Raw genomic sequence first — 72089 nt, forward strand, 5'->3', positions numbered from 1 at the left:
GTTGTCCAGGGAACTGTCCTCCAGGTGTAGTATTAGGGGCTTGGTTTAAAGCTACCTGAGAGATCTGGGTTTCAAGCATCTTGGTGTGAGTAACTATTTGGTCAACCTTGGTTCCTAACTGGGTAATCAGTTCGTTAACGTGAATGTTTCGGTTCATGAACTCTTTGTTTTGTTGGGTTTGAGCAATGATAAAATTTTCCATAATTTTTTCAAGGCTCGGCTTTGGTGGTACAGGTTGCATAGGTTGATTTGGTCTTGGGGCTTGATAACCAGGTTGTCTCTGAGGTGCATTATTTTGGATAGGGTTATTGTTTTTATAGGAGAATTTCGGGTGATTCCTCCATCCAGGGTTATAGGTATTTGAATATGGGTTCCCTTGGGTGTAGTTCACTTGCTCAGAGTGGGTTTCGTTTAAAAGACTGCATTCTGCAGATTGGTCTCCTTTGGTTCCACATATCTCACAATCCGACGAAAATGCGGTTGCAGTATTCAGGTTTATGCACATATGCTCGACATTAAGGGGTAATGCGTCCATTTTAGCTTGCATCATGTCTATAGAGCTTAGTTCATGCACTCCTCCTTGGGCTTCCTTCTTCTCAACCGTCACTCGTTCGACTCCCCATGATTGATGGTTTTGAGCCATATCTTCGATGAGGGCACTAGCTTCAGGATAAGATTTGTTCATCAGTGCACCGCTTGCGGCATCGTCGATGGTCATCTTAGAGTTATAGTGAAGTCCATTATAGAAGGTCTGAATGATTAACCAATTTTCTAAACCATGATGTGGGCATGCTCTTAACAACTCTTTATATCTCTCCCAAGCTTCGAACAACGATTCTCCTTGGTTCTGGGTAAATCCAGTTATATGGTTTCGAAGAACGGCGGTCTTACTTGGGGGAAAGTATCTAGCAAGAAATACTCTTCTAAGGTTATCCCAAGTCGTAATGGAATTGGGTGGAAGGGAATCTAACCATGATAGGGCTTTATCTCTGAGGGAAAAGGGGAATAATCTTAAACGTATTGCCTCAGGAGAAGCTCCATTGGTTTTAAAAGTGTTTGCTAAATGGAGAAAGATTTTTAAATGTTGGTTTGGGTTCTCAGTAGCGAGACCTGCGAATTGTCTTTGTTGCACTAGTTGCAATAGGGAAGGTTTAAGTTCGAAATTATTAGCTGGGATGGTTGGGTTTACTATACTAGAACTAGGTTCTTCGTTGGATGGTTGGGCGAAGTCCTTAAGAGGTCTTTGGTTTTGATCTTCGGCCATAACTCTCCTAATTCTATGAAAGAATAAACGTGCGCGAGCGTAACGTTCAGGTTCCGCTAGAGGATATACTAAGCTTCCAGTGCTGCGAGCTTTTCGCATTGACCGGCGGTAAATAACCTAAGTCTAAACGATATAACAACAGGGTAATGAAATTTGACGAAATTGGTCCCCGACAACAGCACCAAAAACTTGATGCGTGCTTTTCGCAAGTATACGAACGCATCTGAGTAATATAAAAGATTGTCGAATCCACAGAGACCAAGTGTCAATCTATCGTAATCTATTGTTATGGTGTTTAGCTAAGGTAATCAAAATAGGGGTTATTAGAGTGTGCAATGAAAAGTAAAGTATTAAATAAAATTCAATTGATAAAGACAGGCTCGAATGTAATTCACATAATCAATTAATAATCCAAGTACTTGCTAATAAAACTACTTATGGGCAGTGTTTCCTACTTTGAAAAGAACCAATATAACAGGAACTGTCGCTTTCGCGTATTCAGAATCGAGTTGTACTCCCTAATCAAACCCTCTCATTGTCACTTATAAAAAGGTGCGCATTGAGTTAGAGTAGTAAACCTATTTTTAAGAAATATAGTATCTTGACCAAGTTGAAAAGTATTTTAACCCGAATTTCTTAACCAAAAGAGGTTCTCACGAACCAGACTCTAAACTTATAAACGCGTCCGAAAATATTTTTAAGATATCTTTTCTTCTTAAGTTAAAAACTCCTAATGAACTAAACAAAGCGCTTTCGCTGTATTTGAAATAGTTAAAAACAATTAAGTTTAAATAGACGTTGGATGACTTTCGATCTTACCCAACAGAAATTAAGTGCAGGAAAACTAAAGTTGAAAGTTAAAATAGCCCTTAAGTGTTTCTACGAACAATGGTACATATTATCGGTTCAATTACGATCCTTACATTCTAACCTTATAGATTTAGTTAGACATGGTAAAGTAAAGGTGCATTTAATTTAAATAAGAGTAGTGCGAGTACGGAAAGTAAATAAAAGTAGTGCGGGTGCGGAAAATAAATAAAGTAAAGCGAGTGCGGGAAATAAATAAAGTAAAGCAAGTGCGAGAAATAAATAAAGTAAAGCGAGTGAGGGAAATAAATAAAGTAAAGAGAGTGCGAGAAATAAATTAAGTAAAGCGAGTGCGAGAAATAAATAAAGAAAAGCGAGTGCGAGAAATAAATAAAGTAAAGACAGTGCGGGAAATAAATAAAGTAAAGCGAGTGCGAGAAATAAATAAAGTAAAGAAAGTGCGGGAAATAAATAGATAAAGGTAAGGAAATAAAAACCTGCTCCAATTGGAGGTGTCGAATAAAATGCAAAGCGGAAATGAAAATGGCGGCAGGATTAACTTCCTTCCAAAGTTCTCCAAACTCGATTACAGACTCGATCACAGACTTGATTACACAATTGTGGTAACACCCCAATGCGAAGCGATTACCACTTTAAAATACTGAATATATGCCTAAGTGAAACTAAGTTTGCTCTAAGTTTGCATCTTCTCTAAGTTTGGATGATTAAACAAATGAATTTGAGTCTCTATTTATAGGCAAGTAAAATGATGGAAATGACAAGCATGCCCTTCAGTTTAAATTTGGGAGGGACAACTTTTCCTCTTGTGGCGCCCGCCACAAGTCCATGGCGCCCGCCATAAGGCCAAATTATGGCGCCCTAGTGGAAGTAGTGGGGAACAGGGCAGTTGAGGGAAGTTGAGCTGTGACATGTCATGGCTGGGTCTATGGCGCCAGCCACAGTGAGAGCCACAAGTGCAAAATGCTGAATTTTAGTCTTTTTAGCTCATTTTCACTCCTTTTCTCGATCGGGGCTCCGATTAAAGTAAAAAACCTAAAATCAAAGAGAAACATAGTAGTAACACAACAAAATAACAATAAAACTACTAAAATTCATGCAAAATCGGAGTCGAAAATACGGTGAATTTCAGTGTCATCATGCAACTTTCCATTAAATCTATTTGTATGATGTCAAAACTAGAATACTTTAGCATTTATGTATATTGGATGGTATCCTCTAAGTCTTAATGTGCATCTTAGCATTAGGAAGCACAATTGCTTTTGGAAATGATTTAGAAAATGTTAGAAATGATTCTACATGACAAAAATGTGTTTTTATGCAAGACACAAGCTTATGTGTTGACACATACATTGTATTAGTCGATACATGTTTTTAATTTTTTAAGTCTGTAGCTTTTGTTTATGCATATGTCGACACATACAGCATACAGGTCGACACATAGAAGAAAATTTTCTTCAATGAGTCGACACATGCAAGATATGAGTCAACACATGTTGATGACTTTTAAAGCCTGTAACGTCTGTTTGATATGCAGAGTCTGGAGGGGTTTCAGATCGACACATAGAAGAAGATTTTCTTCCATGAGTCGACATGTGACCTATACTAATCTACGTATGCTTCAAAAATGTCAACACATGACTTGCATAGGTCGACACATACGATAAAAAACGCGGACTTTACAAATAGTTATCTTCATCTTCAACCTATGTTCTATGCATACACACAAACAAACCAAACATAATCATTTTTTGTTTGGGTGCCATCTAGAATTAGAGTTGATAACGTCCAAATTGGGTTGTTGAATTATAAATTGGGTTGAGAATCTTTGGGGTTTTCAAATAAGAAAATCAAGTTGAGGTATTCCTTTAATATCCTTTGGTGATTTGAAGGTTTTGGACTAGATTACGCAACTTGGGTTCAGCCGAGTGAAAGTTTCGAAGAATAGTGGGTTCGGTTGAAGGAGTAAAGGTAACTGGAGGATCATCTTGGTAAATCTTGGGTGACAACAACTCACAATTTGGATTCAATAGAGTGAATGTTTTGAAGAACAAGGTTTCTTGCAAAAGAGTAGTGTGAGACGGTGGATAAAATTGGTATTGTTGAGTGACTTGATCAAGCTCAGATCAATGGAAGAAAAGAAGATATGATCAACATCAAACATAGGGTTTTTAGGGATGGATTGCTATTTATTTTCATGTAAACTACAATTGCAAAGGTTATTTTTCATTATCTCAATTCGAGTTTGATTTAAGGGCAGACGTACCCATAGAGAGGCCGATTGGGGAACTGCCTAAAAAAATCCCTGTGTACTCTCTCTCTCTCTCTATCTATCTATCTATCTATCTATCTATCTATCTATCTATCTATCTATCTATCTATCTATCTATCTATCTATCTATCTATCTATCTATCTATCTATCTATCTATCTATCTATCTATCTATCTATCTATCTATTTATCTATCTATCTATCTATCTATCTCTCTCTCTCTCTCTCTATCACTCTCTATCTCTCTCTCTTGATACCAATTGTTGTACGAAGGCAACTTATGTAGAGGGAGGTGAATAGATACCAAGTTAAAAAACTTTACAAATACGATTTTGAAAAATTTAACGGCTAGCGGAAGTGACCCGGATCAAATCATCTAAATCGAAACGCTATCGAAATGTCTGAATATGCGTATATAGAATCAAGTTATGATAATTAGAACAAATTGATCAATAAACTTTTAACAACAATCACTTGAATGCTACAATAAAAGTGAAATCTATTTCCAATGACAAAATACACAAAAACTTAATTGAGACAAATTATCGAACACTCGATAATCAATTTCGTTTAGAATTTTCTATGGTTTTGTTGATTTGAAAAAACAACTACAATCTAATGGATTGTAATCACACACAAAAGTTGCTTTCAAAATGTTATCAAACAAAAGTTTAACCAAACATAATGATTGCACAATCTACGAATTTAACTTGGTATCTATTCACCTCCCTCTACATAAGTTGCCTTCGTCCAATAATTGGTATCAAGAGCTTCAGTTAAATTCGTACTTCAATATTCGCCTATTATAAAATGACTACCGAAATTAAAGGGGCGTACAATAAAGTTCCCATATTTACTAATGAAAACTATGACTATTGGAAAGCTTGTATGCATATTCATATAAACTCGATTGATAAGGGTGTGTGGGACGTCATCACCAATGGTCCTAATCAAACTACAATGACCAATGGTGAAGGTGTCGTCGTGCCAAAATCGGAAGCACAATGGAATGATAATGATAGTAAGTTGTGGTCACATGATTGGAAGGCACAAAATATTCTCATATATGCACTTGGTGTTGATGAATATTATCGTGTTTCCCATTATGAAACCGCCAAAGCTATGTGGGACGCATTAGAAGTTACCCATGGGAGAACTAATGAAGTACAACAAGCTAGAATTAATACCTTAACTCAAGATTTTGAACTATTTTGCATGAAGCATGCTTAAACCATTACCAACATGCAAAAGAGGTTCACACATCTTATAAATCGTTTGAATTCTCCAGGTAAGCCTATTTCCAATGATATTGCTAATAATAAAGTTTTGGGGTATCATAATAGGGAATGGAAACCGAACCTCTATTGAAAAGCTTGGATCTGTGTTAATGCTATCAACGTATGATAATGAACATAAATTGATCAAAGACATTTTATCACTACCAATTTAATGTTATGCTACAAGTATAGTTTATTTACAATGATAAATCACACAAAAAATCTATCAAAACAAATTATCTAACACATTTTGTCCAATCTATTTTGTTTGGAAGTTTGTATGGTTTTGTTGATCTTCAAATCCAATCATAATCTAAAGGATCATGATCAATTCAACAAAACCTCTTCCAAAAGGTGATAAAAATATTATCCAAATGTATTGATCGCACCATCGATGAATTCAACAATTCGAAATTGAAAAATAAAAGAGTTTGAGAGAGAGAGAGAGTACATAATGATTTGTTTAAGAAGTTCCCCAATCGACCTTGCTATGGGTATATCTGCCATCAATTTGAACTCGAATTGAGATAATGAAGTTGACCTTACTTTGCAAAAGTATGTATACAAAAGAAATGTATCAATCCAACCCTACAAAACCTAAGTGAGGCAAAATCAAAAGAGTCGTCACCGAATTTTATTTTTTTGCCTCTATCGGAGAGGCGAGGGAAAATAGTCGATAAAACCCTCAAAAGATATGCGCACGAGAAGCGCTAAAAGAGAATAAGGAATCGGTCTCACAACCTAGGTTTGGGTTCGGAAGTCGGTTACGCAAGGGGAAGGTGTTAGCATCCCTTACGTCCATTGTACTCCCTGGGAACTATTTGGGTTGTTTAACATACATGGGGATTTATCTATCATTGTTTTATTTTGAAAAGAATGTGTGTGAAAGAGGGGGGTGGTTTATTATTATAGTGCTCGCCAAGGATTGGGGCCCTTGTTCCTACGTATCACTCATTCGGGGATCCGGAATCAGAGCTCTGTAGTTCGGAGTAGAAAATATTTGTGTGTTGGTTGATTTAACCTTTAAGAAAAGGGTTTTCGGAATGATTCCCTAAGGCACAAAAATGATTTTGATGAGTTGTATTATTTTTACCTTGAATAAGGGTTTTATGAAATGAATGTTTGTGATTATATTGCACTAAAGTTTATGGACGAAGGCGATTATTCTAAACAACAAGTCAAGCGTCTTGCGTCCAAAATAATTAGAGTAATGGTAGGAATGCTCTATTCTTATTCATTCTCCACCACTTAAGGATCGTGACGCATAATACTTTTGGTCCTGAAATGAAATCCTCTAAGTCCAAGTTGATTAAGAGTGGAGTGAATATTTTTGGTCTTATCATTTTATCATGTTTTTGTTATTTTTAATGTTTTATGACAATAAAATAAATAACAAGTAAATAAATATGCATGATGAGTTTGTACAATGATGACGGTAATGAATACTTGAATGTAAATTACAAGGTAATGACATAAAAGTAAATTACAAGATAAAGAATGACAATATCACAATAGTGGTTAGTGGATATAAATGATATAAAAATAAATAACAAGTTAGTATTACCAAAATTACAATAACAAAGGTTAATGATAAATAAAGTTAGTCAAATCTAATTAATTGTTAGTAATATGTGCAAAAATGAACATTTTGAGGATTATTTTTTCATAGGTCAAAAACTCAAAATATGACACATTAAGGGATAGCTTATCATTGATGAAAAGTATTGAAAATGATTAATAATCACCTTATAATAGATTTATAACAAATAAAGTTATACAACCTTAAGTTCATCCATCAATATTTTAAACAACTATGATTTGTTCTCTTTCTTTTGTTTTTACTCCCTTTTTTTTATTTAGCAAGATAGTAAAAGAGTAAATAAATTAGCATAATGTAAATGATGTGGTTAGATAACAATAAACATAAACATAAATCACTTGAAATAAAGTGAACAATAAAATAAATTGCAAGGAAGTAAAGTACAATAACGTAAATGTTAGGAATAGGTAAATAATGAACATAAACACAAAGTAAATGAAATAAAATATAAAATAAAATAAATTGCAAGGAATTAAAGTGCAATAATATAAATTTTAGAAGTTAGTAGTTAGTGGTTAGTAGAATAACAATAAAAAAATGGTTTCATCTATGCATCAAATGACTCAAATATGGTTGAAATAGAGACAATCTATGAATGCCTCAAAGTATCATGAATGATCTAATGATCAATCATTAATAGGTTTGAAACATTGAAGATTTAGTCAATCCTAAACAACCATGTACATGATCTAATAGACCTCATTAAACAAACAAATGTAACAACAAACCAATAATAAAAGTAAATGATAACAAACACAAAGCAACGACAAAAAGGTGAACAAAAAGGTAGTAAGAGCAAAAAATCTCAAAAAAACATGTGTAAACAAAAGTTAATCATTTTTTCCAAGCTTGAATCTAAACCCTCTCAAAAGACCAACCAAGAACAAACAAACATTTATCAATCAAAAACATAACCAAAAAAATAAAAAGTTTAAGCTAAAATCATCACCTAAAAAATATGAGAAAGTTAGGTTGAAATGTTGTTGAGCTTGAATGTGAAGCAATGGGTTTGGGATGAAAATATTTATGATAGAAGCTTAGTGAAGGGGTTGAGTTATGAGTGTTAGAGAGTGAGAAGTTTTGATAAAAAAAAGTGAAGTGGAAAAAAAGTTGGTGGGGGTGACTTTTGGTTGAAAAAGATTTTTAGTTTTGATTTAGGTTTGGGAAAGAGGGGTTGGATGATATTTTTTCAGAAATTTTTGGGGCTAGAAAGCATAAAAAATGAGGGGAAATGATGTCTCTATTTATAGGGAAAGCAAGTGGGTAAGTCGGGGAAACAAGAAGTATTTTATGTAAAAAATAAACTCAATGCTCTTGTTTCTGCAGAGGAAATCGATTTCCCTGATTGGGGTAATAGACTTCCCATTTTTTTTACAGGTGTAAAAACCGTGCCTTGAGTCCATGAAATATGTCTTTGGTTATGAATTTTAATGCAATTATGGTGATGAACAAATGAATGTATGTATGTGTAATAGGGTCGTGGATCAGATGAAAGTTGTATGGGGGTAGGGTGAATTTTGGGGTATGACACTTGACACTCCACATTTCAATGAACTACAAAGAAGACGCTTTGTCGAATGTATTGGTTGATACTGGTTCGTCACTAAATGTGTTTCCCAAGTCAACTTGGGCAAGGCTGTCGTATCGAGGGGCACCGATGAGGTACAATGATGTTGTGTTTAAAGCATTTGACGGTTCTCGAAAAACTGTCATTGGAGAGGTGGACCTTCGAGTTAAGATAGGTTTGAGTAATTTTCAAATTACTTTTAAAGTAATGGAAATTTAACTAACCTACAACTGTTTTTGGGGAGGCCATGGATCTATGAGGTTTGAAGCTGAAATTTGTTAAGAACAACAAGCTTGTCATTGTAAGTGGGGAAAAAGTGCTTCTAGTGAGCCATTTGTCATCTTTCACCTATATAAAAGCTGAAGAGGAAGTTGGAACATCGTTCTAAGCTTTCTCTATTGTTGATGAATTAAAGAAGACTGGGGCATCCACGCCTTCTCTAAAGGATGCACAAGAGTTTATTCAGGTTGGCAGCAACGACAAGTGGGGTCGTGTTGTAGATGTTGTGGAAAAAAAGAATAGAGTTGGGCTGAGATTTCAGAAAGGGTCATTCAACGCCAACGTCAAGGCTATGCAAGAAGGTTTTTGCAGTGGAGGGTTCATTCACATGGATGGTAAACACTCAGCTGCTATTATTGAAGACAATGATGGAGACGAAGCTTGTGTCAATTTTGTGACACAGGACCATACTTACAACAATTGGGTTGCTGTTGATGTACCTGTTATTATGCATCTCTTAAAGAATTTTGTTTTATTATTAAAGAAAAATCCTTCTCCTATGCCTAAGGGAGAAGTGAAACTTTGTTGGGAATTTCAATATTATTTTCAACAAAAATACAATTTTATTCATCCACATCTATGATGTTTATTTTTACATTTTGCTTTTTCTGAAAATGGTAATCACAAAAAACATGAACGAATACTAAATTTTCCCAAATCAGAGAAAGTAATGCCTATCCATAAAGAACTTGTGTGACATTAGTAACTCCAAAAGGGTCTCCACTTAGTAGATGGGTCTCAAGCCAACTTGTTAAGGACTACTCCACACAAATTAAACATGCCTATACCATCCTCCTATCTTAATTGCACTCAAGTTCAGGTTAGAACTTATCTCACCACTCAGAGATCACCAAGCATAACAAACAGATTATATCACACAAACAAATATACAAACATCAAATATACAGATAAAAAAGTAGGCTAAACCCACTGAGGACTACTCCCCAGCAGAGTCGCCACTTAATTTCTATAACAGTAAATTCATGACCATCAAGCTATGGATAAGCTTAACGTCAACAAAACCAGAGTCGCCACCTCGCTTTTATTATTTTCAAATGAAAATGGAAAAGTGCGAACAAAACCCAAAGATAAGAAGTTTTCAAATCAAAACTAATAAAATGCCAGAGATTTTAGGTAAGGGGGTTGGTTACACAGAGGGAAGGTGTTAACACCCAAAGTGTCCTAGGTACTCCTAGGGAGCCCTTTTTTTATGTGTGCATATGTCTTTGGTATAAAATATGTTTGAGAAAAATAGAGTGTGGGGATGGGAAGAGAATTCATTGATTATCTTTTTGTGTTTGACAAGTCCTTCAGTCTTGTGCCTATGTACCAACTTAAAAATGAGAGATCAAAACCTCGTAGTTCGTGGTAAAAATGTCAAAGAAGTTGGTGAATTGCTTTTAAAAAATGTTTAATAAGAAAATGTACAAATTGCCAAGAGTTTGAATGGAGTTGTTAGTTCTTTTTGTCTTTTGAAATTTTAGGTCAATATGGTTAAGTTTATTTACAAGTTTGATTTAAGAAAGAACTTGAAAATTCAATTGCATAAGGCCAAAGTTTCTAATCATTAAAACAAAGTCTAAGTTTGAAATTACAAGCAAAGAAGGTTTTTGAAAAGAGGGAGAGATTTTGAAATTTAAGAAACGGGAGGAGATGAAAAGGCTATCCTAAGGACATATTTAAAAGTTAAGAGTTGAAAATATCTGACCAATGAGATGTAATCCAACAGACAAGAATGTCATATAGAAACCCACTTTCCTTTGGACTTTTAATCAAGAAATAACCAATAAGCAATGAGCAATATCCAAAAATCATGAATTTCAAGGCATCAAATAAAGATAGCCACATCCAAGCAAGCACTCCAATAGTTAGCAGTCTTCATTGTCTTCCAATGTATTAGATGAAATATTCCTTGATCAACTCAGAACAAAGCATCCGACACAAAATCAAAATAACAATTAAGCATAAAGATAGAGTAGCATGTGAATTCAAACCAATCCCAAGGCTTGTATTAGATGAAGGATCAGTTCACAATAACTCAGTCTCAAAATGTTGGCATTGGCCATGTTCTTTTTGCACAGGGAATGTTGCCTAATCCTAAGTCTAAAAGTTCAGATCAAGTTCAACAGTCCACCATATGTTTCTTTAGGGTTTTTGTTGTTATTAGGTATTTTAAGGTCCTAAGGCCATAAACAAAATCAAAACACACAAATAATATATATAAAATCACAAAGTATGGCTTAAGTGAGCAAAGTGAAAATGACATAAACATAAATAAGTTATATGAAATGTAAATAACAATGATTGATAAATGACTGAAATTTAAATTGCATAAAGTAAATGACTTGAAAGTAAAGCAATATTAACAAGAGTTACTCAAATGTTACTCAAGTGTTAGTGGTGATTTTTTAATTGATTAAGTCATTCTTTGGAGAACACTCAACCATTCATTCACACGTATGAATCCTTAAACCAAGACATCTTCCATGAGAAGGGCTCCAACTTGGATAGTTTAACAAGTATGCCACTAGCTCCCATGAAAGTAAAAAAGGTCAAGTCTCCACACAATGACATGAAGAATGGGAGACTTACAATCTCACTTACTAGAATTATATGCCTTGAGGGTCAAATTTAGCTTTATGTTAAGCAATCGTAATTGGACTTATGTAGAAGTCACAACTATCTGAGGTCGGGCATTAAAAAATTAGGTGTTAATGCATGTTAGAGATTTGGTATGAAGAACCAAACTCCTAAAATATACCACACACTAAAAGAAAAGATCAAGAGGGAAGGACCTATCTCAATCATACTTGTATTGATTCATCTGACACAAGGTCATTGATGAATCAATTAGACTTTAGACATTAGAGATTTCATTGGTCAAATGAGGGAATGGGGAAGAATATGGATGAAGATGAAGAGGGAGGGGAAGATAGAAATACAAATTGATCATGAGAGGAATTTCATCAAATCAAAACCATCAATTCATTTTGGGAGATGAAATGTACATTTCATCAATCCCCTAAATCCAATGGTTTTGATTCAACAAAAGTCAAATCAACCTTGACCAAGGCCCTAACATAAAGTCGCACGTCACAAGACCACAAAAATGGCTCAATAATGTTTTTAAACATTTAATCAATTAAAAATCAATTCAAAAATGAATTAAAATGCATTTTAATTTGGTCAACACCTAAAATCCCTTCAAAACACCAAATAACCGGCCAATGGATTTATCCTAGGTCAAACAAGGTCAAAGGACCTTAGACAAAAAATTTCATGATTTTTAAAAAGTCAGAAGTATTTTTAAACAATTAAAAATATTCATAATAACATTTAATTCATGAAAAATATCAAAATTAATCCAAAAATTAATTTTAATTCAGAATATATAAGAAAAAAGTATTTAAAGATTTTTGGTGAAAGTCCCATATTTTTGGATTAAAAATGAAATTTATATGAATTAAACGAAATAAGTGAATTAAATGGAAGTTCAAAAAATACAAAAAAACAAGGGCCATCAGATCTCCCTCATTAATTGAGGTGGCAGATCTGATGGCCAAGCGCGCGCGTTCCATGATGCATTGCAGTCAACGTGTTGCAAACGTGGTATTTAAAAGAAAGGGACCAGATTAAAACGTGAGATAATGATCAAAGGGTTCTGGACATGCCAACACACCACCGGAGCTAGGGCTCCAGTCATCTTCTCTGGTGGACCTCACCGAAATGGTCCATCATAAACAAAACGGAAAATGAAAAGTGAGTACACATTTTTGAAGGAAAAATGCTTAGGAGCTCGAATCTGGCCTCAATTTTATCCAATTCCAAGTATATTGAAAGATACAAGGATTTGAATTTTGAGGATCATGAAATGAGTTGCTTCGATTTTACCTCAAAGCAACTCAATCTTATTGCCTACATTGGTAGCACTTCAGCCAACCAAAAATCAAAGTGAATGGTGAAGAATTGAGAGAGAATCGAAGAGAGAAAGTTTCTGAAAAATCACCTTCGAGTAGCTTGAATCTTTCTTGATCTTGCTTCCAATTGGCGTTGGCTCGACTCCAGAAGCTTGCAGGAAGTGAAATGGATCAAAGAGAAGCTTGGATTCTTGGAGTTTCAATCTCAAAACAGAAGGAGATTTCAAACTTGATTTTAAGTGAAATCTTCAAGTTTATTCTTTAATGGAGGTTAGGGAGGAAATGGTTCAAAGCTTGGGTAAGCAGGGATCCCATTCCTGATCACAATGGCCTTGTATTTATAGTGTATCAAGTTGCTTTTCACACACTTTGGAAATTTGTCAATTTTAGCAACTTTGGTGCATGGATGCATGGATAATGATTTGGGCCTAAGGAATGATGCAATCCAAGTTCAATTCGTGCACATTGAGTACTGAAACTATAACATGTAAGCATGCAATAGGAAATGGTTATTTGAATTCAAATTTTACCAAATCAAACCTATGAAAGAAACCATGCACAAACCTCTCAATCTTGGTCCAAATTAGGTAATTTTAGACGTTTTGGAAAGGTGAGGTCAAGGGGAACAACTTTCATGTTGAACACTTTTACATTTGAAGTTTTGATCATGATGAATTTGGAGATAGAAGTTTGGAAAATCAAACATAATTGAAATTTTTCTAAGTACCAAGTCAAATGTTCATTTCTTCCACCTTGAATAACTTTTTCTATGAGCATCAAATGGAAACAGTTACTTCATCAACGTTGTATATATTTCAAACCTATTCAATTTTTTCACAAGTTTGACCTCATTTGGATCTGGCATGAAGGAGTTCTGCATTTTAGAGGTTGAGGAAAATTGTTTGTTCAATGGTAATTGCCCAAAATGACCTATAATGTTTCCTCTTGGCACATGCCCTTGAAAGTTGAATTTGAAGTTTCTCAAAGAATAAAAGTTGGAGAAGACAATATTGATACAATATTCTGAATATCTTCTTTCCTATGGCTAAGCCAGCTGAAAAATCAACCATGGCCGCAGTAGGACCACATGATCTTCCTCTTAAGTTCTACACTACCCCATCCCAAGAAGAACCTCACAACAGAATTGCTGCCCCTGCTATCAATCGAAACGATTTCGAGCTAAAACCCTAATTATTATCAGTCGTCCAACAACATCAATTTGCTGGAAATCCTACGGACGAACCTAATGAACATTTGACCAACTTTGTGCAGTACGCAGACACTATGAAGGCGAATGGTGTATCTCAAGATGCGATAAGACTACGCCTCTTTTCTTTCTTTCTAAGAGGCTGAGCTTGGGCTTGGGTGCAATCCTTGCCATCCAACTCAGTTACAACATTGGAAAAACTGAAGAACGTTTTCTTATCCCGATATTTTCCGCCAAGCAAAACTGCTATGCTGAGAGCGCAAATCAACGGATTTCAACAAAAGAATGTAGAATCTCTCTACGATGCGTGGGAGAGATACAAAGACATGATGAAGATATGTCCACATCACGGTCTCGAAGATTGGGTGATCATTCACACATTTTACAATGGGCTTCTATATAACGCAAGACTGACAGTAGACGCTGCTGCGGGCGGTACACTTATGGACAATCCATACAACGAAGCCTATCAACACATTGAAAACATGGCCTAAAACCATAGCCAATGGGGAGGTGAAAGAACTCCAATAGAAAAGTCCCAAACAAAAAGTGGAATGTACGAAATCAGTAGCCTTGACCACGTCCATGCAAAGGTAGATGCCTTTGTTGAAAAGTTAGACAACTTGACCATACCACCCGCAGCCACCGTGGCTTCCGTGACTCCAAAGTATGAGTTATGTGGAACTTTTGGACACACTGCACCAGAACGTCAGATATTAGCAGGAGTCCCAACTGATCAAGTTAATTACGCACAAGGAAATCCTTATTCGAATACCTACAACCCAGATTGGAAAAATTATCCTAACTTTTCGTATAAGAATAACAACGCCCCGTATGCACCTGGCCAATCACCCGCTGTTCCGCCTGGACATGAAAAGCCAACTAATAACGCTCCTAACAAGCCTAGGAAGTCCAACCTTAAAATAATGATGGAAAGCTTCATAGCTACCCAAGCTCAAACAAACAAAGACTTCTTGAACAAAAACATACATACTAGGGAGCAACTTAAACAGTTAGCGAGCAAAGTAGACGCCTTAGCCACATGTAAGACCCTAATTTTTGACCCCAAGATCCCTCATGGCATCATATCATTGCTCAGTGCATTGCCTCAAGGATCATATCATGTGTGGCTCCTTTGCCCTAGGGGTGAGACTTGTGTGAGTTGATTTGAGACCACCAAGAATGCTTGTATGGTATATTATTGCTTTTCTTATTTTGTTTACTAACTAAAAGCACAAAAATATGTCACTAACTCTTTTTGTTTTGAAACTCAAGTGATCATGTGCTCCAATGCTCCTAGGAGACTCCTAAGCTCAATGAAGTGGCTAGATGAAGATGAGAACAGGCATGAAAATAGTCCACAAAGATCTTAATTATCATATATGTCTCCCAAGTATCTCAATTTGCCAATTTGATCAAGATAAGCCAAAGGGCTTGAGGATTATTCCCCAAGGAAACCCTAATTCAATTGTGCATCAACTGTGCCTTGCTCATGAAGCAACCTCATCCTATGATCAAATTTAATCAAGGGAAGTTCTTTCATTCATTATTTTATGCATATATGAGCTTATGTGAGGTTTCTCAATCATTCATTCATCAATATTTGAAGTTTGTCCTTGAGAAGTTGACTAGTCAAGTCATCTGACTAAACTGAGGATCACTGAGACACAATGTTTGATGTGTTTGTCAAATGAAGATGAACCCAAGATAAACAATATTCTTAAGGACCATATGACCAACCTTCATGTTCACCAAAAATCATTAATTTCAAAACATTATAGGTCATTTTGACTGAAACCCTAATTTTAGGTCAACTTCCCAAGGACCTAACTTCCTTATTTTTTATGATTTGGAAATGATACCAAATGCATTGGAAAGCTTAAGATGTCTACTTAAAATGTTATTGCTTTATTCAATTACAATTATTATTGTTTTATTCAATTACAATTGTTATTGCTTTATTATTATTATAATCATGTTTGCTTTATTGTTGATCTGTTTATGTTCGTCTAGTTTGCATTGTTTAACATGTTCGGCTAAACTAACAGTATCGGTATGTAACAATTTAATTAGACGAGATTTAATAATAATCGGTGTAAAACTTCTTTCCTCAAACAATCTTTTTGCTGTGGTTTTTAATTTAAATTTGATTAACTTTGTCACAAGAGTGAGAAACTATTTAATACGATTTTGCCACGAGAGTGGGAAATTAATTAAGGTGAGGGTCGAACTGGATAGTAAAAACTAGGCGTTGATTTTAAAAACAGTGAGAGCACTTTAAAAGCAATTAGAACTTATTTATTTTCAAAAAGTATTTTTAACTTTAAATGGGACAGCGAGAGCGTACATTCTGACTTAAAAGTATAGTCCAAATCAACAATCACGAGAGTGTGAGATAAAGCCTTTTAAATAAGTATTTTCTACTGAAAGATATTTGGTACTTAAATTATACACCGGTGACTTACCGAATCCCTGACGATTAATGCGTTGCATACTGATATCCTTCTATTAATATTATCTTAACACTTAATTTCCCTTAAATTTAATTTTCTTCAACCAAACTTCTAAAAATCATTCCCTTAACTAAACATAGTAACGTCGGTAGAATTAGTTTGACCATCGGTCCTTATGGGTTCAATATCTTTTAAAACTAAAACGACTAGACTGTGCACTTGCAGTCAAGTACTCGATAGACTATATTCTATACACAGTCACGAGACGTATCATGTTTTTGGCGCCATTGTCGGGGACCTGATTTAGTCAAATAGTGCGCTTCTTTTGTTGCACAGTATAGACTAAGGTAAAAAAATTATCTCATTTCCCTTATTTCCCCCGATTGTATGCCAAGTACTCGCTCGCAAGGCGACAACTTAGCTCCATCAATCGCTTAATTAGAGCATTTCTTATATTTAAGACGCCGAATACTAGAGTTCCAACGAAGGTACAATATTTCCAATATCTTCTTTCCTACGGCTGAGCCAGTTGAAAAATCAACCATGGCCGCAGTAGGACCACATAATCGTCCTCTTATGTTCTACGGTACCCCGTCCCAAGAAGAACCTCACAACAGAATTGCTGCCCCCGCTATAAATCGAAACGATTTCGAGCTAAAACCCTCATTATTATCATTCGTCCAACAACATCAATTTGCTGGAAATCCTACGGAAGACCCTAATTAACATTTGACCAAGTTTGTGCAGTACGCAGACACTATGAAGGCGAATGGTGTATCTCAAGATGCGATAAGACTACACCTCTTTTGTTTCTTTCTAAGAGACTGAGCTTGGGCTTGGTTGCAATCCTTGCCATCAGCCTCAGTTAAAACATGGGAAGATCTGAAGAACGTTTTCTTATCCCAATATTTTTCGCCAAGCAAAACAGCTATGCTGAGAGCGCAAATCAACCGATTTCGACAAAAGGATGTAGAATCTCTCTACGACGCGTGGGAGAGATACAAAGACATGATGAAGATATGTCCACATCACGGTCTCGAAGATTGGGTGATCATTCACACATTTTACAATGGGCTTCTGTATAACACAAGACTGACAGTAGATGCTGCTGCGGGCGGTGCCCTTATGGACAAGCCATACAACGAAGCCTATCAACTCATTGAAAACATGGCCTAAAACCATTGCCAATGGGGAGGTGAAAGAACTCCAGTAGAAAAGTCCCAAACAAAAAGTGGAATGTACGAAATCAGTAGCCTAGACCACGTCCATGCAAAGGTAGATGCCCTTGTTCAAAAGTTAGACAACTTGACCATACCACCCGCAGCCACCGTGGCTGCCGTACCTCCAAACTATGAGTTATGTGGAACTCCTGGACACACTACACCAGAACGTCAGATATTAGCTGGCGTCCCAACTGATCAAGTGAATTACGCACAAGGAAATCCTTATTCGAATACCTACAACCCAAATTGGAAAAATCATCCTAACTTTTCATATAAGAATAACAACGCCCTGTATGCACCTGGCCAATCACCCGCTGTTCCTCCTGGATATCAAAAGCCAACTAATAACGCTCCTAACAAGCCTAGGAAGTCCCACCTTAAACTAATGATGGAAAGCTTCATAGCTACCCAAGCTCAAACAAACAAAGACTTCTTGAACAAAATCATACATACTAGTGAGCAACTTAAACACTTAGCGAGCAAAGTAGACGCCTTAGCCACCTGTAAGACCCTAATTTTTGACCCCAAGATCCCTCATGGCATCATATCATTCCTCAGTGCATTGCCTCAAGGATCATAGCATGTGTGGCTTCTTTGCCCTAGGGGTGAGACTTGTGTGAGTTGATTTGACACCACCAAGAATGCTTGTATGGTATATTATTGCTTTTCTTATTTTGCTTACTAACCAAAAGCACAAAAATATGTCACTAACTCTTTCTGTTTTGAAGCTCAAGTGATCATGTGCTCCAATGCTCCTAGGAGACTCCTAAGCTCAACGAAGTGGCTAGATGAAGTTGAAAACAAGCATGAAAATGGTCCACAAAGATCTTAATTATCATATATGTCTCCCAAGTATCTCAATTTTCCAATTTGATCAAGATAACCCAAAGGGCTTGAGGATTATTCCCCAAGGAAACCCTAATTCAATTGTGCATCAACTGTGCCTTGCTCATGAAGCAACCTCATCCTATGATCTAATTTAATCAAGGGAAGTTCTTTATTCATTATTTTATTCACATATGAGCTTATGTGAGGTTTCTCAATCATTCATTCATTAATATTTGAAGTTTGGCCTTGAGAAGTTGACCAGTCAAGTCATCTGACTAAATTGAGGATCACTGAGATACAATGTTTGATGTGTTTGTCAAATGAAGATGACCCCATGATAAACAATGTTCTTAAGAACCATATGACAAACTTTCTTGTTCACCAAAAATCCATTTGAAACTTCTAAGGTCATCATTAATTTCAAAACATTATAGGTCATTTTGACTGAGACCCTAATTTTAGGTCAACTTCCCAAGGACCTAACTTCCTTATTTTTTATGATTTTGAGATGATACCAAATGCATTGGAAAGCTTAAGATGTCTACTTAAAAGGTTATTGCTTTATTCAATTACAATTGTTATTGCTTTATTATTATTATAATCATGTTTTCTTTATTGTTGATCTGTTTATGATCGTCTAGTTTGCATTGTTTAACATGTCCGGCTAAACTAACAATATCGGTATGTAACAATTTAATTAGACGAGATTTAATAATAATCGGTGTAAAACTTCTTTCTTCAAACAATCTTTTTGGTTGTGGTTTTTAATTTAAATATAATTAACTTTGTCACAAGAGTGAGAAACTATTTAATACGATTTTGCCACGAGAGTGGGAAATTAACTAAGGTGAGAACCAACAATTGCGAGAGCATGAGGGTCGAACTGGATAGTAAAAACTACACATTGATTTTAAAAACAGCGAGAGCACTTTAAAAGCAATTAGAACTTATTTATTTTCAAAAAGTATTTTTAACTTTAAATGGGACAGCGAGAGCGTACATTCTGACTTAAAAGTATAGTCCAAATCAACAATCACGAGAGTGTGAGATAAAGCCTTTTAAATAAGTATTTTCTACTGAAAGATATTTGGTACTTAAATTATACACCGGTGACTTACCGAATCCCTGACGATTAATGCGTTGCATACTGATATCCTTCTATTAATATTATCTTAACACTTAACTTCCCTTAAATTTAATTTTCTTCAACCAAACTTCTAAAAATCATTCCCTTAACTAAACATAGTAACGTCGGTAGAATTAGTTTGACCATCGGTCCTTATGGGTTCAATATCTTTTCAAACTAAAACGACTAGACTGTGCACTTGCAGTCAAGTACTCGATAGACTATATTCTATACACAGTCACGAGACGTATCATGTTTTTGGCGCCATTGCCGGGGACCTGATTTAGTCAAATAGTGCGATTCTTTTGATGCACAGTATAGACTAAGGTAAAAAAATTATCTCCTTTCCCTTATTTCCCCTGATTGTATGCCAAGTACTCGCTCGCAAGGCGACAACTTAGCTTCATCAATCGCTTAATTAGAGCATTTCTTATATTTAAGACGCCGAATACTAGAGTTCCAACGAAGGTACAATATTTCCAATATCTTCTTTCCTACGGCTGAGCTAGTTGAAAAAACAATCCATGGCCGTAGTAGGACCACATAATCGTCCTCTTATGTTCTATGCTACCCCGTCCCATGAAGAACCTCACAACAGAATTGCTTCCCCCGCTATAAATCGAAACGATTTCGAGCTAAAACCCTCATTATTATCATTCGTCCAACAACATCAATTTGCTGGAAATCCTACGGAAGACCCTAATTAACATTTGACCAAGTTTGTGCAGTACGCAGACACTATGAAGGCGAATGGTGTATCTCAAGATGCGATAAGACTACGCCACTTTTATTTCTTTCTAAGAGACTGAGCTTGGGCTTGGTTGCAATCCTTGCCATCCAACTCAGTTAAAACATGGGAAGAACTGAAGAACGTTTTCTTATCCCAATATTTTTCGCCAAGCAAAACTGCTATGCTGAGAGCGCAAATCAACGGATTTCGACAAAAGGATGTAGAATCTCTCTACGACGCGTGGGAGAGATACAAAGACATGATGAAGATATGTCCACATCACGGTCTCGAAGATTGGGTGATTATTCACACATTTTACAATGGGCTTCTGTATAACGCAAGACCGAAAGTAGATGCTGCTACGGGCGGTGCACTTATGGACAAGCCATACAACGAAGCCTATCAACTCATTGAAAACATGGCCCAAAACCATTACCAATGGGGAGGTGAAAGAACTCCAGTAGAAAAGTCCCAAACAAAAAGTGGAATGTACGAAATCAGTAGCCTTGACCACATCCATGCAAAGGTAGATGCCCTTGTTCAAAAGTTAGACAACTTGACCATACCACCCGCAGCCACCGTGGCTGCCGTGACTCCAAACTATGACTATGTGGAACTCCTGGACACACTGCACCAGAACGTCAGATAATAGCTGGCGTCCCAACTGATCAAGTGAATTACGCACAAGGAAATCCTTATTCGAATACCTACAACCCAGATTGGAAAAATCATCCTAACTCTTCGTATAAGAATAACAACGCCCTGTATGCACCTGGCCAATCACCCGTTGTTCCTCCTGGATATCAAAAGCCAACTAATAATGCTCCTAACAAGCCTAGGAAGTCCAACCTTAAACTAATGATGGAAAGCTTCATAGCTACCCAAGCTCAAATAAACAAAGACTTCTTGAACAAAAACATACATACTAGTGAGCAACTTAAACAATTAGCGAGCAAAGTAGACGCCTTAGCCACCTGTAAGACCCTAATTTTTGACCCCAAGATCCCTCATGGCATCATATCATTGCTCAGTGTATTGCCTCAAGGTTCATAGCATGGGTGGCTCCTTTACCCTAGGGGTGAGACTTGTGTGAGTGTATTTGAGACCACCAAGAATGCTTGTATGGTATATTATTGCTTTTCTTATTTTGTTTACTAACCAAAAGCAGAAAAATATGTCACTAACTCTTTTTGTTTTAAAGTTCAAGTGATCATGTGCTCCAATGCTCCTAGGAGACTCCTAAGCTCAATGAAGTGGCTAGATGAAGATGAGAACAAGCATGAAAATGGTCCACAAAGATCTTAATTATCATATATGTCTCCCAAGTATCTAAATTTGCCAATTTGATCAAGATAACCCAAAGGGCTTGAGGATTATTCCCCAAGGAAACCCTAATTCAATTGTGCATCAACTGTGCCTTGCTCATGAAGCAACCTCATCCTATGATCAAATTTAATCAAGGGAAGTTCTTTCATTCATTATTTTATTCATATATGAGCTTATGTGAGGTTTCTCAATCATTCATTCATTAATATTTGAAGTTTGGCCTTGAGAAGTTGACCAGTCAAGTCATCTGACTAAATTGAGGATCATTGAGACACAATGTTTGATGTGTTTGTCAAATGAAGATGACCCCATGATAAACAATGTTCTTAAGAACCATATGACAAACTTTCATGTTCACCAAAAATCCATTTGAAACTTCTAAGGTCATCATTAATTTCAAAACATTATAGGTCATTTTGACTGAGACCCTAATTTTAGGTCAACTTCCCAAGAACCTAACTTCCTTATTTTTTATGATTTTGAGATGATCCAAATGCATTGGAGAGCTTAAGATGTCTACTTAAAATGTTATTGCTTTATTCAATTACAATTGTTATTGCTTTATTATTATTATAATCATGTTTGCTTTATTGTTGATCTGTTTATGTTCGTCTAGTTTGCATTGTTTAACATGTCCGGCTAAACTAACAGTATGAGTATGTAACAATTTAATTAGACGAGATTTAATAATAATCGGTGTAAAACTTCTTTCCTCAAACAATCTTTTTGGCTGTGGTTTTTAATTTAAATTTAATTAACTTTGTCACAAGAGTGGGAAACTATTTAATACGATTTTTCCATGAGAGTGGGAAATTAACTAAGGTTAGAACCAACAATTGCGAGAGCATGAGGGTCGAACTGGATAGTAAAAACTAGGCATTGATTTTAAAAACAGCGAGAGCACTTTAAAAGCAATTAGAACTTATTTATTTTCAAAAAGTATTTTTAACTTTAAATGGGACAGCGAGAGCGTATATTCTGACTTGAAAGTATAGTCCAAATCAACAATCACGAGAGTGTGAGATAAAGCCTTTTAAATAAGTATTTTCTACTGAAAGATATTTGGTACTTAAATTATACACCGGTGACTTATCGAATCCCTGACGATTAATGCGTTGCATACTGATATCCTTTTATTAATATTATCTTAAAACTTAATTTCCCTTAGATTTAATTTTCTTCAACCAAACTTCTAAAAATCATTCCCTTAACTAAACATAGTAACGTCGGTAGAATTAGTTTGACCATCGGTCCTTGTGGGTTCAATATCTTTTAAAACTAAAACGACTAGACTGTGCACTTGCAGTCAAGTACCCGATAGACTATATTCTATACACAGTCACGAAACGTATCAAGTTTTTTGCGCCGTTGCAAGGGACCTGATTTAGTCAAATAGTGCGATTCTTTTGTTGCACAGTATAGACTAAGGTAAAAAAATTATCTCCTTTCCCTTATTTCCCCCGATTGTATGCCAAGTACTCGCTCCCAAGGCGACAACTTAGCTCCATCAATCGCTTAATTAGAGCATTTCTTATATTTAAGACGCCGAATACTAGAGTTCCAACGAAGGTACAATATTCCCAATATCTTCTTTCCTACGGCTGAGCCAGTTGAAAAATCAACCATGGTCGCAGAGGACCACATAATCGTCCTCTTATGTTCTACGGTACCCCGTCCCAAAAAGAACCTCACAACAAAATTGCTGCCCCCGCTATCAATCGAAACGATTTCGAGCTAAAACCCTCATTATTATCATTCGTCCAACAACATCAATTTGCTGGAAATCCTACGGACGACCCTAATGAACATTTGACCAAGTTTGTGCAGTACGCAGACACTATGAAGGCGAATGGTGTATCTCAAGATGCAATAAGACTACGCCTCTTTTCTTTCTTTTTAAGAGACTGAGCTTGGGCTTGGTTGCAATCCTTGCCATCCAACTCAGTTACAACATGGGAAGAACTGAAGAACGTTTTCTTATCCCGATATTTTCCGCCAAGCAAAACTGCTATGCTGAGAGTGCAAATCAACAGATTTCGACAAAAGGATGTAGAATCCCTCTACGACGAGTGGGAGAGATACAAAGACATGATGAAGATATGTACACATCACGGTCTCGAAGATTGGGTGATCATTCACACATTTTACAATGGGCTTCTGTATAACGTAAGACTGACAGTAGACGCTGCTGCGGGCGGTGCACTTATGGACAAGCCATACAATGAAGCCTATCAACTCATTGAAAACATGGCCCAAAACCATTGCCAATGGGGAGGTGAAAGAACTCCAGTAGAAAAGTCCCAAACAAAAAGTGGAATGTACGAAATCAGTAGCCTTGACCACGTCCATGCAAAGGTAGATGCCCTTGTTCAAAAGTTAGACAACTTGACCATACCACCCGCAGCCACCGTGGTTGCCTTGACTCCAAACTATGAGTTATGTGGAACTCCTGGACACACTGCACCAGAACTTCAGATATTAGTAGGAGTCCCAACTGATCAAGTGAATTACGCACAAGGAAATCCTTATTCGAATACCTACAACCCAGATTGAAAAATCATCCTAACTCTTCGTTTAAGAATAACAACGCCCTGTATGCACCTGGCCAATCACCCGTTGTTCCTCCTGGATATCAAAAGCCAACTAATAACGCTCCTAACAAGCCTAGGATGTCCAACCTTAAACTAATGATGGAAAGCTTCATAGCTACCCAAGCTCAAACAAACAAAGACTTCTTGAACAAAAACATACATACTAGTGAGCAACTTAAACAATTAGCGAGCAAAGTAGACGCCTTAGCCACCTGTAAGACCCTAATTTTTGACCCCAAGATCCCTCATGGCATCATATCATTGCTCAGTGCATTGCCTCAAGGATCATAGCATGTGTGGCTCCTTTACCCTAGGGGTGAGACTTGTGTGAGTGTATTTGAGACCACCAAGAATGCTTGTATGGTATATTATTGCTTTTCTTATTTTGTTTACTAACCAAAAGCAGAAAAATATGTCACTAACTCTTTTTGTTTTAAAGCTCAAGTGATCATGTGCTCCAATGCTCCTAGGAGACTCCTAAGCTCAATGAAGTGGCTAGATGAAGATGAGAACAAGCATGAAAATGGTCCACAAAGATCTTAATTATCATATATGTCTCCCAAGTATCTCAATTTTCCAATTTGATCAAGATAACCCAAAGGGCTTGAGGATTATTCCCCAAGGAAACCCTAATTCAATTGTGCATCAACTGTGCCTTGCTCATGAAGCAACCTCATCCTATGATCAAATTTAATCAAGGGAAGTTCTTTCATTCATTATTTTATTCATATATGAGCTTATGTGAGGTTTCTCAATCATTCATTCATTAATATTTGAAGTTTGGCCTTGAGAAGTTGACCAGTCAAGTCATCTGACTAAATTTAGGATCACTGAGACACAATGTTTGATGTGTTTGTCAAATGAAGATGACCCCATGATAAACAATGTTCTTAAGAACCATATGACAAACTTTCATGTTCACCAAAAATCCATTTGAAACTTCTAAGGTCATCATTAATTTCAAAACATTATAGGTCATTTTGACTGAGACCCTAATTTTAGGTCAACTTCCCAAGGACCTAACTTCCTTATTTTTTATGATTTTGAGATGATACCAAATGCATTGGAAAGCTTAAGATGTCTACTTAAAATGTTATTGCTTTATTCAATTACAATTGTTATTGCTTTATTATTATTATAATCATGTTTGCTTTATTGTTGATCTGTTTATGTTCGTCTAGTTTGCATTGTTTAACATGTCCGGCTAAACTAACAGTATGAGTATGTAACAATTTAATTAGACGAGATTTAATAATAATCGGTGTAAAACTTCTTTCCTCAAACAATCTTTTTGGCTGTGGTTTTTAATTTAAATTTAATTAACTTTGTCACAAGAGTGGGAAACTATTTAATACGATTTTGCCACGAGAGTGGGAAATTAACTAAGGTGAGAACCAACAATTGCGAGAGCATGAGGGTCGAACTGGATAGTAAAAACTAGGCATTGATTTTAAAAACAGCGAGAGCACTTTAAAAGCAATTAGAACTTATTTATTTTCAAAAAGTATTTTTAACTTTAAATGGGACAACGAGAGCGTACATTCTGACTTAAAAGTATAGTCCAAATCAACAATCACGAGAGTGTGAGATAAAGCCTATTAAATAAGTATTTTCTACTGAAAGATATTTGGTACTTAAATTATACACCGGTGACTTATCGAATCCCTGACGATTAATGCGTTGCATACTGATATCCTTTTATTAATATTATCTTAAAACTTAATTTCCCTTAGATTTAATTTTCTTCAACCAAACTTCTAAAAATCATTCCCTTAACTAAACATAGTAACGTCGGTAGAATCAGTTTGACCATCGGTCCTTGTGGGTTCAATATCTTTTAAAACTAAAACGACTAGACTGTGCACTTGCAGTCAAGTACCGATAGACTATATTCTATACACAGTCACGAAACGTATCAAGTTTTTGACGCCGTTGTCGGGGACCTGATTTAGTCAAATAGTGCGATTCTTTTGTTGCACAGTATAGACTAAGGTAAAAAAATTATCTCTTTTCCCTTATTTCCCCCGATTGTATGCCAAGTACTCGCTCGCAAGGCGACAACTTAGCTCCATCAATCGCTTAATTAGAGTATTTCTTATATTTAAGACGCCGAATACTAGAGTTCCAACGAAGGTACAATATTCCCAATATCTTCTTTCCTACGGCTGAGCCAGTTGAAAAATCAACCATGGCCGCAGTAGGACCACATAATCGTCCTCTTATGTTCTACGGTACCCCGTCCCAAAAAGAACCTCACAACAAAATTGCTGCCCCTGCTATCAATCGAAACGATTTCGAGCTAAAACCCTCATTATTATCATTCGTCCAACAACATCAATTTGCTGGAAATCCTACGGACGACCCTAATGAACATTTGACCAAGTTTGTGCAGTACGCAGACACTATGAAGGCGAATGGTGTATCTCAAGATGCAATAAGACTACGCCTCTTTTCTTTATTTCTAAGAGACTGAGCTTGGGCTTGGTTGCAATCCTTGCCATCCAACTCAGTTACAACATGGGAAGAACTGAAGAACGTTTTCTTATCCCGATATTTCCCTAAAGCAAAACTGCTATGCTGAGAGCCCAAATCAACAGATTTCGATAAAAGGATGTAGAATCCCTCTACGACGCGTGGGAGAGATACAAAGAGATGATGAAGATATGTACACATCACGGTCTCGAAGATTGAGTGATCATTCACACATTTTACAATGGGCTTCTGTATAACGTAAGACTGATAGTAGACGCTGCTGCGGGCGGTGCACTTATGGACAAGCCATACAACGAAGCCTATCAACTCATTGAAAACATGGCCAAAACCCATTGCCAATGGGGAGGTGAAAGAACTCCAGTAGAAAAGTCCCAAACAAAAAGTGGAATGTACGAAATCAGTAGCCTTGACCACGTCCATGCAAAGGTAGATGCCCTTGTTCAAAAGTTAGACAACTTGACCATACCACCCGCAGCCACCGTGGTTGTCGTGACTCCAAACTATGAGTTATGTGGAACTCCTAGACACACTGCACCAGAACTTCAGATATTAGTAGGAGTCCCAACTGATCAAGTGAATTACACACAAGGAAATCCTTATTCGAATACCTACAACCCAGATTGAAAAATCATCCTAACTCTTCGTATAAGAATAACAACGCCCTGTATGCACCTGGCCAATCACCCGTTGTTCCTCCTGGATATCAAAAGCCAACTAATAACGCTCCTAACAAGCCTAGGATGTCCAACCTTAAACTAATGATGGAAAGCTTCATAGCTACCCAAGCTCAAACAAACAAAGACTTCTTGAACAAAAACATACATACTAGTGAGCAACTTAAACAATTAACGAGCAAAGTAGACGCCTTAGCCACTTGTAAGACCCTAATTTTTGACCCCAAGATCCCTCATGGCATCATATCATTGCTCAGTGCATTGCCTCAAGGATCATAGCATGTGTGGCTCCTTTACCTTAGGGGTGAGACTTATGTGAGTGTATTTGAGACCACCAAGAATGCTTGTATGGTATATTATTGCTTTTCTTATTTTGTTTACTAACCAAAAGCAAAAAAAATATGTCACTAACTCTTTTTGTTTTAAAGCTCAAGTGATCATGTGCTCCAATGCTCCTAGGAGACTCCTAAGCTCAATGAAGTGGCTAGATGAAGATGAGAACAAGCATGAAAATGGTCCACAAAGATCTTAATTATCATATATGTCTCCCAAGTATCTCAATTTGCCATATTGATCAAGATAACCCAAAGGGCTTGAGGATTATTCCCCAAGGAAACCCTAATTCAATTGTGCATCAACTGTGCCTTGCTCATGAAGCAACCTCATCCTATGATCAAATTTAATCAAGGGAAGTTCTTTCATTCATTATTTTATTCATATATGAGCTTATGTGAGGTTTCTCAATCATTCATTCATTAATATTTGAAGTTTGGCCTTGAGAAGTTGACCAGTCAAGTCATCTGACTAAACTGAGGATCACTGAGACACAATGTTTGATGTGTTTGTCAAATGAAGATGACCCCAAGATAAACAATGTTCTTAAGAACCATATGACAAACTTTCATGTTCACCAAAAATCCATTTGAAACTTGTAAGGTTATCATTAATTTCAAAACATTATAGGTCATTTTGACTGAGACCCTAATTTTAGGTCAACTTCCCAAGGACCTAACTTCCTTATTTTTTATGATTTTGAGATGATACCAAATGCATTGGAAAGCTTAAGATGTCTACTTAAAATGTTATTGCTTTATTCAATTACAATTGTTATTGCTTTATTATTATTATAATCATGTTTGCTTTATTGTTGATCTGTTTATGTTCGTCTAGTTTGCTTTGTTTAACATCTCCGGCTAAACTAACAGTATCGGTATGTAACAATTTAATTAGACGAGATTTAATAATAATCGGTGTAAAACTTCTTTCCTCAAACAATCTTTTTGGCTGTGGTTTTTAATTTAAATTTAATTAACTTTGTCACAAGAGTGGGAAACTATTTAATACGATTTTGCCACGAGAGTGGGAAATTAACTAAGGTGAGAACCAACAATTGCGAGAGCATGAGGGTCGAACTGGATAGTAAAAACTAGGCATTGATTTTAAAAACAGCGAGAGAACTTCGAAAGCAATTAGAACTTATTTATTTTCAAAAAGTATTTTTAACTTTAAATGGGACAGCGAGAGCGTACATTCTGACTTAAAAGTATAGTCCAAATCAACAATCACGAGAGTGTGAGATAAAGCCTTTTAAATAAGTATTTTCTACTGAAAGATATTTGGTACTTAAATTATACACCGGTGACTTATCGAATCCCTGACGATTAATGCGTTGCATACTGATATCCTTTTATTAATATTATCTTAAAACTTAATTTCCCTCAGATTTAATTTTCTTCAACCAAACTTCTAAAAATCATTCCCTTAACTAAACATAGTAACGTCGGTAGAATTACTTTGACCATCGGTCCTTGTGGGTTCAATATCTTTTAAAACTAAAACGACTAGACTGTGCACTTGCAGTCAAGTACCCGATAGACTATATTCTATACACAGTCACGAAACGTATCAAGTTTTTGGCGCCGTTGCCGGGGACCTTGTAACACCCCGATAAAAAATAAGATAATTATTTAAATTAAGTTAATAGTATATTTATTTATTTAATTAAATAATTGGATTATTATTGGAATATTATTGGGATTATTATTATTGGATTATTATTATTATTATTATTGGAATAAAAGTTGGAATTAGAAAAGGTCCCATTTGGTAAAAAGAGGTTTTCACGTGAAAACAGAGAAACGACTCAAAAGTGGAAAAAGGGAAAAGGGCAAAGAGCCAGAGAACAAGGGTTGAAGAGAGGAAGAGCTCGAAGTTAAAGGATTGCCGGATTAATTCAGGTAAGGGGGGTTTATCATCGTTTAATGGGTATTATGGGATAACATGTAATGGGTAGTGATAAACCATTGATTTGACTCTGATTAGAATGATGTATGCTGAAATTGTGAAATATTGGATGAACGAAATTGGAATTTTAATTGAAGGAAATTCGTAGGAATTAGATGTAATAATGTTAGGATTTGTGAAATTGAATAGGGTATGATTCGTGTTAGATGATATGAATGAATGTTGTGTAAAATTGGACTCTAGAAGGTTGGATCTGAAGAATCTCGTGGCAGAGAAACCCATAGCAGATCTGGGAATTCTGAGTTCTGGTCATACGCGTATGGCACTAGGCAATACGCGTATGAGATGGTCTGGTACGCGTATGGCACTAGGCAATACGCGTATGGATGAGGAAGATGATGTTTTGAACGTGGTTTTATCTCTGTTGGTACGCGTATGGGAGAGGTGTTACGCGTAGCATACGCGTATGAGATGGTGTTACGCGTATGGGATTTGGTCAGGAGATGGGCCATACGCGTATGGGACTAGGCAATACGCGTATGGGCAGGATTGTGATTTTTTTCTGTGCTGTTGTTGTGCAGTTTTTGGTTGTTCAGCTGAGTAATGTAATTTAGCTGATTTATGATAGAGCAGGGATCATTTCCCGTTGTTTTGAACAGTGTAGGTATTAGTAGAGTGTGCTAATACTGTGATTATTAATTGGCATGACACGATATGATTTTGTGATAATATGCTGATGATGTATGATGGTATGCATAATGCTGTGAATGTATGTATTATGTATGCAATTGTGGAATGGACTGTTTTATGGCTTAGAGTGTGAGCATATGTCCATGGTGGATTGTTGATGGTTGCATGCTAGTTGATTTAGCTTGCATATTGTGGCCTTATGGTGGTAGCTAATTCCCATGGTGAGGAATTAGTGAGTGAATTATTGTAGATTGTTGTTGATGTTTGCATGCTAGGTGATTAGCGTGCATAGCATAGCCCTTGGGGTGGTAGCTAATTCCCATGGTGAGGAATTAGTGAGTGAGTCACTAGGTCTCAAATGAGTGGGACTAGTGAGCTTGGTAGCCGTATCTGGATTTGATCGGTGAGGTTGAACTATATGTTCACAAATAGTCGGTACCGCATGCATGGAGTCTCATTGCATAATGTATGTATGTATGGCGTATAATATGAATGGATGTATTCCAATATTATACATGTTATTTTGCTGATTGTGTTGAGTATGATTTTGGAGTTGATATTGCCGTTACTGATTGTGTGATCTGATTAGGGTGATTGAAGGTGTTAACTTACTTAACATTACATGATATTTTATAATGCTTATTAGATCGATTGAGGAACTCACCCTTACAACTATTTTTCAGGTAACGGGCAGTGATTGAGTAGGAGCTAGTACTTGGAGTCTAGTGTAGTTCCTTAGTGGGTCATGCTCTGGTAGATGTAACATCGGGAAGGGACGTTTTAATTGTTTTATTGTTGGTTGTTGAACTAGTTTACATGTAATGTGTTACATGTTTTGCATGATTGATTTGATTTCTATCCGCTGCGAATTATGCAATGTTTATTTTGATTAAATAAAGAGCATGACAGTTATTTTGGTGAATGGTGTGAAGTGAATGTGTGACACCCTTAATTGCATATTTACTCTGATATATATTTGTTGTTTTAATTAAATATTTGGGGTATTTTAGAAGGGTGTTACATTAGTGGTATCAGAGCATAGTCGGTCGAGTCGAGTCGTAATTATTCTGTTTCCCTGTACGGGATAGGTGTTGTGTAACCCTATCAGTACTTATTGTTTTAGCTTGTTGGGCTTTCAGAATAGAGATGGATGGAAGAGGTAGAGACGATGCTGCGATTGCTGAGGCTCTGGGTATGCTAGCTGGAGTACTTGGAGGAAATCCGACTGTTGTGGGAATGGGAGCTGCTCGTCAACTGAGTGAGTTCCAGAAGAATAATCCTCCAATCTTCAAGGGAGCATACGATCCAGATGGTGCTCAGAGGTGGTTGAAGGAGATTGAAAGGATCTTCCGAGTGACGGAGTGTACCGATAACCAGAAGGTCAGGTTCGGTACGCATATGCTGTCAGAGGAAGCAGATGATTGGTGGGTTGCTACCCGCACTGAGTTGGAAACTGTTGGGAATGCTGAGATCACTTGGGCGGTGTTCAGAGAGAGATTCCTGAGGAAGTACTTTCCAGAGGATGTCAGAGGAAAGAAAGAGATAGAGTTTTTGGAATTGAAGCAGGGTAACCGGTCTGTTACTGAGTATGCTGCTAAGTTCACAGAGCTGTCGAAGTATTACACTCCCTATAACGAGGCTACTGGGGAATTTTCAAAATGTGTGAAGTTTGAGAACGGGTTACGTCCCGAGATTAAGCAGGCTATTGGGTATCAGCGGATTAGAGTGTTTTCTGATTTGGTTGACTGTTGTAGGATTTTTGAACAGGATACCAAGGCTAGAGCAGAGAGCTATCAGCAAAGGGTTGATAGGAAAGGCAAGAATCAGAATGATCGTGGGAAACCGTATGCAGCTGGCAAAGGTTTCCAGAGACAGAGTGGGATGAAGAGGCCTAGTGGGGGAGACTCCAGTGCCCCTGCTAAGTGTTACAGATGTGGTCAGGCTGGACATCGTATCCATGAGTGTACCAGTAATGAGAAGAAGTGTTTCAAGTGTGGAAAAGGTGGTCACTTGGCTGCAGAGTGTCGGTTGAAGACTGTGACTTGTTTCAACTGTGGAGAGGTGGGTCATATCAGTCCACAGTGTCCTAAGCCGAAGAAAGAGAACCAGTCGGGAGGCAAGGTCTTTGCTTTATCGGGTTCTGAGACTTCTGCAGATGATCGTTTGATCCGAGGTACGTGTTATATTAATGGCTTTCCTCTTGTAGCTATTATTGACACAGGTGCGACTCATTTCTTTATATCTTTGGATTGTGCTGTGAAAGTTAAGTTAGAGATATCTGAGATGCATGGAAGTATGGTGATTGATACTCCTGCGAAGGGTTCAGTGACTACTACTTCAGTTTGTTTAAATTGTTCTTTGAGTATTTTTGGTAGAGACTTTGGGATGGACCTTGTGTGTCTTCCACTAGTGCAGATTGATGTTATCCTGGGTATGAACTGGCTGGTGTTTAACCGAGTTTATATCAACTGTTTTGATAAGACTGTGATCTTTCCTTAAAGTGAAGAAGGAAAGAGTTTGTTTCTATCAGCAAGGCAGGTGAATGAGGCAGTAGCAGATGGGGCCGAGTTGTTTATGCTGTTAGCGACTTTGGAGGCTAAAGATAAACTGGTGGTTGGCGATCTAGCCGTGGTGTGTGATTTTCCTGATGTGTTTCCTGAAGAAGTGAGTGAATTGCCGCCAGAGCGTGAAGTTGAGTTCTCGATTGATTTGGTACCTGGTACTAGGCCGATGTCGATGGCTCCGTACCGTATGTCTGCTGTTGAGTTAACTGAATTGAAGAGTCAGCTGGAAGATCTGTTGGATAAGAAATTTATTCGTCTGAGTGTGTCACCGTGGGGTGCACCAGTGTTATTGGTTAAGAAGAAAGAAGGTACTATGAGGTTGTGTGTAGACTACAGGCAACTGAATAAAGTGACGATCAAGAATCGGTATCCTTTGCCAAGGATTGATGATTTGATGGATCAGTTGGTTGGTGCGAGTGTGTTCAGTAAAATAGATTTGAGATCGGGATATCATCAGATACGTGTGAAAACTGAGGATATTCAGAAGACTGCTTTCAGAACAAGGTATGGACATTATGAGTATTCTGTAATGCCTTTTGGTGTGACTAATGCGCCTGGAGTATTTATGGAGTATATGAATAGGATTTTCCATCCGTACCTAGACAAGTTTGTTGTGGTGTTTATTGACGATATTTTGGTGTATTCGAAATCTGAAGAAGAGCATGCTGAGCATTTGAGAGTGGTGTTAGGAGTTCTACGAGAAAAGAAGTTATTTGCTAAACTGTCTAAGTGTGAATTTTGGTTAGAAGATGTTAGTTTTCTTGGTCATGTGATTTCAAGAGGTGGTGTTGCTGTTGATCCTTCTAAGATAGAAGCGGTATCTAAGTGGGAAGCTCCGAAGTCAGTTTCTAAGATAAAGAGTTTTCTTGGACTTGCAGGTTATTATAGGAAATTTATTGAGGGATTTTCTAAGTTGGCGTTACCGTTGACGATGTTGACTAGAAAGGGGCAAGCGTTTGTTTGGGACTCAAAATGTGAAGAAGGTATCCAAGACTTAAAGAGAAGGTTAACTACTGCTCCTATTCTGATATTACCGAGTCCGTCAGAACTATTTGAGGTTTACTGTGATGCTTCGTTGTTGGGTTGGGTGGTGTTTTGATGCAGAATAAGCAGGTTGTAGCTTATGCTTCGAGACAACTGAAGGTTCATGAGAGGAACTATCCGACACACGATTTAGAGTTGGCAGCTGTGGTGTTTGTTCTGAAGTTATGGAGGCATTACTTGTACGGGTCAAGATTTGAGGTTTTCAGTGACCATAAAAGTTTAAAAGTATTTGTTTGATCAGAAAGAGCTGAATATGAGACAGAGGAGATGGTTAGAGTTTCTGAAGGATTATGACTTTGGTTTGAATTACCATCCGGGTAAAGCAAACGTAGTGGCTGATGCATTGAGTCGGAAAGCATTGCATATGTCTATGTTAATGGTTAAGGAGTTGGATTTAATTGAGCAGTTTAGAGACTTGAGTCTGGTGTGTGAGAGTACTCACAATAGTGTTAAATTGGGAATGTTGAAGTTAACGAGTGGTATTCTGGATGAGATTAGAGAGGGTCAGAAATCCGATGTGCTTTTGGTTGATAAGTTGACTCTAGTGAATCAAGGTCAAGGTGGTGAATTCAGAGTTGATGAGAATGGTGTTTTGAGATTTGGTAATCGGGCGTGTATTCCGGATGTTACCGAACTTAAGAAGAGTATTCTTGAGGAAGGACATCGTAGTGGCTTGAGTATTCATCCTGGAGCTACGAAGACGTATCATGATTTGAAAAAGTTATTTTGGTGGCCGGGAATGAAAAGAGAAATTGCGAGTTTTGTTTATTCTTGTTTGACTTGTTAGAAGTCAAAGATTGAGCATCAGAAGTCGTCTGGGCTAATGCAACCGTTGGTTATTCCAGAGTGGAAGTGGGATAGTATCAGTATGGATTTTGTTTCTGGTTTACCGAGGACAATTAAGAATTTTGAAGCTATTTGGGTGATTGTTGACAGATTGACAAAATCGGCTCATTTCATTCCGATCAGAATGGATTATCCGTTAGAGAGGCTAGCTGAGTTGTATATTGAGAAAATTGTAAGTTTGCATGGTATTCCGTCGAGTATTGTTTCGGACAGAGATCCTATATTTACATCGAAGTTCTGGGAAGGTTTGCAGAGGGCTTTGGGAACTAAGCTGAGATTGAGTTCTGCATATCATCCGCAGACTGATGGTCAGACTGAGAGGACGATTCAGTCACTAGAGGATCTTTTGAGGGCTTGTGTTTTGGAAAAGGGAGGTGCTTGGGATAGTTATTTACCTTTGATTGAGTTCACCTACAACAACAGTTTTCATTCGAGCATTGGTATGGCACCGTTTGAAGCTTTGTATGGTAGGAGATGTCGAACACCTTTATGTTGGTATGAGTCCGGTGAGAGTGCTGTGGTTGGACCGGAGATTGTTCAACAAACTACGGAAAAGATTAAGATGATTCAGGAGAAGATGAGGATTGCTCAGAGTCATCAGAAGAGTTATCACGACAAGAGGAGGAAGTCACTTGAGTTTCAAGAGGGAGATCACGTGTTTCTTCGTGTTACTCCGATAACGGGGGTTGGTCGAGCTTTGAAGTCGAAGAAGTTGATACCTCGATTTATTGGTCCTTATCAGATTTTAGAGAGGATAGGGGAGGTAGCCTATCGTATCGCTTTACCGCCGTCACTTGCGAATTTGCATGAGGTTTTTCATGTGTCTCAGTTGAGGAGGTACATTCCTGATCCGTCGCATGTGGTCCAAGTAGATGATGTACAGGTGAGAGATAACCTGACTGTTGAAACATCACCTATGAGGATCGAGGATCGAGTGTTGAAGCAGTTGCGGGGTAAAGAGATTGCTTTGGTAAAGGTAGCTTGGGGAGGAACAGCAGGTGGCAATGTGACTTGGGAACTTGAGAGTCAGATGAAGGAGTCTTATCCGGAGTTATTCGCTTGAGGTATGTTTTCGAGGACGAAAACTCTTTTAGTGGGGGAGAGTTGTAACACCCCGATAAAAAATAAGATAATTATTTAAATTAAGTTAATAGTATATTTATTAATTTAATTAAATAATTGGATTATTATTGGAATATTATTGGGATTATTATTATTGGATTATTATTATTATTATTATTATTGGAATAAAAGTTGGAATTAGAAAAGGTCCCATTTGGTAAAAAGAGGTTTTCATGTGAAAACAGAGAAACGACTCAAAAGTGGAAAAAGGGAAAAGGGCAAAGAGCCAGAGAACAAGGGTTGAAGAGAGGAAGAGCTCGAAGCTAAAGGATTGCCGGATTAATTCAGGTAAGGGGGGTTTATCATCGTTTAATGGGTATTATGGGATAACATGTAATGGGTAGTGATAAACCATTGATTTGACTCTGATTAGAATGATGTATGCTGAAATTGTGACATATTGGATGAACGAAATTGGAATTTTAATTGAAGGAAATTCGTAGGAATTAGATGTAATAATGTTAGGATTTGTGAAATTGAATAGGGTATGATTCGTGTTAGATGATATGAATGAATGTTGTGTAAAATTGGACTCTAGAAGGTTGGATCTGAAGAATCTCGTGGCAGAGAAACCATAGCAGATCTGGGAATTCTGAGTTCTGGTCATACGCGTATGGCACTAGGCAATACGCGTATGAGATGGTCTGGTACGCGTATGGCACTAGGCAATACGCGTATGGATGAGGAAGATGATGTTTTGAACGTGGTTTTATCTCTGTTGGTACGCGTATGGGAGAGGTGTTACGCGTAGCATACGCGTATGAGATGGTGTTACGCGTATGGGATTTGGTCAGGAGATGGGCCATACGCGTATGGGACTAGGCAATACGCCTATGGGCAGGATTGTGATTTTTTTCTGTGCTGTTGTTGTGCAGTTTTTGGTTGTTCAGCTGAGTAATGTAATTTAGCTGATTTATGATAGAGCAGGGATCGTTTCCCGTTGTTTTGAACAGTGTAGGTATTAGTAGAGTGTGCTAATACTGTGATTATTAATTGGCATGACATGATATGAGTTTGTGATAATATGCTGATGATGTATGATGGTATGCATAATGCTGTGAATGTATGTATTATGTATGCAATTGTGGAATGGACTGTTTTATGGCTTAGAGTGTGAGCATATGTCCATGGTGGATTGTTGATGGTTGCATGCTAGTTGATTTAGCTTGCATATTGTGGCCTTATGGTGGTAGCTAATTTTCATGGTGAGGAATTAGTGAGTGAATTATTGTAGATTGTTGTTGATGTTTGCATGCTAGGTGATTAGCGTGCATAGCATAGCCCTTGGGGTGGTAGCTAATTCCCATGGTGAGGAATTAGTGAGTGAGTCACTAGGTCTCAAATGAGTGGGACTAGTGAGCTTGGTAGCCGTATCTGGATTTGATCGGTGAGGTTGAACTATATGTTCACAAATAGTCGGTACCGCATGCATGGAGTCTCATTGCATAATGTATGTATGTATGGCGTATAATATGAATGGATGTATTCCAATATTATACGTGTTGTTTTGGTGATTGTGTTGAGTATGATTTTGGAGTTGATATTGCCGTTACTGATTGTGTGATCTGATTAGGGTGATTGAAGGTGTTAACTTACTTAACATTACATGATATTTTATAATGCTTATTATATCGATTGAGGAACTCACCCTTACAACTATTTTTCAGGTAACGAGCAGTGATTGAGTAGGAGCTAGTACTTGGAGTCTAGTGTAGTTCCTTAGTGGGTCATGCTCTGGTAGATGTAACATCGGGAAGGGACCTGATTTAGTCAAATAGTGCAATTCTTTTGTTTCACAGTATAGACTAAGGTAAAAAAATTATCTCCTTTCCCTTATTTCCCCCGATTGTATGCCAAGTACTCGCTCGCAAGGCGACAACTTAGCTCCATCAATAGCTTAATTAGAGCATTTCTTATATTTAAGACGCCGAATACTAGAGTTCCAACGAAGGTACAATATTCCCAATATCTTCTTTCCTACGGCTGAGCTAGTTGAAAAATCAACCATGGCCGCAGTAGGACCACATAATCGTCCTCTTAAGTTCTACGGTACCCCGTCCCAAGAAGAACCTCACAACAAAATTGCTGCCCCCGCTATCAATCGAAATGATTTCGAGCTAAAACCCTCATTATTATCAGTCGTCCAACAACATCAATTTGCTGGAAATCCTACGGACGACCCTAATGAACATTTGACCAAGTTTGTGCAGTACGCAGACAGTATGAAGGCGAATGGTGTATCTCAAGATGCAATAAGACTACGCCTCTTTTCTTTCTTTCTAAGAGACTGAGCTTGGGCTTGGTTGCAATCCTTGCCATCCAACTCAGTTACAACATGGGAAGAACTGAAAAACGTTTTCTTATCCCGATATTTTCCGCCAAGCAAAACTGCTATGCTGAGAGCGCAAATCAACAGATTTCGACAAAAGGATGTAGAATCCCTCTACGAAGCGTGAGAGAGATACAAAGACATGATGAAGATATGTACACATCACGGTCTCGAAGATTGGGTGATCATTCACACATTTTACAATGGGCTTCTGTATAACGCAAGACTGACACTAGACGCTGCTGCGGGCGGTGCACTTATGGACAAGCCATACAACGAAGCCTATCAACTCATTGAAAACATGGCCCAAAACCATTGCCAATGGGGAGGTGAAAGAACTCCAGTAGAAAAGTCCCAAACAAAAAGTGGAATGTACGAAATCAGTAGCCTTGACCACGTCCATGCAAAGGTAGATGCCCTTGTTCAAAAGTTAGACAACTTGACCATACCACCCGCAGCCACCGTGGTTGCCGTGACTCCAAACTATGAGTTATGTGGAACTCCTGGACACACTACACCAGAACATCAGATATTAGTAGGAGTCTCAACTGATCAAGTGAATTACGCACAAGGAAATCCTTATTCGAATACCTACAACCTTGATTCGAAAAATCATCCTAACTCTTCGTATAAGAATAACAACGCCCTGTATGCACCTGGCCAATCACCCGTTGTTCCTCCTGGATATCAAAAGCCAACTAATAACGCTCCTAACAAGCCTAGGAAGTCCAACCTTAAACTAATGATGGAAAGCTTCATAGCTACCCAAGCTCAAACAAACAAAGACTTCTTGAACAAAAACATACATACTAGTGAGCAACTTAAACAATTAGCGAGAAAAGTAGACGCCTTAGCCACCTGTAAGACCCTAATTTTTGACCCCAAGATCCCTCATGGCATCATATCATTGCTCAGTTCATTGCCTCAAGGATCATAGCATGTGTGGCTCCTTTACCCTAGGGGTGAGACTTGTGTGAGTGTATTTGAGACCACCAAGAATGCTTGTATGGTATATTATTGCTTTTCTTATTTTGTTTACTAACCGAAAGCAGAAAAATATGTCACTAACTCTTTTTGTTTTAAAGCTCAAGTGATCATGTGCTCCAATGCTCCTAGGAGACTCCTAAGCTCAATGAAGTGGCTAGATGAAGATGAGAGCAAGCATGAAAATAGTCCACAAAGATCTTAATTATCATATATGTCTCCCAAGTATCTCAATTTGCCATTTTGATCAAGATAACCCAAAGGGCTTGAGGATGATTCCCCAAGGAAACCCTAATTCAATTGTGCATCAACTGTGCCTTGCTCATGAAGCAACCTCATCCTATGATCAAATTTAATCAAGGGAAGTTATTTCATTCATTATTTTATTCATATATGAGCTTATGTGAGGTTTCTCAATCATTCATTCATTAATATTTGAAGTTTGGCCTTGAGAAGTTGACCAGTCAAGTCATCTGACTAAATTGAGGATCACTGAGACACAATGTTTGATGTGTTTGTCAAATGAAGATGACCCCATGATAAACAATGTTCTTAAGAACCATATGACAAACTTTCATGTTCACCAAAAATCCATTTGAAACTTGTAAGGTCATCCTTAATTTCAAAATATTATAGGTCATTTTGACTGAGACCCTAATTTTAGGTCAACTTCCCAAGGACCTAACTTCCTTATTTTTTATGATTTTGAGATGATACCAAATGCATTGGAAAGCTTAAGATGTCTACTTAAAATGTTATTGCTTTATTCAATTACAATTGTTATTGCATTATTATTATTATAATCATGTTTGCTTTATTGTTGATCTGTTTATGTTCGTCTAGTTTGCATTGTTTAACATCTCTGGCTAAACTAACAGTATCGGTATGTAACAATTTAATTAAATGAGTTTTAATAATAATCGGTGTAAAAGTTCTTTCCTCAAACAATCTTTTTGGCTGTGGTTTTTAATTTAAATTTAATTAACTTTGTCACAAGAGTGGGAAACTATTTAATACGATTTTGCCACGAGAGTGGGAAATTAACTAAGGTGAGAACCAACAATTGCGAGAGCATGAGGGTCGAACTGGATAGTAAAATCTAGACATTGATTTTAAAAACAGCGAGAGCACTTTAAAAGCAATTAGAACTTATTTATTTTCAAAAAGTATTTTTAACTTTAAATGGGACAGCGAGAGCGTACATTCTGACTTAAAAGTATAGTCCAAATCAACAATCACGAGAGTGTGAGACAAAGCCTTTTAAATAAGTATTTTCTACTGAAAGATATTTGGTACTTAAATTATACACCGGTGACTTATCGAATCCCTGACGATTAATGCGTTGCATACTGATATCCTTTTATTAATATTATCTTAAAACTTAATTTCCCTTAGATTTAATTTTCTTCAACCAAACTTCTAAAAATCATTCCCTTAACTAAACATAGTAACGTCGGTAGAATTAGTTTGACCATCGGTCCTTGTGGGTTCAATATCTTTTAAAACTAAAACGACTAGACTGTGCACTTGTAGTCAAGTACCCGATAGACTATATTCTATACACAGTCACGAAACGTATCAAGTTTTTGGCGCCGTTGCCGGGGACCTGATTTAGTCAAATAGTGCGATTCTTTTGTTGCACAGTATAGACTAAGGTAAAAAAATTATCTCCTTTCCCTTATTTCCCCCGATTGTATGCCAAGTACTCGCTCGCAAGGCGACAACTTAGCTCCATCAATCGCTTAATTAGAGCATTTCTTATATTTAAGACGCCGAATACTAGAGTTCCAACGAAGGTACAATATTCCCAATATCTTCTTTCCTACGGCTGAGCCAGTTGAAAAATCAACCATGGCCGCAGTAGGACCACGTAATCGTCCTCTTAAGTTCTACGGTACCCCGTCCCAAGAAGAACCTCACAACAAAATTGCTGCCCCCGCTATCAATCGAAATGATTTAGAGCTAAAACCCTCATTATTATCAGTCGTCCAACAACATCAATTTGCTGGAAATCCTACGGACGACCCTAATGAACATTTGACCAAGTTTGTGCAGTACGCAGACACTATGAAGGCGAATGGTGTATCTCAAGATGCAATAAGACTACGCCTCTTTTCTTTCTTTCTAAGAGACTGAGCTTGGGCTTGGTTGCAATCCTTGCCATCCAACTCAGTTACAACATGGGATGAACTGAAGAACGTTTTCTAATCCCGATATTTTCCGCCAAGCAAAATTGCTATGCTGAGAGCGTAAATCAACAGATTTCGACAAAAGGAAGTAGAATCCCTCTACGAAGCGTGAGAGAGATACAAAGACATGATGAAGATATGTACACATCACGGTCTCGAAGATTGGGTGATCATTCACACATTTTACAATGGGCTTCTGTATAACGCAAGACTGACAGTAGACGCTGCTGCGGGCGGTGCACTTATGGACAAGCCATACAACGAAGCCTATCAACTCATTGAAAACATGGCCCAAAACCATTGCCAATGGGGAGGTGAAAGAACTCCAGTAGAAAAGTCCCAAACAAAAAGTGGAATGTACGAAATCAGTAGCCTTGACCACGTCCATGCAAAGGTAGATGCCCTTGTTCAAAAGTTAGACAACTTGACCATACCACCCGCAGCCACCGTGGTTGCCGTGACTCCAAACTATGAGTTATGTGGAACTCCTCAACACACTACACCAGAACATCAGATATTAGTAGGAGTCCCAACTGATCAAGTGAATTACGCACAAGGAAATCCTTATTCGAATACCTACAACCTTGATTGGAAAAATCATCCTAACTCTTCGTATAAGAATAACAACGCCCTGTATGCACCTGGCCAATCACCCGTTGTTCCTCCTTGGATATCAAAAGCCAACTAATAACGCTCCTAACAAGCCTAGGAAGTCCAACCTTAAACTAATGATGGAAAGCTTCATAGCTACCCAAGCTCAAACAAACAAAGACTTCTTGAACAAAAACATACATACTACTGAGCAACTTAAACAATTAGCGAGCAAAGTAGACGCCTTAGCCACCTGTAAGACCCTAATTTTTGACCCCAAGATCCCTCATGGCATCATATCATTGCTCAGTGCATTGCCTCAAGGATCATAGCATGTGTGGCTCCTTTACCCTAGGGGTGAGACTTGTGTGAGTGTATTTGAGACCACCAAGAATGCTTGTATGGTATATTATTGCTTTTCTTATTTTGTTTACTAACCAAAAGCAGAAAAATATGTCACTAACTCTTTTTGTTTTAAAGCTCAAGTGATCATGTGCTCCAATGCTCCTAGGAGACTCCTAAGCTCAATGAAGTGGCTAGATGAAGACGAGAACAAGCATGAAAATGGTCCACAAAGATCTTAATTATCATATATGTCTCCCAAGTATCTCAATTTGCCAATTTGATCAAGATAACCCAAAGGGCTTGAGGATTATTCCCCAAGGAAACCCTAATTCAATTGTGCATCAACTGTGCCTTGCTCATGAAGCAACCTCATCCTATGATCAAATTTAATCAAGGGAAGTTCTTTCATTCATTATTTTATTCATATATGAGCTTATGTGAGGTTTCTCAATCATTCATTCATTAATATTTGAAGTTTGGCCTTGAGAAGTTGACGAGTCAAGTCATCTGACTAAATTGAGGATCACTGAGACACAATGTTTGATGTGTTTGTCAAATGAAGATGACCCCATGATAAACAATGTTCTTAAGAACCATATGACAAACTTTCATGTTCACCAAAAATCCATTTGAAACTTGTAAGGTCATCATTAATTTCAAAACATTATAGGTCATTTTGACTGAGACCCTAATTTTAGGTCAACTTCCCAAGGACCTAACTTCCTTATTTTTTATGATTGTGAGATGATACCAAATGCATTGGAAAGCTTAAGATGTCTACTTAAAATGTTATTGCTTTATTCAATTACAATTGTTATTGCTTTATTATTATTATAATCATGTTTGCTTTATTGTTGATCTGTTTATGTTCGTCTAGTTTGGATTGTTTAACATCTCTGGCTAAACTAACAGTATCGGTATGTAACAATTTAATTAGACGAGATTTAATAATAATCGGTGTAAAACTTCTTTCCTCAAACAATCTTTTTGGCTGTGGTTTTTAATTTAAATTTAATTAACTTTGTCACAAGAGTGGGAAACTATTTAATACGATTTTGCCACGAGAGTGGGAAATTAACTAAGGTGAGAACCAACAATTGCGAGAGCATGAGGGTCGAACTGGATAGTAAAAACTAGGCATTGATTTTAAAAACAGCGAGAGCACTTTAAAAGCAATTAGAACTTATTTATTTTCAAAAAGTATTTTTAACTTTAAATGGGACAGCGAGAGCGTACATTCTGACTTAAAAGTATAGTCCAAATCAACAATCACGAGAGTGTGAGATAAAGCCTTTTAAATAAGTATTTTCTACTGAAAGATATTTGGTACTTAAATTATACACCGGTGACTTATCGAATCCCTGACGATTAATGCATTGCATACTGATATCCTTTTATTAATATTATCTTAAAACTTAATTTCCCTTAGATTTAATTTTCTTCAACCAAACTTCTAAAAATCATTCCCTTAACTAAACATAGTAACGTCGGTAGAATTAGTTTGACCATCGGTCCTTGTGGGTTCAATATCTTTTAAAACTAAAACGACTAGACTGTGCACTTGCAGTCAAGTACCCGATAGACTATATTCTATACACAGTCACGAAACGTATCAAGTTTTTGGCGCCGTTGCCGGGGACCTGATTTAGTCAAATAGTGCGATTCTTTTGTTGCACAGTATAGACTAAGGTAAAAAAATTATCTCCTTTCCCTTATTTCCCCCGATTGTATGCCAAGTACTCGCTCGCAAGGCGACAACTTAGCTCCATCAATCGCTTAATTAGAGCATTTCTTATATTTAAGACGCCGAATACTAGAGTTCCAACGAAGGTACAATATTCCCAATATCTTCTTTCCTACGGCTGAGCCAGTTGAAAAATCAACCATGGCCGCAGTAGGACCACGTAATCGTCCTCTTAAGTTCTACGGTACCCCGTCCCAAGAAGAACCTCACAACAAAATTGCTGCCCCCGCTATCAATCGAAATGATTTAGAGCTAAAACCCTCATTATTATCAGTCGTCCAACAACATCAATTTGCTGGAAATCCTACGGACGACCCTAATGAACATTTGACCAAGTTTGTGCAGTACGCAGACACTATGAAGGCGAATGGTGTATCTCAAGATGCAATAAGACTACGCCTCTTTTCTTTCTTTCTAAGAGACTGAGCTTGGGCTTGGTTGCAATCCTTGCCATCCAACTCAGTTACAACATGGGATGAACTGAAGAACGTTTTCTAATCCCGATATTTTCCGCCAAGCAAAATTGCTATGCTGAGAGCATAAATCAACAGATTTCGACAAAAGGAAGTAGAATCCCTCTACGAAGCGTGAGAGAGATACAAAGACATGATGAAGATATGTACACATCACGGTCTCGAAGATTGGGTGATCATTCACACATTTTACAATGGGCTTCTGTATAACGCAAGACTGACAGTAGACGCTGCTGCGGGCGGTGCACTTATGGACAAGCCATACAACGAAGCCTATCAACTCATTGAAAACATGGCCCAAAACCATTGCCAATGGGGAGGTGAAAGAACTCCAGTAGAAAAGTCCCAAACAAAAAGTGGAATGTACGAAATCAGTAGCCTTGACCACGTCCATGCAAAGGTAGATGCCCTTGTTCAAAAGTTAGACAACTTGACCATACCACCCGCAGCCACCGTGGTTGCCGTGACTCCAAACTATGAGTTATGTGGAACTCCTGAACACACTACACCAGAACATCAGATATTAGTAGGAGTCCCAACTGATCAAGTGAATTATGCACAAGGAAATCCTTATTCGAATACCTACAACCTTGATTGGAAAAATCATCCTAACTCTTCGTATAAGAATAACAACGCCCTGTACGCACCTGGCCAATCACCCGTTGTTCCTCCTGGATATCAAAAGCCAACTAATAACGCTCCTAACAAGCCTAGGAAGTCCAACCTTAAACTAATGATGGAAAGCTTCATAGCTACCCAAGCTCAAACAAACAAAGACTTCTTGAACAAAAACATACATACTACTGAGCAACTTAAACAATTAGCGAGCAAAGTAGACGCCTTAGCCACCTGTAAGACCCTAATTTTTGACCCCAAGATCCCTCATGGCATCATATCATTGCTCAGTGCATTGCCTCAAGGATCATAGCATGTGTGGCTCCTTTACCCTAGGGGTGAGACTTGTGTGAGTGTATTTGAGACCACCAAGAATGCTTGTATGGTATATTATTGCTTTTCTTATTTTGTTTACTAACCAAAAGCAGAAAAATATGTCACTAACTCTTTTTGTTTTAAAGCTCAAGTGATCATGTGCTCCAATGCTCCTAGGAGACTCCTAAGCTCAATGAAGTGGCTAGATGAAGACGAGAACAAGCATGAAAATGGTCCACAAAGATCTTAATTATCATATATGTCTCCCAAGTATCTCAATTTGCCAATTTGATCAAGATAACCCAAAGGGCTTGAGGATTATTCCCCAAGGAAACCCTAATTCAATTGTGCATCAACTGTGCCTTGCTCATGAAGCAACCTCATCCTATGATCAAATTTAATCAAGGGAAGTTCTTTCATTCATTATTTTATTCATATATGAGCTTATGTGAGGTTTCTCAATCATTCATTCATTAATATTTGAAGTTTGGCCTTGAGAAGTTGACGAGTCAAGTCATCTGACTAAATTGAGGATCACTGAGACACAATGTTTGATGTGTTTGTCAAATGAAGATGACCCCATGATAAACAATGTTCTTAAGAACCATATGACAAACTTTCATGTTCACAAAAATCCATTTGAAACTTGTAAGGTCATCATTAATTTCAAAACATTATAGGTCATTTTGACTGAGACCCTAATTTTAGGTCAACTTCCCAAGGACCTAACTTCCTTATTTTTTATGATTGTGAGATGATACCAAATGCATTGGAAAGCTTAAGATGTCTACTTAAAATGTTATTGCTTTATTCAATTACAATTGTTATTGCTTTATTATTATTATAATCATGTTTGCTTTATTGTTGATCTGTTTATGTTCGTCTAGTTTGGATTGTTTAACATCTCTGGCTAAACTAACAGTATCGGTATGTAACAATTTAATTAGACGAGATTTAATAATAATCGGTGTAAAACTTCTTTCCTCAAACAATCTTTTTGGCTGTGGTTTTTAATTTAAATTTAATTAACTTTGTCACAAGAGTGGGAAACTATTTAATACGATTTTGCCACGAGAGTGGGAAATTAACTAAGGTGAGAACCAACAATTGCGAGAGCATGAGGGTCGAACTGGATAGTAAAAACTAGGCATTGATTTTAAAAACAGCGAGAGCACTTTAAAAGCAATTAGAACTTATTTATTTTCAAAAAGTATTTTTAACTTTAAATGGGACAGCGAGAGCGTACATTCTGACTTAAAAGTATAGTCCAAATCAACAATCACGAGAGTGTGAGATAAAGCCTTTTAAATAAGTATTTTCTACTGAAAGATATTTGGTACTTAAATTATACACCGGTGACTTATCGAATCCCTGACGATTAATGCATTGCATACTGATATCCTTTTATTAATATTATCTTAAAACTTAATTTCCCTTAGATTTAATTTTCTTCAACCAAACTTCTAAAAATCATTCCCTTAACTAAACATAGTAACGTCGGTAGAATTAGTTTGACCATCGGTCCTTGTGGGTTCAATATCTTTTAAAACTAAAACGACTAGACTGTGCACTTGCAGTCAAGTACCCGATAGACTATATTCTATACACAGTCACGAAACGTATCAAGTTTTTGGCGCCGTTGCCGGGGACCTGATTTAGTCAAATAGTGCGATTCTTTTGTTGCACAGTATAGACTAAGGTAAAAAAATTATCTCCTTTCCCTTATTTCCCCCGATTGTATGCCAAGTACTCGCTCGCAAGGCGACAACTTAGCTCCATCAATCGCTTAATTAGAGCATTTCTTATATTTAAGACGCCGAATACTAGAGTTCCAACGAAGGTACAATATTCCCAATATCTTCTTTCCTACGGCTGAGCCAGTTGAAAAATCAACCATGGCCGCAGTAGGACCACATAATCGTCCTCTTAAGTTCTACGGTACCCCGTCCCAAGAAGAACCTCACAACAAAATTGCTGCCCCCGCTATCAATCGAAATGATTTCGAGCTAAAAACCTCATTATTATCAGTCGTCCAGCAACATCAATTTGCTGGAAATCCTACGGACGACCCTAATGAACATTTGACCAAGTTTGTGCAGTACGCAGACACTATGAAGGCGAATGGTGTATCTCAAGATGCAATAAGACTACGCCTCTTTTCTTTCTTTCTAAGAGACTGAGCTTGGGCTTGGTTGCAATCCTTGCCATCCAACTCAGTTACAACATGGGATGAACTGAAGAACGTTTTCTTATCCCGATATTTTCCGCCAAGCAAAATTGCTATGCTGAGAGCGTAAATCAACAGATTTCGACAAAAGGAAGTAGAATCCCTCTACGAAGCGTGAGAGAGATACAAAGACATGATGAAGATATGTACACATCACGGTCTCGAAGATTGGGTGATCATTCACACATTTTACAATGGGCTTCTGTATAACGCAAGACTGACAGTAGACGCTGCTGCGGGCGGTGCACTTATGGACAAGCCATACAACGAAGCCTATCAACTCATTGAAAACATGGCCCAAAACCATTGCCAATGGGGAGGTGAAAGAACTCCAGTAGAAAAGTCCCAAACAAAAAGTGGAATGTACGAAATCAGTAGCCTTGACCACGTCCATGCAAAGGTAGATGCCCTTGTTCAAAAGTTAGACAACTTGACCATACCACCCGCAGCCACCGTGGTTGCCGTGACTCCAAACTATGAGTTATGTGGAACTCCTGAACACACTACACCAGAACATCAGATATTAGTAGGAGTCCCAACTGATCAAGTGAATTATGCACAAGGAAATCCTTATTCGAATACCTACAACCTTGATTGGAAAAATCATCCTAACTCTTCGTATAAGAATAACAACGCCCTGTATGCACCTGGCCAATCACCCGTTGTTCCTCCTGGATATCAAAAGCCAACTAATAACGCTCCTAACAAGCCTAGGAAGTCCAACCTTAAACTAATGATGGAAAGCTTCATAGCTACCCAAGCTCAAACAAACAAAGACTTCTTGAACAAAAACATACATACTACTGAGCAACTTAAACAATTAGCGAGCAAAGTAGACGCCTTAGCCACCTGTAAGACCCTAATTTTTGACCCCAAGATCCCTCATGGCATCATATCATTGCTCAGTGCATTGCCTCAAGGATCATAGCATGTGTGGCTCCTTTACCCTAGGGGTGAGACTTGTGTGAGTGTATTTGAGACCACCAAGAATGCTTGTATGGTATATTATTGCTTTTCTTATTTTGTTTACTAACCAAAAGCAAAAAAAATATGTCACTAACTCTTTTTGTTTTAAAGCTCAAGTGATCATGTGCTCCAATGCTCCTAGGAGACTCCTAAGCTCAATGAAGTGGCTAGATGAAGATGAGAACAAGCATGAAAATGGTCCACAAAGATCTTAATTATCATATATGTCTCCCAAGTATCTCAATTTGCCAATTTGATCAAGATAACCCAAAGGGCTTGAGGATTATTCCCCAAGGAAACCCTAATTCAATTGTGCATCAACTGTGCCTTGCTCATGAAGCAACCTCATCCTATGATCAAATTTAATCAAGGGAAGTTCTTTCATTCATTATTTTATTCATATATGAGCTTATGTGAGGTTTCTCAATCATTCATTCATTAATATTTGAAGTTTGGCCTTGAGAAGTTGACGAGTCAAGTCATCTGACTAAATTGAGGATCACTGAGACACAATGTTTGATGTGTTTGTCAAATGAAGATGACCCCATGATAAACAATGTTCTTAAGAACCATATGACAAACTTTCATGTTCACCAAAAATCCATTTGAAACTTGTAAGGTCATCATTAATTTCAAAACATTATAGGTCATTTTGACTGAGACCCTAATTTTAGGTCAACTTCCCAAGGACCTAACTTCCTTATTTTTTATGATTTTGAGATGATACCAAATGCATTGGAAAGCTTAAGATGTCTACTTAAAATGTTATTGCTTTATTCAATTACAATTGTTATTGCTTTATTATTATTATAATCATGTTTGCTTAATTGTTGATCTGTTTATGATCGTCTAGTTTGGATTGTTTAACATCTCTGGCTAAACTAACAGTATCGGTATGTAACAATTTAATTAGACGAGATTTAATAATAATCGGTGTAAAACTTCTTTCCTCAAACAATCTTTTTGGCTGTGGTTTTTAATTTAAATTTAATTAACTTTGTCACAAGAGTGGGAAACTATTTAATACGATTTTGCCACGAGAGTGGGAAATTAACTAAGGTGAGAACCAACAATTGCGAGAGCATGAGGGTCGAACTGGATAGTAAAAACTAGGCATTGATTTTAAAAACAGCGAGAGCACTTTAAAAGCAATTAGAACTTATTTATTTTCAAAAAGTATTTTTAACTTTAAATGGGACAGCGAGAGCGTACATTCTGACTTAAAAGTATAGTCCAAATCAACAATCACGAGAGTGTGAGATAAAGCCTTTTAAATAAGTATTTTCTACTGAAAGATATTTGGTACTTAAATTTACACCGGTGACTTATCGAATCCCTGACGATTAATGCATTGCATACTGATATCCTTTTATTAATATTATCTTAAAACTTAATTTCCCTTAGATTTAATTTTCTTCAACCAAACTTCTAAAAATCATTCCCTTAACTAAACATAGTAACGTCGGTAGAATTAGTTTGACCATCGGTCCTTGTGGGTTCAATATCTTTTAAAACTAAAACGACTAGACTGTGCACTTGCAGTCAAGTACCCGATAGACTATATTCTATACACAGTCACGAAACGTATCAAGTTTTTGGCGCCGTTGCCGGGGACCTGATTTAGTCAAATAGTGCGATTCTTTTGTTGCACAGTATAGACTAATGTAAAAAAATTATCTCCTTTTCCCTTATTCCCCCGATTGTATGCCAAGTACTCGCTCGCAAGGCGACAACTTAGCTCCATCAATCGCTTAATTAGAGCATTTCTTATATTTAAGACGCCGAATACTAGAGTTCCAACGAAGGTACAATATTCCCAATATCTTCTTTCCTACGGCTGAGCCAGTTGAAAAATCAACCATGGCCGCAGTAGGACCACATAATCGTCCTCTTAAGTTCTACGGTACCCCGTCCCAAGAAGAACCTCACAACAAAATTGCTGCCCCCGCTATCAATCGAAATGATTTCGAGCTAAAAACCTCATTATTATCAGTCGTCCAGCAACATCAATTTGCTGGAAATCCTATGGACGACCCTAATGAACATTTGACCAAGTTTGTGCAGTACGCAGACACTATGAAGGCGAATGGTGTATCTCAAGATGCAATAAGACTACGCCTCTTTTCTTTCTTTCTAAGAGACTGAGCTTGGGCTTGGTTGCAATCCTTGCCATCCAACTCAGTTACAACATGGGAAGAACTGAAGAACGTTTTCTTATCCCGATATTTTCCGCCAAGCAAAACTTCTATCCTGAGAGCGCAAATCAACAGATTTCGACAAAAGGATGTAGAATCCCTCTACGAAGCGTGAGAGAGATACAAAGACATGATGAAGATATGTACACATCACGGTCTCGAAGATTGGGTGATCATTCACACATTTTACAATGGGCTTCTGTATAACGCAAGACTGACAGTAGACGCTGTTGCGGGCGGTGCACTTATGGACAAGCCATACAACGAAGCCTATCAACTCATTGAAAACATGGCCCAAAACCATTGCCAATGGGGAGGTGAAAGAACTCCAGTAGAAAAGTCCCAAACAAAAAGTGGAATGTACGAAATCAGTAGCCTTGACCACGTCCATGCAAAGGTAGATGCCCTTGTTCAAAAGTTAGATAACTTGACCATACCACCCGCAGCCACCGTGGTTGCCGTGACTCCAAACTATGAGTTATGTGGAACTCCTCAACACACTACACCAGAACATCAGATATTAGTAGGAGTCCCAACTGATCAAGTGAATTACGCACAAGGAAATCCTTATTCGAATACCTACAACCTTGATTGGAAAAATCATCCTAACTCTTCGTATAAGAATAACAACGCCTTGTATGCACCTGGCCAATCACCTGTTGTTCCTCCTGGATATCAAAAGCCAACTAATAACGCTCCTAACAAGCCTAGGAAGTCCAACCTTAAACTAATGATGGAAAGCTTCATAGCTACCCAAGCTCAAATAAACAAAGACTTCTTGAACAAAAACATACGTACTAGTGAGCAACTTAAACAATTAGCGAGCAAAGTAGACGCCTTAGCCACCTGTAAGACCCTAATTTTTAACCCCAAGATCCCTCATGGCATCATATCATTGCTCAGTGCATTGCCTCAAGGATCATAGTATGTGTGGCTCCTTTACCGTAGGGGTGAGACTTGTGTGAGTGTAGTTGAGACCACCAAGAGTGCTTGTATGGTATATTATTGCTTTTCTTATTTTGTTTACTAACCAAAAGCAAAAAAATATGTCACTAACTCTTTTTCATGGAAGAAATTGAAGCCAGATCAGAAATTTCCAAAAATGGAAACTGGACCTGTAACTGAAACTTACCAAAAATGGAAAGTCTTGACCCTCAAACTTACATCATGATACAAGCTTCAAATGAATTTTTGCCCAACATGAAAGTTGAAGATCTTGTTCTCCCATTTCCAAAAAGTCCAAGAACTCTCAATTCCCATGTGTGGTTGGCAAGTTATGATCGAATCGATTTCAGAAATTCTTGAACTTCAAAAGGCCATATCTCTCAAACCATTTGGCCAATTTGGGTGGGGTTTTTTCCTACAAGTCACATTTGATCCCCTCTTTCCAAAAATATAAATTTCATGAGCCAAAACATTGCCAATCAAAATGGCATTTTTTGACTTGTCTCATTTAAATTCAAGTTTGACCAAGGGTTGACTTTTTGATATAATCATTTTTTTACCATTTGGCCATTCAAACATGTTTAGAAATCATGTTTTGGTCATGTTACAAGTCATTTTTATGCAGTACATATGGCCATTCCCTAACTTGCTTGAAATTTGGACAAAAAGTGCATTTCCCACCAAATCCATCCTACCATTTCATGAACCATGCCTTGTACTATGAAAACAGAAAATTGGAAGATCATTTTCTGTCATTTAAAACCTCATTTGCAGCCTAAAAAAACAGAAAAAAAGGCCATGCTAGCTTGCTTGAAAATTGGAAGAAAGTACCATTTTTCAACCACCACATCCCACATATCCATGGACTGTGATCTGTACTTCCAACAGCAGATTTTATACATTTTTTCTGTCATTTTGAAACCTCATTTTTTTTGGCAGCCTCTAACCACACAAAAAATCCTCACTCTCTCATTGGGCATTTTCACCCAAATTGCAAATTCTGTTCACAAACAGAAACAACATCAAAACAGAAAATCATAACTTCATTTTTCTGTCAAAAAATGAAACCAGCAGCAGCATCAAACACATCTTACAGCAAGAAACCTTGGTTAACTCACTCATGCTAGAAAACTTCATTTTGGCCATTTCTAAAAACCAGTCCAAAAATTTCCAAAGAGCTAAGCCGTGCCTTGTTTGAAACAACATCCAAGCATCATTGTGGACTCTTTGGAACCATATTTTCCCAACTGGAAGTTCCTTTTCTAGTACTGTTTTCAAAGAAGCTCAGCCATGGCAGATTGACATTCCAGCAAAAGCAAGCATCCATGAGCCAAGTTCCTTGTATCACTCAACTGTAGGGAGCCTAAGGTGTACCTGTTTGGAGTCAAAGTCACCAAATACCAACTGTATCACCATCGCCTTGCTGATTTGGTAAATTTTCGAGTTCCATTATTCTTAAAACTATCACATGTTTTGGATAGGTCTCTTGATGCTGATTTCATTGATGGTTTTAATTTTAAAAATGGTTGAGTAATGGTTGAGTTATGTTGAAATGAAGATGGATGGTTCAAACTTGTTGTGCTTATTTCTTGTTGCCTAGCTCGATTTAGTGAAAACCAATGATGGATTCATGTTGCTTGTTGTTTGCTGATCATTTCTATATATGCAATTGACATTTCTGGGAAAATTTGTGAAAACACGATTTGGAAGGTGATGAAGGATGTTACTGTTCATTAAAACCGTAATTGCCCAGATTTCTTCATCTTTCTCACGTGCTGCAGGGCTTTGGTCCATACTGACCAATCAAATTATTTCAATTTCCTGGCCAAAACGGCAGCGTTTAAGTTAGTGGCACAAGTAATTACAAAAATGCCATTCGTGGCATGTGACACATTGCATAATGTTGTTTTCTTTTACATTTTATTTAACTTTGATCACCAATCTTGTAAAATCCATAACTTGTTCATTTTTAATCCAAATTCAATGGGATTTTTTGTGTTGTGTTCATCATGATCTCTACTTTTTTATCACATTTTTTCCAGAATTTTTGGATCAATGGATTTTAATTGTTATTAGGGTTTGTGACATGTGACCAATTTTTGTACACTTTGCCAAAACATTTGTGAAATGATGATACTTTATCCAATGGCTCCCAAATTTTTTGTGCTTAAACTAGACACACTCATGGTGATTTTGGTGTAGAGTTTGTGAATTTATCATTGCTGGTTTGTGAGATATGATTTTTTGAATTAGGGTGTGACAATTTGTGTCACACCATTGATGTCCAAATTCATGATTTTCATAGCCATGCTTCTTGACCTCCAATTGATCTGATTTTTTGCATGAACCTACTCTTGTATGTCTAGTTTACATGTGAATTTTCTTGGATATATTTGTGGCATTTCCTAATTGTTTGAGATTTTCTCCCCTGTTTAGTCATATGTTGACGTTTTGTGACACATGTTCCCATTTCATTTGTGAAATTCTCATACTTTATTAGATGGACATGAAATTTTACATGAGATAACTAGACATCCAAATATTTGCCATGGTTTTAGTCCCATTCATTTATCATACACCATCTCTGACTTATGATTTTTCTAAGTTGATGCATGTTTGGTTGACTTCTTTGAGCATGTTCAAAATTGCTTTGCCTTTCTGATTTTCATTGACTGCCTTCCACTTGTCCAAATGAGATGAAATTTGACATGCTTACCATGCTGTGGGTTGTGATTGATCATGATTTATTTGGTGATTTTTGAAAATGTTTAAGATTGGTTTTGATGCAAGTCTTGCTGTTGACTTCTATGGGCTTCTGTTTGCTATACCTTGACCTAATTTGTTCATGAAATGATGATGACGATTGATATGAATGTGAAACCAATTGGTTGTGTTTCTTAATTGTTTGAACATGATTTTGGATGCTTGCCACTTGCTGTTTTGACTTTCTAATTCCTTTTTGACCCTAGGCTTGTCCTAGTGGTCCTGTTACTCACTTTTGAGCTTCTGTTTTCAGGTTAAACACCAAGTGACCAATGAGATCAATTTCTTTTGATTGAGCTTGCTTAAATGTCATTGAGCTAACCTTTGTTTTGTAGGTGGCTTGACTCATGTGATTTGAGCCTTGTGCCTTGCACATCTGATTACCTGATTTGTCTGTTGATTCCTCTCCTTTTGCTTTGACTGTTGAACTGTGTACTGATTAGTTTGACTATTTCAGGTACCTTTAGTTGCTTAAGTTCTTTGAACTTGCTTTGCTTTGCTATTTAGCAATTTGCATTGAGGTATGCTTCTAATCTTCATGTAGTCTGGAAGACCTGGTCTGTTACTTGGCCAGGCAACTGTCTGAAGTCCTCCTTAAGAGGCAATGTTTGTGATTGTTTACATTTGTCCTTGTATAGAGTCAAAGACCTCCTAAGAGAAGAGGCAATTGGCAGAACCCAAGGGATATGCAACCTATCCCCTGCTATTCAGTGCGTCATCTGCTTTGCTCACACCACTGTGTTGATGCATTGCAGATACAAACCCAAGATCTTGTACAATTGTACAGTTGAGTCAGTTTTAAGTGTGTAGAAGGGTTCCCACTTTCTGAACCCACACATTCTTGTCTTAAGCTCTCCCAGGCCAGGGATAAGAGCTGTGAAGTCTTATCTTCACTCACCTTTCATCTGCTTCACCTTAGTCTCTCAATGGCAAGGTTAAGAGCAACATTTCACCCAGTTCCAGAGGTTTGTTTGTTGAGGTTGATATGACCCCTCGACTAAAACCTAACCCTTGTTTGAGCCACTTGCTTGTGTATAGTGTGTGCTATCTGTGCTTGTAGGATTGTTTGACTTGCTTCCTGTGCAAGTTAGGATTGTTTGACTTGCTTCCTGTGCAAGTTAGGATTGTTTGACTTGCTTCCTGTGCAAGTTAGGATTGTTTGACTTGCTTCCTGTGCAAGTTAGGATTGTTTGACTTGCTTCCTGTGCAAGTTAGGATTGTTTGGCTTGCTTCCTGTGCAAGTTAGGTGTGTGTGTGGTTTGCTTCCTGTGCAAGTCATGACTAGGATAGGTTGGCTCCCTGTGCCAGTTAGCTAGAAACCTTAACTTAGGGATGATTTTGCATGATAACATCTAGGCTCGAGTCGTAGTCTCCCTAGTTGTGTCTCCCTCTGTTATCTGGTTAGGCTAGTCCTTTATCCCTCTGTAGGGGAACTACATCGCCCTGATCTTCATACCAGATGAAGTATGTAGGCAGGAGATTGAGCTGATCTCTCCGGGCGCCCTTTTCTTTTTTTGTGTGAGTTGTCTGACAGTTGCTAGGCTCGAGTGCCTGACTCCTTAGCAATTCGTTGTCTGTTTTTTTGAGTGTGTTGTTTAACAGTTATAGGCTCGAGTCCCCGACTCCCTATTAACTTGTTGTGTTGTTGTGTGCTTGGAAGCCGATGTAAGTCCATCGAGTGGCATTTGGGTTCCAGTGTGTGTTGTTTTGGTTCGGATGCTGATGTAAGTCCAGTGATTGGCAGTCGGGCTCCATGTTTGCCTTCTTGAGTGTGTTTTGGTTCGGATGCTGATGTAAGTCCAGTGATTGGCAGTCAGGCTCCACGTTTGCCTTTGCCTGTGTTTGTTTGTGTGCGTGTCAGCCGAGCTACGAATGCTCTGATTCTTCTCTCGTCCGAGAAGATACGTATGCATAGGATGCGATATCCTAGCGAGCATGTGTCTTTTCCCCAGTCCGAACTACTTCGACTCTGATGTCTATGCCTGGTAGGCTAAGTAGGCCCAGGATGCGACATCCTGCCGAGTCAGCTTCAGTCAGTCTCTTTTATCTCTTTCAGCCAGTGTGTGTGTGTTTGAGCAGTGTTTAGCAACCATATTCCTTCCTTTTGTGCGTGGATCCCGTAGAGTACTACGGATGCGTAGGGGTGCTAATACCTTCCCTTCGCATAACCGACTCCCGAACCCATTCTCTTTGGTCGCGAGACCATGTTCTTTCCAGGTTTACTCTGAGCGTTTCCTTTCCCTCTTTTGGGATAAATAACGCACGGTGGCGGCTCTGTTGTTCTTGTTTTCCCGCCGGTTTTTCGCGTGATGCGACAGCTGGCGACTCTGCTGGGGACACTAGAGAAGTTGACCTATGCTGGTCCATCTTCCCGGAGCGAGTCTCTCCTAGCGCTCTCTAGGTTAGGGTTTGGTTGCTTTGTGCTGTGTTTATTTATTGCATTCACTATTTACTGTTTGCATTCATTGTCTGCTGTTTGCATTTATTGTCTACTGTTTACATTTATCGTGTGCATTAATGTTTGCATTCATATTCATCTGTTCACCTGGCTGGTTGTCTGTTTCTCTCTGTTGGGGTGGGAGTTACATGAGGTAAAAGGCCCAATACCCAGGCCATGAGTGAAATCTAGGATACTTAGGAATAGAGTGATTCATGGGAAGCGGGTGGTATTGCGCCACTTAGCGGAACATTGATATCACGAGCAGTTCAGACCCTGGTGGGATATTATCGTTACATACTTCGGGTGTGTATATGATGATGTTCTGCGAAAGGTTATTTATGCTGCGTTTCTCTCGACCTTACCCTGGCCTAGATGACACCCGTGAGTGGGGAGGGAATGATCATTATTACAGGTACAGTTGGTGACTTGTTGGTGACTTGTTGGTGACTTGTGATCCTGTTGGTGACTATTGGTTCAGAATTTGGGGTCTCAGATGACTTTGGGTTTCAGATGAATTTGTGGTTCCGAGTTCAAGCCGAAGCTTTGATCCTGTGTTCTGAGAGACACAGCCAACCAGTCGTGTCTGCATCATTTGCATCATAGCATATTTATTTTTCAAAAGAAACGCAATAAAAAAGATACAAAAAAAAGGGAAAAAAAAAAGAAAAGAAAAAAACTAATCCCTGCATGCATATCATTTCTCAGGTACATTCCAGAGCTTGTTCACTGATAGAGATGGCAACAGTCCCAGAGTTGAAGCGGAAGACTTGTTCCTACAGCTTTCACCGTGAACCTTTGACGTCTCTGATTGAGTTGAGCAACCTTATGACCAGTGGTAACCAGAAGGGGTTTGTCGACCAGTATGGAGATATTCTGACACTGTTGAAGATGGTAGTCGATCCGGTGCCGTTGCAGACTCTTCTACAGTTCTACGACCCAGAGCTTCATTGTTTCACCTTTCAAGATTATCAGTTGGCGCCTACTCTTGAGGAGTACTCCATTCTGCTGAGTGTCCCGGTCCGGTATCAGGTTCCCTTTTTGGATGGGCCCAAGGAGGTTGATTTCAGAGTTGTTGCCAGAGCTCTCCATTTGGGTATCAAGGAAGTCAGTGATAGTTGGAAGTCCAGTGGGGATGTTGTAGGATTGCCTTTGAAGTTTCTGTTGAGGGTAGCTAGAGAAGAAGCAGAGAAGGGAAGTTGGGAAGCCTTTCATGCTCAGTTGGCCGTCATGATCTATGGGATCGTCCTGTTTCCGAGTATGCCAAATTTTGTTGACTATGCTGCAGTCAGTATTTTCATTGGAGGAAATCCAGTTCCTACTCTATTGGCTGACACTTACTACGCTATTCACAGTAGGCATGGTAAGGGTGGGGCTATCAGGTGTTGTCTCCCGCTTTTGCTCAGATGGTTCTTGTCTCTTCTGCCAGCCAGTGGACCTTTTGTGGATGCTCAGAGCACGCATAAGTGGACTCAGAGGGTTATGTCTCTTACCTCCTATGATATCAGGTGGCAATCTTACCGGATGGATGTGCGTAATGTCATTATGAGTTGTGGAGGATTCCGTAATGTACCACTCGTAGGGACTAGGGGTTGCATCAATTACAACCCGGTTCTTTCTCTTCGCCAGTTGGGGTTTGTGATGAAGGGAAGACCACTTGAGGCTGAGGTAGCAGAAAGTGTGTATTTTGAGAAGCAGAGTGACCCGGCTAGATTGGAGCAGATAGGGAGAGCTTGGAAGTCTATTGGTGTGAAGGATGGATCTGTCTTAGGGAAGAAGTTTGCCGTTGCTATGCCTGATTACACTGATTGGGTCAAGGAGAGAGTAGAAACTTTGTTGTTACCCTACGATAGGATGGAGCCGTTGCAGGAGCAACCACCTTTGATCCTTGCTGAGAGTGTGCCTGCGGAGCACTACAAGCAAGCCCTGATGGAGAATCGCCGTTTGAGAGAGAAGGAGCAAGATACCCAGATGGAGCTGTACAAAGCCAAAGCTGATAGGTTGAACTTGGCTCATCAACTCAGAGGAGTGCGAGAAGAAGATGCTAGCAGACTGAGAAGCAAGAAGAGATCCTACGAGGAGATGGAGAGCATGTTAGATGCAGAACACCGGGAGTGCTTGAGGCTGCAGAGGGTTGAGGCCAGCTATCAGAAGAAGATCAGAGACTTGGAGAAGCAACTCAGAGATAAAGACATCCAGTTGAAGAAGGAAGTAGACTTGAGACAGGCATCAGAGAACCATCTTGGAGGAGAAGTCTTAGAGCTTAGAAGACAGTTGAAGGAGAAGATTACCCCTCTACCAGAATGTTCAGAATGCACACTGTTGATAGACCAGTGCCATTACCTGAAGACCCTCATTCCAGAAGACCGTCTGTCTTAGTTTGTATCTTTGTTTGTGTTTTGTTGAGAATCACCTCCAGGCTTGTTGGATGGGATTCATTTGTTTGTACTCCGTCTTTGGATCTTCATTGTTGAGAATCACCTCCAGGCTTGTTGGATGGGATTCAGTTCTTTGTACTCTGTTTATGCGAATTTTCTGTTGACTCGGTGGTATTGACCTTTTTACCCTTATGTATGGATAAGGTTGTCAGTATTTCCTGTTGTTCTCATTTTCCTTGTATCTGTTTGTTCTCTTGTTGCTGCAGGTTGCCATCTTTTCAGGATGGGTCAGGCTCTTTGAATGCCTGAGAAATGAGCATATCATGTGCATCATACGCATCATTAGCATCATACTCATATCATTTTGCATAACAGGTGTTCTTGGTCGTGGCTTCTCACTCTGGTTCCTGATTTAGGCAGGATAGCTGATCAACGTCCGCACCGCTACTCAACAAGACTGAATCAACAGAGAAGTATGGATCAATTTCAAGCTGAGTTGGCTGAGATGAAGGCTAGCATGGCCCAGTTTATGAATATGATGCAAGGGGTTGCGCAAGGTCAAGAAGAACTTCGAGCTATGGTTCAGAGACAAGAGGCTGCAAATCCACCGATCAACCATGCTCCGCCAGAGGGAGGCCCGGTCAATGATAACAATGTTGCTGCTGCTGTACCCATCAACAACTATGCTGTAGGTGATGAGTTGGGGGGTATTCGAATCAACGGTCAACCTATTGTTCCAGATGCCGCTAATGCCAGAGTAGTCCGTGCTCCGGCCCGTAATCCTGTTCCGATTGTTGACAGACAAGAGGATATGTTCTCTCTGCTCAGTGAAGACGAAGACGTTCTGGGAAGGGTTAATGAGAGAGACCGCAAAGTTGAGGCTCTTGCTGAGAAGATCCGTGCTATGGAATGTCAAAATTCCCTCGGTTTTGATGTTACTAATATGGGATTGGTTGAAGGTTTGAGAATCCCTCACAAGTTCAAAGCACCGTCCTTCGATAAATACAACGGTACTTCTTGCCCTCGCACCCATGTGCAGGCTTATTATCGAAAAATCTCTGCGTATACCGATGATGAAAAGATGTGGATGTATTTTTTCCAAGATAGTCTATCTGGGGCTTCTTTGGACTGGTACATGGAATTGAAGAGAGATTCGATCCGATGCTGGAGAGATCTGGGTGAGGCCTTCTTAAGGCAATACAAACACAACATGGACATGGCACCGAGCCGGACTCAGCTGCAGAGTCTATGTCAGAAATCCAATGAAAGCTTCAAGGAGTACGCCCAGAGGTGGCGTGAACTGGCTGCTAGAGTTCAACCCCCTATGCTGGAGAGGGAGTTGACAGATATGTTTATCGGTACTCTTCAGGGTGTGTTTATGGACCGGATGGGGAGCTGCCCATTCGGTAGTTTTTCTGATGTTGTCATTTGTGGAGAGAGGACTGAGAGCTTGATTAAAACTGGGAAGATCCAAGATGCTGGTTCCTCTTCTTCTAAAAAGCCGTTTGCTAGGGCACCTCGTCGAAGAGAGGGTGAAACTAATGCTGTTCAACACCGCAGAGACCAGAACAGAATTGAATACCGTCAAGCTGCTGCAGTAACCATTCCGGCACCTCAACCTCGTCAGCAACAACAACAAAGAGTTCAACAACCGCAACAACAACAACAGAGCAACGTCCGTATCAGCCCAGACAAAGATGCCTGATCGACGTTTTGATTCGATACCCATGTCGTACGCCGAGCTGCTGCCCGAACTACTCAGGTTGGGGATGGTTGAGTTGCGTACAATGGCTCCGCCTACAGTATTGCCTCCTGGGTACGACGCCAACGTCCGTTGTGACTTTCACTCTGGGGCACCAGGGCATCATACTGAGAAGTGTCGGGCTCTCCAGCACAAGGTCCAAGATTTGATCGATGCCAAGGCAATCAACTTCGCTCCAGTGCCTAACGTCGTAAACAACCCTATGCCTCAGCATGGTGGGCATAGAGTGAACAATATTGAGGGAAAGAAGCTGAAGATCTGGTTGTTAATGTTGATGATGTTCAGACTTCTCTGCTAGTTGTGAAGGGCCGTCTGCTGAATGGGGGTGTCTACTCGGGCTGTGATGAGGATTGTTTGGGCTGTGCAGAATCTGAGAATGGTTGCGACCAGTTAAGGGCCGGTATCCAGGGTATGATGGATGAGGGTTGTTTGCAATTCAGTAGGGCTGTAAAAGATCGTGGAACAGTGTCAACTATCACCATTTACTTTAAACCGTCTGAAGGACGTGGACAAAGGGTCGTTAGTGCACCTGCAACAAATGGTACCCCATTACCATTCCCGTGCCTGTAACCATCAGTGCTCCAACTACTATCGCCGCGTCTGGAAGAAGGGCTGTTGAGAATAGTAGAGCCGTGCCGTGGAAGTATGATAATGCTCACCGCAGTTACAGAAGGGCTGAAAGTCAGACAAGACCAGTGAATCAAACTCCAGTGACAATTGGTTTACCGAATAGAGTTCCTGCAACTGTTGGTCCGGCTGTGGATAATGTAGGGGGTCCAGGAGGTTTTACCAGAAGCGGTCGTCTGTTCGCACCGCAGCCTTTGAGGGACAATAATGCTGAGGCTCTCGCCAAAGCAAAGGGTAAGCAAGCTGTGGTTGAGGAAGAGCCTGTCCAGAAGGAAGCGCCCGAGGGGTCATTTGAGAAGGACGTGGAGGAGTTTATGAAGATAATCAAGAAGAGTGACTACAAGATTGTAGATCAGTTGAATCAAACTCCGTCCAAGATTTCTATACTTTCACTGTTGATGTGCTCTGAGGCACACCGTAATGCCTTGCTGAAGATGTTGAATCTGGCTTACGTGCCTCAGGAGATTTCTGTCAATCAACTGGAGGGTGTGATGGCCAATGTGAGCACCAGGCATGGTGTAGGATTCACCAACCTGGACTTACCGCCTGAAGGGCGAAACCATAACAAAGCCTTGCACATCACCATGGAGTGCAAGGGGGCAGTGTTGTCTCACGTATTGGTAGACACCGGGTCGTCGCTGAATGTGCTGCCTAAGCAGATTCTGAAGAAGATTGATGTGGAAGGGTTTGTGCTTAATCCCAGTGACCTGATCGTTCGTGCTTTCGACGGATCCAAACGTTCTGTGTGTGGGGAAGTTACCTTGCCTGTGAGATAGGTCCTGAGGTATTCGATATCATCTTCTATGTTATGGACATCCAGCCCGCCTATAGTTGTTTATTGGGGCGTCCATGGATTCATGCAGCAGGGGCAGTCTCGTCGACTCTCCATCAAAAGCTCAAGTATGTCTGGAACGGTCAGATTGTGACTGTGTGCGGTGAAGAAGAGATTCTGGTGAGTCATCTATCCTCGTTCAAATATGTTGAGGTGGATGGCGAGATCCACGAAACCTTATGCCAGGCGTTTGAGACTGTGGCTCTTGAGAAAGTGGCGTACGCTGAGCAGAGGAAGCCAGGTGCTTCAATTACTTCTTACAAGCAGGCTAAGGAGGTTGTTGATTCTGGCAAAGCTGAAGGCTGGGGCAAGATGGTGGATTTGCCTGTTAAAGAAGACAAATTTGGCGTTGGTTACGAGCCTCTCCAAGCAGAGCAGAATGGTCAAGCGGGTCCGAGTACCTTTACCAGCGCTGGGCTGATGAATCATGGCGACGTCTCTGCAACCGGTAGTGAAGACTGTGACAGTGATTGTGATTTGGACAACTGGGTTCGCCCGTGTGCACCAGGGGGGTCTATCAACAACTGGACGGCTGAAGAAGTGGTTCAAGTTACTCTTCTGACAGAGTAATTTTCTGTTGTTTTGTCATTTTGCATGAAAATCCTACGATCTGCCCAAGGCGTAGTGATTCATTGTAGGGCCTCATCATGTTTTAATGATTATCATTAATGAAGGACATTTTTTGCAATCAAACTTTGTGATCCCTGTTTTTCTATTTTTTGTTTTCATTTTTTTTTCAAAACAATAAAAAAATGGCAATGTTTTTGTTTTTTGTGACTTTTTTGAACTCTTTTTTCTAAAACAAAGCATTAAACATGCAGAAGCGATCTTATGGCATTCACTATGAACAGTTCTGTTATGGCTCAGTATGATTTCGACAATCCCATCTACCAAGCTGAAGAGGAGAGTGAGGAAGACTGTGAACTCCCTGCAGAATTGGTCAGATTGCTGAAGCAGGAGGAAAGGGTCATCCAACCTCATCAGGAGGAGTTGGAGGTTGTTAATTTGGGTACTGAGGACGCCAAAAGAGAAATCAAGATTGGGGCTGCTTTAGAGGACTCTGTCAAGAGGAGGCTGGTTGAGATGCTAAGGGAATATGTGGAGGTATTCGCCTGGTCATATCAAGATATGCCTGGTTTGGATACAGACATTGTGGTGCACCGATTACCTCTTAGAGAAGGATGTCCTTCGGTCAAGCAGAAGCTTCGTAGAACGAGTCCTGACATGGCAACTAAGATCAAGGAAGAGGTTCAGAAGCAGTGGGATGCAGGTTTTTTGGCTGTTACAAGTTATCCCCCATGGGTGGCCAACATCGTTCCTGTGCCGAAGAAGGATGGTAAAGTCAGAATGTGTGTCGATTACCGGGATTTGAATAGAGCGAGTCCGAAAGATGATTTCCCATTACCTCACATTGATGTATTGGTTGATAATACGGCTCAATCCTCGGTATTCTCTTTCATGGATGGTTTCTCCGGATATAATCAGATCAAGATGGCGCCAGAGGACATGGAAAAGACGACATTCATTACACCTTGGGGCACGTTCTGCTATAAGGTGATGCCATTTGGGCTAAAGAATGCTGGTGCTACCTATCAGAGGGCAATGACGACTCTTTTTCATGACATGATGCACAAAGAAATTGAAGTGTACGTAGATGATATGATTGCGAAGTCGCAGACAGAAGAGGAGCACCTGGTTAATTTGCAGAAGCTGTTTGACCGGTTGAGAAAGTTCAAGCTGAGGTTGAATCCGAACAAGTGTACGTTTGGGGTGAGATCAGGGAAGCTTTTAGGCTTCATTGTCAGTGAGAAAGGGATTGAGGTTGATCCAGCGAAAGTCAAAGCTATTCAAGAGATGCCTGAACCGAAAACGGAAAGCAAGTCCGTGGGTTTTTAGGGAGGTTGAACTACATTGCAAGGTTCATATCTCACCTAACTGCCACATGTGAACCAATTTTCAAACTGCTTAGAAAGAATCAGGCGATCAAGTGGAATGATGACTGTCAGAAAGCTTTTGACAAGATAAAGGAGTATTTACAGAAACCTCCAATCCTTATACCTCCAGTTCCAGGGAGACCTCTGATAATGTACCTGTCAGTGACTGAGAACTCGATGGGGTGTGTATTGGGACAGCATGACGAGTCTGGTCGAAAAGAGCATGCCATATACTACCTTAGCAAAAAGTTTACCGACTGTGAAACAAGATATTCACTGCTCGAGAAAACTTGCTGTGCTTTGGCCTGGGCTGCTCGCCGACTGAGACAGTATATGTTGAACCATACTACCTTATTGATTTCTAAGATGGATCCAGTGAAGTACATCTTTGAGAAACCAGCTCTCACCGGACGTGTTGCCCGTTGGCAGATGATCTTACAGAGTATGATATTCAGTACACGTCACAAAAGGCCATCAAAGGTAGTATTCTGTCAGACTACCTCGCCGAGCAACCGATTGAAGATTATCAGCCTATGATGTTTGAATTCCCTGATGAAGACATCATGTATCTTAAAATGAAAGATTGCGAAGAGCCTCTTGTCGAGGAAGGACCGGATCCAGATGACAAATGGACACTGATGTTTGATGGGGCTGTGAATATGAATGGTAACGGTGTTGGGGCAGTGCTGATCAATCCCAAAGGTGCTCATATGCCTTTTTCTGCCAGATTGACGTTTGACGTCACCAACAACGAAGCTGAGTATGAGGCTTGTATCATGGGGATAGAAGAAGCCATTGATCTGAGGATCAAAACTCTTGACATTTTTGGAGATTCAGCTCTAGTGGTCAATCAAGTCAATGGGGATTGGAATACGAATCAGCCGCATTTGATTCCGTATAGAGATTACACCAGAAGAATATTGACGTTCTTCAAGAAGGTGAAGTTGTATCATGTCCCCCGGGATGAGAATCAAATGGCTGATGCCTTGGCTACTTTGTCGTCTATGATCAAAGTTCATTGGTGGAATCATGTGCCACATGTGGCGGTGAATCGACTTGAGAGGCCTGCGTATGTGTTTGCAGCCGAGTCTGTTGTGATTGATGAGAAGCCGTGGTATTACGACATCAAGAACTTCCTCAAGACTCAGGAGTATCCTGAAGGTGCGTCGAAGAATGACAAGAAAACCCTGAGAAGGCTAGCTGGAAGCTTCTATTTGAATCAGGATGATGTGTTGTATAAGAGAAACTTTGACATGGTCTTGCTCAGATGCGTGGACAGACCCGAGGCGGACATGTTAATGCAGGAAGTTCATGAAGGTTCCTTCGGTACTCATGCCGGCGGACATGCAATGGCTAAGAAATTGTTGAGAGCGGGTTATTACTGGATGACTATGGAATCCGATTGTTTCAAGTATGCTCGGAAGTGCCATAAGTGTCAAATTTATGCTGATAAGGTGCATGTACCACCAAGCCCTCTGAATGTCATGAATTCGCCTTGGCCGTTTGCCATGTGGGGCATTGATATGATTGGGAAGATTGAGCCTACTGCTTCGAATGGACATCGCTTCATTTTGGTTGCGATTGACTATTTCACCAAATGGGTGGAAGCAGCTTCCTATGCTAACGTTACCAAACAAGTGGTTACCCGGTTCATCAAGAAAGAAATCATCTGTCGTTATGGAGTTCCTGAGAGAATCATCACTGACAATGGTTCGAATCTCAACAACAAGATGATGAAAGAGCTTTGTAAAGATTTCAAGATTGAACATCACAATTCTTCTCCTTACAGACCGAAGATGAATGGTGCTGTAGAAGCGGCAAACAAGAATATCAAGAAGATTGTGCAGAAGATGGTCGTTACGTACAAGGATTGGCATGAGATGCTGCCTTTCGCTTTGCATGGGTACCGTACCTCAGTACGTACGTCGACCGGGGCAACCCCTTACTCCCTTGTGTATGGTATGGAAGCTGTCCTACCTGTTGAAGTGGAGATTCCTTCTCTGAGAGTTTTATTGGATGTCAAGCTGGACGAAGCCGAGTGGATTCGAACAAGGTTTAACGAGTTGAGCCTTATCGAGGAGAGACGGCTAGCAGCTGTATGTCATGGACAGTTGTATCAGCGAAGGATGAAGCGATCCTTTGATCAGAAAGTGCGCCCTCGAAGCTATCAGATCGGTGATCTAGTTTTGAAGAGGATCCTCCCTCCCGGTGCAGATAACAGAGGCAAGTGGACTGCTAATTATGAAGGTCCGTATGTTGTGAAGAAGGTCTTCTCCGGTGGAGCCTTGATGCTTACAACTATGGATGGTGAAGATTTTCCGTCTCCTGTCAACTCAGATGTAGTCAAAAAATACTTCGCATAAATTGACCCGCTGGACAAAAAAAAAAGAGAAAAAAGTCCAGGCAAAAAAAGGGGCATCCCGGCGAACCAAAAAAACAAAAAGAAAAGGTTCGGGCAAAAATTAGGGATAAAAATGAAAAGAATTTGTACACCCGGTAAGTCGAAAACCCGCAAGGGCGGCTTAGGCAAAAATGGGTATCCCGGTGGATTGAAAACCCGAAAGGGCGATCCAGCCAAAAGAGGGATTAAAGCGAAGACTACAGTCTGAGTTGTCTGTACTTCATCAAGCTTTGTCGTCTGCCATCTCGAAAGATGTGATCCGTCCAGTCATTCTTCTCAGAAAGCAAGGAGTTGGGAGGAAAACTGATGATCTGTGAGTTATAACAGGATTGGGAAATAGTGGATGCCGTGTTCACATTGCCATTAGGATAGATTTTTCCTTTTGTGTGCAATTACCTCTTTCTAGGAATTGCTTCCCTATGTATTTGCCTCTTCAGGCACATTTTCAAATCAATAAAAGTCGTTATTCAGATAAATGGCTCTCTTGTTTTTATTTTTACTGTTTTGTTTGCAAAATGTCCGAATTTTTGATAAGCATTGCATATAAGAACATGAAGGCTAAACAATAGCTTGCAGGATGACAAAACATGTGAAAATCATTTTGAATGTTGAGGACACTTGAGCGTATCTTGTCCATGTATCCCCTAGGGGCATTTTGTTGTGCTGTTTTTCAGATTGGCATCTGTGAGGACGTTCCTCAGCAGATATTCTCCCCAAGCAAGTTTGGAAGCTACCAGAGCTATGTTCCCCTGCGAAGACGTCTGTGGATAGTGCCTTCTATTCCCCGACAGATCTAAGGATTGCCTATCCTCAGCAGGCCTGTATTTGCCGATTTCCTCCCCGAGTGAGGCAGGTTCATTGAAATTTATCTCCAACATTTATCCTATCTGTGGACTGAAGGATATCCCCAGCGGAGTTTACCATTCCCCAAGCAGAGTTCCCCGCAGAGTATTTCCCCAAGAGGAGTCTCCCCACAGAGTCAGAGTATCTGATCATTTCGGCTCCCTAGCCAGGGTTCATTTGCATTTTGCATGTAGTAATCATTGCATCCTCAAAAATTGCGTAGCATTCCCATTCAATATGGAGCATTACGCCATAGAAAAATTCAAACATATGCATTCATGTGTTAACCTCACCAGACCGTATCCCCGGCAGAGGCGGATCATTTCATTCAACATCAGCACAGCAAGTCTGCTACAGTTGCTCTTGACAGCATTCAGGATTGATATCCCCACAAAGGTTTATTACCTCACCTGTTGGTGACAGAAAGTTTGTTTCTCCTCAGTGAGACCCCCAGCAAGTGGTCGACCTTGCCTTGACATATCTAAGATGTCGTTCTCATGATACCAGTAAGTGTCGTGCCAGCACCCGCGTGTGTTTCTTTGTTTGGTGTCAGTAACTACCATTCTTTCGGTGTCTGTAAACATCGGGTATTCTCCCAGTCATCAGTAAATGTCTGGTCATCACTTTTGGTGTCAGTAAACACCATTGTTTCGGTGTCTGTAAACATCGAGTATTCTTCCCATTCATCAGTAAATGTCTGGTCGATCTTTTTGGTGTCTGTAAACATCACCTTTCGATGTCCGTAAACGTCGAGTTTTCCCATTCATCTGTAAATGTCTGGTCGATCATTTTTGGTGTCTGTAAACATCATCTTTCGATGTCTGTAAACGTCGAGTATTCCCATTCATCTGTAAATGTCTGGTCGATCTTTTGTGTCTGTAAACATCATCTTTCGATGTCTGTAAACATCGAGTCTTTTCTGCAGTCATCGGTAAAGGTCTGATAATCCCCAGCTAAAAAATCCCCAGTAGAGCCATCTGTAAATGTCCTATCTGGTTTCCAGTTGCAAATATTTGTTTTCCCTTAGTAAAGTGTTCCCCGGTCATCAGTAAATGTCCGGTCGTTTTTGGATGTCGGTAAACATCATCTTTCGATGTCGGTAAACGTCGAGTCTCATCCCAGTCATCGGTAAATGTCTGGTCATGTTTTGTTTCCTTGTTGATAAAATCAAGATCCCCAGAAGTCGTCGGTAAACGTCTTGTCTGATTACACCACAAAGATTTTGTTCCTCCCCAAGTGGAGACGCCATCGGTAAATGGCCCCGTTTTCTTCGATATCGGCAAATATCAGATCCCCAGTTGCAGTAGCCATCGGTAAATGGTCAAGTTGAAGTTGATATCGGTAAATGTCAAGTTTCTCTGAAGCCACCATCGGTAAATGGTCTTGCTTCCTTTTGCATCAGATTTGTTTCCCAACAGCCATCGGTAAATGGTTTTACTAAAGTTGATATCGGTAAATATCAAGTCACCAGTTTCTAACCATCGGTAAATGGTTTCGCCTTTCTGAAGTTGTCAATTGTAGGTGTCATCGGTAAATGACGAGGTTCTCCTTGTATCATATCCAGCAGAGTGCAAATTTCTACGGTTCTTGGTATTCAATCCCTGTTTACCCTGAAAGTCTGACAGCCGTTGCTCTCATCCATTCGGGTTCCCAGCTGATTGAATAGGGGAAGCTGTAGCACCTCAAATTTGCACCTATCATTATACATACATTTTCATATTAGGTCATATCATATCATGGTCCATTGCATAGCATTGCATTGCCTCTTTTGCCTCAAGTGCAAGCCAATCAAGAAATTAGGTCAAACTGATCAGGAGATCAGTCAACCAAGCAAGCAAGTGCATTTCTCAAGAAGCCAAGGCCCTAGGGTTTGTCCAACAAGTTCACACGACTTGGAGGTCCATTTGAAGTGTTCAAGTCAAGGGTTGAAGGCTTGGAGGTCATCAGTTCATACACAGACAGTCAAAAACCCTAGAAAGTCAAAGACAGTCAACAGTCAATCAAAGCAGTAGATGGTGGCCATTCTTGTGGAATTTGGGCACCATGATCAATAATCAAGAGCCCGTACAACTTGGGACATCATTTGAAGTCAAGGTCTCAAGGAATTAGGGTTTGGAATTCATCAGTCAATGCACAGTCAGTCAGAAACCCTAAAAGTCAACTGTTGGTCAACTGTCCATTTAATCAGTGATTTGATGATGGAAATTGGTTTGAGAGGTCTCATTCATGTCCATATAGTCCTCATGTATCATGTCAAACGCCATCATGGAAGAATTTGAAGCCAGATCAGAAATTTCCAAAAATGGAAACTGGACCTGTAACTGAAAATTACCAAAAATGGAAAGTCTTGACCCTCAAACTTATATCATGATACAAGCTTCAAATGAATTTTTGCCCAACATGAAAGTTGAATATCTTGTTCTCCCATTTCCAAAAAGTCCAAGAACTCTCAATTCCCATGTGTGGTTGGCAAGTTATGATCGAATCGATTTCAGAAATTCTTGAACTTCAAAAGGCCATATCTCTCAAACCATTTGGCCAATTTGGGTGGGGTTTTTTCCTACAAGTCACATTTGATCCCCTCTTTCCAAAAATATAAATTTCATGAGCCAAAACATTGCCAATCAAAATGGCATTTTTTGACTTGTCTCATTTAAATTCAAGTTTGACCAAGGGTTGACTTTTTGATATAATCATTTTTTTACCATTTGGCCATTCAAACATGTTTAGAAATCATGTTTTGGTCATGTTACAAGTCATTTTTATGCAGTACATATGGCCATTCCCTAACTTGCTTGAAATTTGGACAAAAAGTGCATTTCCCACCAAATCCATCCTACCATTTCATGAACCATGCCTTGTACTATGAAAACAGAAAATTGGAAGATCATTTTCTGTCATTTAAAACCTCATTTGCAGCCTAAAAAAACAGAAAAAAAGGCCATGCTAGCTTGCTTGAAAATTGGAAGAAAGTACCATTTTTCAACCACCACATCCCACATATCCATGGACTGTGATCTGTACTTCCAACAGCAGATTTTATACATTTTTTCTGTCATTTTGAAACCTCATTTTTTTTGGCAGCCTCTAACCACACAAAAAATCCTCACTCTCTCATTGGGCATTTTCACCCAAATTGCAAATTCTGTTCACAAACAGAAACAACATCAAAACAGAAAATCATAACTTCATTTTTCTGTCAAAAAATGAAACCAGCAGCAGCATCAAACACATCTTACAGCAAGAAACCTTGGTTAACTCACTCATGCTAGAAAACTTCATTTTGGCCATTTCTAAAAACCAGTCCAAAAATTTCCAAAGAGCTAAGCCGTGCCTTGTTTGAAACAACATCCAAGCATCATTGTGGACTCTTTGGAACCATATTTTCCCAACTGGAAGTTCCTTTCTAGTACTGTTTTCAAAGAAGCTCAGCCATGGCAGATTGACATTCCAGCAAAAGCAAGCATCCATGAGCCAAGTTCCTTGTATCACTCAACTGTAGGGAGCCTAAGGTGTACCTGTTTGGAGTCAAAGTCACCAAATACCAACTGTATCACCATCGCCTTGCTGATTTGGTAAATTTTCGAGTTCCATTATTCTTAAAACTATCACATGTTTTGGATAGGTCTCTTGATGCTGATTTCATTGATGGTTTTAATTTTAAAAATGGTTGAGTAATGGTTGAGTTATGTTGAAATGAAGATGGATGGTTCAAACTTGTTGTGCTTATTTCTTGTTGCCTAGCTCGATTTAGTGAAAACCAATGATGGATTCATGTTGCTTGTTGTTTGCTGATCATTTCTATATATGCAATTGACATTTCTGGGAAAATTTGTGAAAACACGATTTGGAAGGTGATGAAGGATGTTACTGTTCATTAAAACCCTAATTGCCCAGATTTCTTCATCTTTCTCACGTGCTGCAGGGCTTTGGTCCATACTGACCAATCAAATTATTTCAATTTCCTGGCCAAAACGGCAGCGTTTAAGTTAGTGGCACAAGTAATTACAAAAATGCCATTCGTGGCATGTGA

General features: G+C 39.0%; 11 non-coding genes across 11 annotated transcripts; 1 reads left to right on the plus strand and 10 right to left on the minus strand.

Moving 5' to 3' along the window:
• Positions 1 to 773: 773 nt before the first annotated feature.
• Positions 774 to 880, plus strand: LOC127124841 (small nucleolar RNA R71). The gene has a single exon (XR_007804319.1). It is a non-coding gene; the product is annotated as a small nucleolar RNA R71 (small nucleolar RNA).
• A 13575-nt stretch (positions 881 to 14455) lies between these two features.
• Positions 14456 to 14562, minus strand: LOC127124893 (small nucleolar RNA R71). Its single transcript, XR_007804371.1, has one exon. It is a non-coding gene; the product is annotated as a small nucleolar RNA R71 (small nucleolar RNA).
• A 3028-nt stretch (positions 14563 to 17590) lies between these two features.
• LOC127124160 (small nucleolar RNA R71) lies at positions 17591 to 17697 on the minus strand. Its single transcript, XR_007803787.1, has one exon. It is a non-coding gene; the product is annotated as a small nucleolar RNA R71 (small nucleolar RNA).
• Positions 17698 to 20748: 3051 nt separating this feature from the next.
• Positions 20749 to 20855, minus strand: LOC127124002 (small nucleolar RNA R71). The gene has a single exon (XR_007803647.1). It is a non-coding gene; the product is annotated as a small nucleolar RNA R71 (small nucleolar RNA).
• A 3048-nt stretch (positions 20856 to 23903) lies between these two features.
• Positions 23904 to 24010, minus strand: LOC127124505 (small nucleolar RNA R71). The gene has a single exon (XR_007803988.1). It is a non-coding gene; the product is annotated as a small nucleolar RNA R71 (small nucleolar RNA).
• A 3048-nt stretch (positions 24011 to 27058) lies between these two features.
• LOC127124465 (small nucleolar RNA R71) lies at positions 27059 to 27165 on the minus strand. The gene has a single exon (XR_007803953.1). It is a non-coding gene; the product is annotated as a small nucleolar RNA R71 (small nucleolar RNA).
• An 11389-nt stretch (positions 27166 to 38554) lies between these two features.
• Positions 38555 to 38661, minus strand: LOC127124144 (small nucleolar RNA R71). Its single transcript, XR_007803774.1, has one exon. It is a non-coding gene; the product is annotated as a small nucleolar RNA R71 (small nucleolar RNA).
• A 3051-nt stretch (positions 38662 to 41712) lies between these two features.
• On the minus strand, positions 41713 to 41819 carry LOC127124424 (small nucleolar RNA R71). Its single transcript, XR_007803917.1, has one exon. It is a non-coding gene; the product is annotated as a small nucleolar RNA R71 (small nucleolar RNA).
• A 3052-nt stretch (positions 41820 to 44871) lies between these two features.
• Positions 44872 to 44978, minus strand: LOC127124245 (small nucleolar RNA R71). Its single transcript, XR_007803864.1, has one exon. It is a non-coding gene; the product is annotated as a small nucleolar RNA R71 (small nucleolar RNA).
• A 3050-nt stretch (positions 44979 to 48028) lies between these two features.
• LOC127124425 (small nucleolar RNA R71) lies at positions 48029 to 48135 on the minus strand. The gene has a single exon (XR_007803918.1). It is a non-coding gene; the product is annotated as a small nucleolar RNA R71 (small nucleolar RNA).
• Positions 48136 to 51186: 3051 nt separating this feature from the next.
• LOC127124234 (small nucleolar RNA R71) lies at positions 51187 to 51293 on the minus strand. The gene has a single exon (XR_007803854.1). It is a non-coding gene; the product is annotated as a small nucleolar RNA R71 (small nucleolar RNA).
• Between the last annotated feature and the right edge of the window lie 20796 nt (positions 51294 to 72089).

This window comes from Lathyrus oleraceus, chromosome 2, assembly GCF_024323335.1.
Source record: "Lathyrus oleraceus cultivar Zhongwan6 chromosome 2, CAAS_Psat_ZW6_1.0, whole genome shotgun sequence".
Lineage (NCBI taxonomy): Eukaryota > Viridiplantae > Streptophyta > Magnoliopsida > Fabales > Fabaceae > Lathyrus > Lathyrus oleraceus.